Here is a 60,948-nt window from a genome sequence, read left to right as displayed (position 1 = left end):
CACAAACCCGGAATTAGACCAGGCAGCTCTAAAATTAAAAATCTGAGAAGCAATGTGGGAATCTTCCTGGTTTCAGCTGTGATGTCAACAAAAAGGTTTTTCTGTTTCTCTTATAATAATAAATTCTGTTACAATAGTTTAAAGAATTTTGTGCCAGTACTTGGTGCAAGTAAAACCCTTACTCTGGAGCAAAGGCAAGGCCAGAAATTCTGTCTTTCTCTTAAAGACAGACACATTAAGAATTGGGAAGTGAGATAAAAAAGGGTTCTCGCAGAATATTCTCTGAAGTGCTCCATGTTTCAGCTGGTTTATAAAGGAGAAGGAACTGGAGTTTAGGAAAAGAGATGAGTTCAATAGCTTTAAACGCAGAGTAGGCAGCTGAAATGCTGATCAGTCTGTGATTTTATTTTTAAAGATCTCTATGCATCCCTGAGTGCCAGGGAAGGAGAAAGCTTCGTTATAGGCTCTTTCCTAGACAATCCTATAGGAGCTATGGGAGATGCAGTCTCCTTGTACACCCATTTGCAATGAAGTATTTGTGTAGAGCAATGATTGCTTGCAATCTGTTATAGAAATATGACCATTAGGTTAATAACAGTATACAATCCAAAGAAGAAAAAAACCTTTATAAGGTTCAGAGTTCAGAGTAAGTGGGGTTTACCTCTGTTTACTGGAGAATATATTCTTCCCCTTACAGCTTCTTGGCATTAGTTCATGGCACGGGTGAAAAATGAGGCTTTAGATAGTTCAGCTCTCTGCATCAGTGTAGCTGCATACGGTCATTAAGTCATTCATGGCAGACAAAGACAGAATGTGTCTACAATGCCATGAAAATGAATTTTATAAAAGAAAAAAATCTGATTCTTTCCTAGGGAAGAAGTGTGCTGAATTGCATTACAACATATATGCATACGTATAGTTAGCATCTGGCACAAGGAGGCCAGGAGTTTTAAAACTGCAGAGTGAGCCTTTTCAGGGTCCCTGCAGTCTGAATAGAAACCCACATCCTTATTATTTGCATATGGCCCCATTATGCTTTGGAATTCACATAAGTCTATTCCACACTGAGAAACAGATTTTTTTTTTTCTCCTGCTGGAAATTATTGTTCTTCAGAGTGGCTAGAAGTTACTAGGTACGTACTGTACTAAGCTGTATTTTGCTTTCTTCTCTAGAATACGATACATTTTTTCCCCTCTCTGTTCTTCTAATCCTACAGCTCACATCCTCCTTGTGTTCCTAAAGGAATATGATCGTTGGATAGTAATTTTTTTCTGTAAAGCGATGTTTCCATAACAGGTAAAAACCTCTATTGCTAACTGAGCTTTTTAGACTGGTTTTATAAGATGATTTTGAAGCCTTTTTCTCCTTTGGCCTTGATCTTCTAAAAACATTGCACTTTAAAAGCTCTAGTTTTCCAGAGAAATAAAAGGTAAATAGTGATTCATCTCTTTAAAATGTAATTATCTGGTCTGCCACAAAAAAGCCTTGCAATATAGCTTTAATGATATGGTTCCTTAATACAGTTTCAGTTCGCAGCAGTAGAGAAAATTTAAATGAAGTATGTAAGGGAATAAAATGTTTTCATCTCAAAGATGAAATGAAAGGAGGAATCAGTCTGGCACTGAGATACAGGAAAGCTGGTCCTGATGACCACAGTTTGTCTGCAAGATGTTGTATTTGAGCTCCGCATGACTGATACATGAGGTTGGTTGAAGGAAACTGAGAGCAATTAGGTTTTGAGAGACTTCTCAAAAGAGAAAAGTGCATGAAGAATAGTTCCTCACACTTTTTAAAAATATATACCAGCTAATGAAATATCAGAACTGCATCACTTGCATACATCAAATGCTTGCATTCACTGAATCACACCATGATTAGTCATACAGTACAGGTAGTACTATATGACATGATGCCATGGAGCGGAAAGCCTTTAGATCTCTGCAGTGATTCCCTGATAAAAGTATTTCTTAAATTGTGTGGCTTCTAGATTTCCAGCGATATCACCCTCAAACACAAAGGAAATACTGGTTGGGTAAACCTCGGCTGAAAGCATTCCTAAGAATATGTATATAGCACCATCTACTGACATTATGAGTCTTTGCAGGGGGATGTTTTTAAAAAAATCAGAAGACCTCTGGGTTACAACAGTGCATTTTCCCTAACTGGCACAGGATCGGTCCCTCTTTCTACTTATGGCTCTATAAACTCAGAATTATGACGATCCTTGCCTCAAGAGTTTAGCAGCTAAAAATGAGACAAAATAAAACATGGTAGCTGAAAAGAAAAAATGAGGAAAAAATGAGACCAAAAAATGAGTTGCTGGGTGAGTCAGAGCATGTCCTGGAGCAAAAGTGAGGTGGTGTTGATAAAGGGAACAATTTCTCAGGATATCATTTGAGACCCTCAAGAATTCCCCCTCTTCTGGCCTCAAACTCCTGTGTCCATGCAACTCACCTATCAAAACAGTTTTCCCTTCCTTTATCCCATGTAATTTTTCTGCCATTGAGACAGGTTGACTGGAATCAGGGCCTGCTGAAGACCAAAGTAGGTATAAAGCAGACAACCAGGTGTGTGGAGGAGGGGAGGAATGTGATGGTACCAGAGGGCTGTCAGTTTGCCTCAGTTACAATGTGTAATTTCATTCTTGCTGGGTTATATTTAGGTCATTGACCTGGTTTATTATTGTTAGTGTAGACATAGAGGAGACTGTGCAAACAGCCAGGATGGAAACTCCTTAGGTGTGGTGAGCTCAGCTGTTGAAGGAAACCGAATGTGATCCTGCAGCCTCAGAGCAGGCTTATTAAACTGAGCCTTGACAGAGGAGCACTAAGAGGCTCTCAGTCCTTTTCTCCCACCTACTAGCTAGGACGTCCCCATGGCATACATGATCTGTCTCTCAGCTGCTGAAGCAGAAAAAGGGTGCAGCAAGCATTGCTCTGCCAGCGGGGAGGAGCATGGGGACAAAAGTAGGGCAAAACATGGAGCTGGGGGAAGTTGATCAAGGCAGGACGAAAACTTAATGTCATGGATAGCATTGCTGCTTAGCCGTTTTGTTATAATTTGGTACAGAGCACCTTTAGAGTCACACTACTGCTGCTGTTTTGGAATATGTCCCTCAAAAGCCTCTGTGCCATCCAAAACATGACTGAACGGCTCCCAGAGCCACACTGGAAAGCCAAAGAACCTTTTTTTTTTTTTGTAGATGCACCTGAGATGGTCATCCTGCCAGATTCATGCCAGTCAGCTGGACTACTTAGCTGTCCTAGAAGAGGGAATAGTCTCTTAATTACTTGTGAAGCCTTTTCTCAACTCCTTAACATGGGTTCTTTGGTCCTTCAAAAATCTATTAAGAATAATTAACAATAATAGAAAAAAAAGCCCTAATTCTGTCACTGATTTTAGTTTTTCCAGAAAAATAGAAGTTTTCTAGGTGGAGTGGTAGAATAGTACTGAGTCCTGACCGTGCACAGAACAGGATGCTAATGTGTGCAGGTGAACACCCAGAATTCAGTTTCCTGTGACCTTGTCTCTACCCCTTCAGCATGACAAGATTGGTGTTTAAACTGAGGTCACATACTCTTTCTCAGAATCTTGTAAAATATTTTTACTTCTCTTGACCCAAGTAGTAAGACAGTACTTTGGACAATGTTGCATGTGTCTGTAACAAGACAGAAACAGACTGTGTACATGAAAACTGATCAAAGATCAGCTTTTTAAACCATTTACAAAGTACATATTCAAAAGCCTCTTTCCGTAGCCATACTAAAAACAATTTCCACGAGACAATTTCCATTTCCAAATTTCAAAGCACACTTTTCAGCAGTACAGAACTCAGAAGGCTTTCTCTTCACTTATCTTGAGGCTGGACGAGTGGCATTTCTCAAGGTGTAGTTTCCTGATCGGCTTAGTCCCATCTAAATCCATGGTGCTACTGTGGCAAGCAGTGGTCCTGTCCTGCTAGTGCTTGTGTGACTGTGGGCTTGGCTGGATTATGGAGCCGACTCAGATAGAAACTAATTGTCGCAGGATTAATTTGCGGCTGGATCAATGCCCTCATCCGCCTGACCGTACGCCCAGGGGAGCGCTAATGTCCACACATGCCGCCATTTCTCAGCAACGGCACAGACTTAGGTCGGTTTATGCTGATCATAAAACCCCACCCCGAGGCTGTTTCTTGGCTGTTCTACCTCTGATTCACAGCAAAATGCACTCTCGGGCATGGACTCCCTACCCTCCACACTTATATTCGGTTTAGTCTGTGGATGTTGATGTTTTCCACTGTCATTAGACAAAGGGACATTTAATGGCTCCATTTCTTAGTCTGAATGAAAGGCAGTCATCAATCTTAGTCACGTAACTGCCCATAAATCAAAGACATATTACAAACCACTTAATTTCTAGCACTGTATAATTGCATAGTCTGTTTCACACACATATGCTTGTAAAAACGCATGTGGCAAGGGGCTGGCGCTGTGCAGTCCATCTCTCATGACGGAAGGAGAAGCAGGACAGCCTGCACGCAATCGGTTATGGACGAAGGTCAGGGATGGCAGCAGAGTTCTGCCCGTTTCGCACATTTCCAGAGGTCTTGCACGCTCACTCTCAGTGCGCCACGCGTTTCAGTTCTGCCCGCGTGAACACCGCCGCTCTCCCCTCAGCAAACCGGCCACGGGAAACGTTCGCCACCGAGGCGCGGGTAGACTTTGAGCACCGGTGTCTCGCAGCCCGTCAGTAAGCCCCGGGGTTGCGGGGGTGGGCGGGGAGGCGAAGCTCCCGCTTGCCCTGTCAGGCCTCCCGCGCTCCCGCCCTCCCCTCAACGGCCGCCGAGCGCGCGCTGCGCCCTCCGCTCCCTCGCGAGAGGCGCCGCCGCCGCGCCGCCCCGCCCCGCCCCCGCGCGCCGCAGCCCCGCCCCGCCCCGCCGCTGTGCTCCGGGCGGGCCGGCGGGCGCCGAGCGCTGCCAGCAGCCATGATGGTGGGTGTCGGGGCGGCCGCGGTGTCGGGGCGGGGCGGGCGGTGCGCGGCCGGGTCACTAACCTCTGCGCTTTGTCTTCCCCCCACCCGCCCTGCTGCCGGCTGTGCCCCTCCGCGCCCCCCGGCCCCCGCCGCCTCCTCCGCTTCGCCCCCAGCAGGAAGGCTCGGACGACGGCCCAGATTTCCTCTCGGAGGAGGACCGAGGGGTGAGTGTAGCGGGGAGGCGTGGGGGCCCCGGGGCACGGGTGGGGGCCGGCCCCTTCCCCCGGCGGCCTCCAGCTGCCGCCTGCCCCGGGCCCCGCCGCGGTGCCGGGAGGGACGCGGGGCGCTGGGGGGCGGCGGGCAGGTGGGGTCCGGGGGCTATGTTCTGCTGGGGTGGAAATAGTACGGCCTCCCTCGGGAATCAGTCCCTGCGTGCGCGTGTTGTGCCGTGGATTTTTCGTTGTTCTGGCACCCAAGTTTTGGAAGGGCAGGTCTTCCGTGGCTCTGGGAGCGGCTCGCAGGGCGCTGTCTGTGTTGCTGGAGACTCATGTTCTCTCCCTCTGCGCCCTTCCCCGGCGGGTACGTGCCCCTTCCCCTCGCACAGGCCCAGCTGGGGCCGCGGACCTGACCGGGCTGACCGGCCTGTGGGGAGCCCCAGGTTCCATCTTTAATCGCGAGTCGGGGCCTAGGTGAAATAGTCCTGCCCTCTCGCCTCTCTTTAGGCCCCGGAGGTTCTCCCATAGACAACAATGGGACGCTTACATTGCGGGCGCGTGCTGCATAATGAACTCTTTATTGAAAAGAAGTTCTGCTCATGGCTCAGGATGCTGTGAGGACGTTTCTTAGCGAGAAAACCTTTTCCTCTGCCCTGCTGTTTCTGGCCTTCGTTGCTCTTCTAACCGCTGCATTCGTCTTTCTCTAATTTGCCTGCCTCACTTAAGCAACAAATCACCTAACGTAGTGTAACGTCTTCAGACTGATTGCCCCTCTTGGTTAGTATCTTGAGAAAGACTGACTCTAAGCAAGGTAGGAGAGCAGCTTCTGGGTTGCTTAGGTTGCCTTGGCCATTGCTGGTTATCAAAGTGGCTACACCTAGTATATTACTAAAAATACAAAATCTGGGAAACATTGTGTTGGTATACCCTTTTATCATACATGCCGTACTGAAGTGTCAAATGCAATGTTAAGTCCTAAGCAATCTTTGACTGTGCATGTTGTAGGAATCCAGTGCATTTTATGTTCTAGTTTATGACCAGAAATTAAAAAAGGAATTCTAGTATTGTATTAGGTGATTCTGGCCATGGTGGAGCTTTTGCCTTTAATTATACAGCTGCTTTAGTAAGAATACTGGATAAAAGAGAGAAGGTGGAAATTGTTGTCCTTTGAGTGTCTTCGGAACAAGGACTGAAGAACTTGTTAATTATAGAGTTGTATTTTACATAAGTTGTCCCCGGTGTTTAGGAACAGACATTAAAGTGCACAGCTAAGTTGTCTTTATCTGAAGGCACAGCTAGAACATAACAATGCAGATCTGATGCAAAACTCATTTGGTTTTTTGTTTGGTTATTAGTTTTCCCTCTAAGGCTACAGGTAGTCCGGAGTTCACAAGGTAATTTCAAAGCCTTAAGAAATCTCTTAGCAGGCTTGTTTGTGCTGTTGGACAACTTACATCATCTCAGTTGGCCAAGTGCAGTCTCTTTCTTTTTTTTTTTTTTTCTCCCCCGCCTTCCCCATCTAGCACTGAGGAATTAAACCAGAACAATGTCCTTCGCCTTTCCCTAATTTTTTTAGGTTTCTTATTTTCAATCACTCTAGGTTTTTAACTTTTCCACTGCTGTGTAAATCCTTGGGGTTAAAACATGATTTTGATTGTAATAAAGAAAATCTAATCAAAAGCAATACTGGCAGTCTGTGCTTTAATCTTCAAAACTGTAACTTTTTTATTATTATTAGCAGTAGTAAAAATAAACAGCTTTTCGTAAAGTGTTTCCCTGGTTCTGATTTGTTGCCTTCCTCTGTCTGCGATTAAAAAATGGGTAGGTCAAGCCTTTGTTTGAAAGCATGGACAACAACTTCTGAGATTTTTAGTTTTGAAAACCAGTACACTTTCTGCTCTAGAATTCAGATATTGCTATGACAGCTATACTAATAACTCTTCAGAATCATGTTTGTCAGCTACAGTTGTATTAAGTTTAACATGGGGGCGATGGGGTGAAAAGAGGGCTGGAAGTGATGCTGCGCATAAACCAGTAATCTTTCAAACAACTGAGTTATACCATATAGAGCCTTTTCTGGAAAATTGTAAAACAAAGCACTAAGAATCATCTTTAAGGAAGTAGCAGTGGGTGGTCTGTAGAAGGAACTTCTTATAAATGGTCTGCGTAAAATGAGCTTGTGGCAATTGCTTTTCTAAATCTCACTTAAGGGGATACTATTGAGTTCGCTTGGAGTTCTTTGTGGTCTCTCTAACGTAAACAATACATACTTTGAAAGGTGGCATAGTATTGCTCTACTAGTACTGTCTTGTGTGTTTTATATCTATACAAACTTTAGCCGACTTGGCTTATGGTCTTGTGTATTCATTTAGGGGAAATGAGCTATCCCTTAGAACAGGTCTGCTAGAAACTTAATGCTGTGATGACACTTTGTAATCTTTTGTTGTAAAAGTATTGTTTGTTTCCCTTGCTCTGTGTATTTATCTGCTTGTAAAGAACCTGCTGAAGAGTCCTTTTTCCCTAGTGTTTTTGAAAGAGCATAGAGTATAGAAGTTACTGTTGTTAAAGGATGACATTACCTAGGAAGGTAAGGTTTGGTTATTTCCCTTGTCTCTACCAGCTTCCTTCCATTGTCATTTGAAGTATAATTGATCCTTGAGCAAGGGCTTAGGTGCTAAATCTCCTTGCGTTATGTTCTCTTTTAGTACTGTAACATCGTTTAGCCCTCCCTTTGGCTTCTGGTATTTTCTAGACCCTTGGAATAAAACGGGCTTTCTCAGTATAGGATAGGAAACTGTAAAGCACCTAAATTAAGTTAGCTTTTGTTTTGCAAGTTGTTCACCGTGGGTGTAGAGCATGTATCTAAAGCATAAAGTTATCTAAGCGTAAAGATTGAGGGGAGCGGGGCAAGATACAAAAGGACTGTATCCCACCTCCATTTTTTCTGGAATTTAAGGTACTTACAATTCAGTTTTCATCCAAATCAGGTTTAGTTTTAAATTTTCTACTCCCTTTATGACTAGAAAGCCATCCGTTGGTGGTAGTTTTCTTTTGGAAGTAGCGATGTATAGATTGCTTAAGTTTGTTGTGTGATGATGTTGTTTGTGAATTTAATTCCCAGTAATGCAACATGAACCATTGTGCCACATGAATACGTTTAGTCCTTCAACTTTCTGATTGTCTTTGACACCTTTCATAAATGCTTCATTACCGTTGCAGATGAAAATGTTCCGTGTTGGCAGACAGGCTCCTAAGCATAATTTAACATATTATTAAACTCCTCAAAACTGTTACAACCTTAACTCAGTATAAATCAAACAAATAGTCCTCTGCAGTTGTATGTCATGAGTGAAGTTGTGTTTAGGTAGTTCTTAATTTTTTCAGCACAGATAAGCATTTTGTTTCAAAAGTTGTGAATAGTGCTTATGGCTGGGGTGTGCTGCACAGTGACAAACTCAAACAGCTGTTATACTGAGTCTTAGAATTTTGTATTGTACCACTTTTATAAAAAGGAGGAGGAAAAGCATTTTAGTAGAAATTTTTGTGACCCCTGAAAGACTACAAAATAGCATTTGGATAATCCAGATTATTTGCCGAGATTACTCTGTTTGTTAATGTATTCTGGGGGACAGTAGGAAAACAAATAGTACCCCAGACAGTGTAAGCACTAGAAACTTTTTTACAGTCTGAAAAATGTGGTGTCATGAAATAAAGCAGACATTGGTATGTCAGATTATATTTTTCTTTCCTAAATTAGATGTTAAACACATTAGAAACTCAGTAGGAGCTAGTTGATTCTGCCTCTGAGAAGTGATCTGCAGTGGATTGTGGCATGATGATAGGCCTTTGTGTGAGGCCGTGACCCCCTAAACCTTGGGAAAACAAAAGCGATGCCCGAATCACATGTGTGAATGTGTTACCATGCAGTAGTTTTAATGATTTGCAACTTTGCTGTAAGGAAAAGCAAGTACTATTTGTGTTAGAGCTATTGAAGTGTTTTATTTTGCTAGCCTAGCAGAATACAGTAGTCTGTGATTTTGGTTTACTTTAATACACTAAGTCTATTAGTCTGGTGGTTGCTACATAAGCAGCAGAGTTGTCCATGCATTGAGGTTAGCTAGAAAGCTAGAGTGGGAGCTGACCACTATAATTAAAGAGAAGGATTAAGATAACTGGTGGAAAACAAGATGTGGCAGTTGATGTTTCCTAGTGCTGTTCCAGTGCCTTGCAGCATTGGCTTCAAAATATGCTCATGTGAAACCTTTGTACTGTGTGTTGCTGATACTTAAAGCATTTTTTTTTCTTGAGTATGGACTTCAAAATTTTTGCAGGAAAAAGTATAACTTTGTATGGCAAAGCATTTTTATACTGTAGAATGTGATATTTCTAAGAAAAAAGCAGCATCAAAGAAAACAGTGTCTCACTAAAAAGTAAGCCTCATAAGCATGACATTGAAATATTTTTTTGACAATGTGATTGGAGGAGATTTCAGAATTAGTCTTGGTACTTACAAAAATAATCTGCATATCTGTTGATCATGATAATTAAATTGTCATGGGACCAAGTGTGCTAGAACAACAAGGGTGCAAGGCTGAGGAGACTCAGATTTCCAGTTGGGGCCTAAATGAGGTTTTAGTTTCACCACATACTGTTGAAGCCTTTGGACCAGTTACTGCCAGACATTGCAGTGTGCAGATAATATTCAAATTTTTCTATATTTGATCATTATCTCATTTTCTTTTTGATGTGACTTTGGAATTATTTTGTGAAAGAGTTCAGGTTTCATGTCTTGTGGAAAAAATATGCGCACTTGTGCCATTTCTCATGCTGATTTTTAAGAGATGGAAATCTTGGGTTTGAGTGGGGTTTGTTTGTTTGTGTCCATCGCGTTCCGTCCCATCCTGTGTCGTGTCATTCCGCCCCCCCCAAATATTCCCAAGGAGACTTAGCTCTGTGAAGTTCAGGATGTTACTTTTTTTAAGCTTTTTCAGTATACCATGGGAAATGTTAAATGAAAGATTAGTGTAAGGCAATGTGAGTAAGCCAGGTCTTTAATAGCTCTTGCTTCTTTGAAATATAGGACCACTTTTCTCCTTAAAAGAACATTTCCAACTGTTAGTACCTTTATAATTACTTTTACAAGTACATTTACTTACAGCAGGTTGTCAATTCAGGGGAGCGGGGGAATGAAGAGAAGAACGAAGAGAAAAACCTACCAAACTTGCCAACTGTAAATGCACTTTGTCTTGACCATCTCAATTACTGGCAGGTTAACAATACACAGAAATGACAATAGTGCACTAACAAGGAGTATGGTAAAGGAAATAATTTTGTATGGTCATGTGTGCCACAAGGAGTACTACTGGAATTTCTTTTTCCACTGTATATAGTCCTTTAATGTTGGGGTTTTTTGTAATCTGTTTTCAGTGTTTTAAGAGTGTTCAGCATTGCAAGATCAGGGTTCTTCTCAAGGGAACAATAAAGGAAATATAATTAACTTTTTTAAATTTAAGCTAAATAGATTTTTCTTTGTTTAGCTTAGAGCCATAAATGTAGATCTCCAGACTGATGCTGCTCTGCAAGTGGATATCTCAGATGCACTCAGTGAGAGGGACAAAGTGAAATTCACTGTCCATACAAAGGTAAAAGCCTGGGTTTGTGCACAGAACATTTTCTTAATTATAGAGAGAAGAAAGTTTGCTTAAACTGTTTATTGAAACAAGTGTAGTACAATCCAAATGAAATGAGAAATTAGCATTATCTCATGTTTAGGAGTCTGCGTAGCTGCAGTGCTTAAGAAAAAGGTGGCTAAAAAGTTAAGAAGTTAAAAACTGTTTAGAAAAAAGTGGCATTCAGTTTTTTATACTGATGTTTTGTCATGCCATTCCCATACTTATTAATTGGCCTATGAGCAGGTAGAATCTTTAATATACCTCAGTATTCTTCAGTCTAGTTTTTTATTAGATTAGCCATGGTTTCAGATTCTAAAAATATATTTCATAATAGAATTACATTCAAGAATCAGTTCTAGCTACTGCTTGTTTATGACTTTTTTTTTTAATTTGAATGTTTATTGATCACAGCATCACAGAATAATTGAGGTTGAATAAAATTTCTGGGGATCATTTAGTCTCATCTCTTCCCTCACTCCCACCATTAAATCAGGATGAACCAGAGCACATTGCTCAGGACTTGTCCATTTGGGTTTTGAATATCTCTGAGGGTGGAGACTCCACAACCTCTTTGGGCAACCCATTCCGATTGATTGCTGCACTAATTAAGATGGGTGTAATTATTGCTGTATGAACTTTTTTTGGCCAAATTCTTACTTGGATTATTGGGGGACCTTACACTGATTTTTTTTGTTGTTGTTGTTCCTTGGAGGTGTTTTTCATATAGTAATGAGAAACATTTTATTTTTTTGGTGGATTTTTTTTCTAGTGTGTGGGTTTGGATTTTTGTTGTGTGGTTGGTTTTTTTTTTTTTTTTCCCCATAACTCTTCCTCCTTTTCCCCTTCTAGAGTTCCTTACCAAATTTCAAGCAAAATGAATTTTCTGTTGTCCGGCAACATGAAGAGTTTATTTGGCTTCATGATTCCTTTGTTGAGAATGAGGACTATGCTGGCTATATTGTAAGTATTATGGTTCTTTTGGTTTATGTGCACTGTTTTCTGTGGACAGTATCAAAAGTACTTGTGACTGCTTTTAAATGCAGTGGAAACTGCAGATGTTCGTTCCTTCTAAAATCAGATCAGATGCTCTAGTACTTCATTTTATGCAATTAGACAAAGTTAATGGTTGAAGCAAGCTAGGAGGAAAGTTACTGTAGTTGTCATACTGTCTTGCCTTTCACTCCTAAGGAGTGAGTAGTTTAATCTCTTATCCAAGTGTATTTTTAGTCCACCGTGTTGAAAGTGTGGGAGATCAGCGAACAGTATAACTTGGTGGTATTGTTTTTGCAAGCTAATGTTTAACTTGGTTACAAGTTTCATGTTGCCTTTGTTTTAGCTGGAATGGCCGAGTGCAGTAACTGAGCTCTAGTTATTAGACTTTTCCAGTTTTCATTATGAAAATCAGAATCATTTTACCATAAATCAGTTGGAGGGGTAAAAAACAATGCAAATAGCATCTAGAACTACAGAGAACCTTAATAAACAACAACTTATGGTTTGAAGTTTATTTCAGGCCTCCAGGGAGCAGAGGTCCCAAAATAGTCACCTTGCGATACTGCCTATTAAAAATGGGTGCTACTGTTCATACTTTAGTGACAAATAGGAACAAATAGGAATATTTGTCATCCTGGTGTGAAAGTTAGGTATTATTTTTGCTTGGGGGAGGGGGGGCTATCTAATGATTCAGAAGGTAAACATATATTTCTAATTAATTAGTGGGTACGTTATGATTAATACAATCTGTGATGTGTCATACCATTCTTGAGCTAGTCTTTTTTTAGTTAGAAAAGCTATCTGAAGTGACTAGGCCTTCAGTGTGGTGGTAATGAGTTTCAGACAGTTGACTGCATAGATGCTGATTTTTCTTTTTTGTAATGCATTAATGTGATGGACAATTATCAGTGAACTAAAATTTAAGCATAGTTTAGCTTTGTTCTCTGTCCCTTTACTGGTAGCAATTCAGGATTAGTTTGACTGCAATGTTTCCTCTTTCAACGTTAATATACTGCATTACAGGATTAACCTAGAGACTTGTTTACTGTGTGCTTTGTTATTTCAACAGATGTATCTTTAATGCTAACAGTGCTGCAAGAAAGAACTAGTGCCTGCAAACAATATGGAGTGGGCTTTTTTGTTTAAATTTTGGGGAGTTATAAATGGATGGCATGAAAACAATTGTGGATTTTTTTTTCTTTGACCAAGTAACAATCCTTACCAAATAAGCTAAAAGAAAACTAATTATAAAATAATTATTTCAAGTTTAAATTCATTGTATTGGGAAAGCTAGGTATTATTTGGTTTATGTTGTAATTAAACTACTGAAGCCATTAGTTAATTCTTTACTAATTTTCAAGGAGACTTGGTCAAAATTGGGATAGTAATGCAGCATGTCTAACTCATGAATGAGAGAATTTATTCATAAATGCTGTAATGAACGATGAAAGAGAGAGCCATGTATTAAAAAGCTGCAGGTGGTTTACAGTTCCTGTACTGAATGGATGTTATTTGAGAAGATATGCAATTAAAAAAAAATTGGATTCAATTTCAGATTCCACCAGCACCACCCAGGCCTGACTTTGATGCCTCAAGGGAGAAACTGCAGAAACTTGGCGAAGGGGAAGGATCAATGACTAAAGAAGAATTCACCAAGATGAAACAAGAACTGGAGGCGTATGTAGACTTGATTACTATTTTTTTTTATCCCTCAACTTGTAATGCTGTTTGCTGTCCCATGTTACTGACTTCACTGTAATGGGTCTCTGTAAGATACAGGCTTGAGAATCCAGTTGCTACATAACCAGGGTAACCTTAGTGATCATGATCAGAGCCATTAGGAAAATTGTAGAAATAATTTCATGGAAGATCTTCTGAAACAGGAAAAAAAAAAATCTTGTTTTTGAGGATTCTTTTATAAGGAAAAAACTAGTTAGATCCTTTTCTTCACAGAACACCTGCAAAGGGAGGAGGTAATATCTGTCTTAATGTTAGTTCTGGTGTTCCACATTTTATAAGTGTAATGAAACTTTAAGGTTTATACATGTAGGGTTTGAACTAGGGATTTTTGCATGTGGTTGGTACTGTAAACATAGATGCCAACATTCTGTTCCCCAAGAAATATGGAGATTACTAGGAAATACTTTTTTTTTGACACTCCCCTTTTTTTTTATGCGCAAGGAGAATATACTTCCTGAAAATAGTACTTTCCCTTACTGTAAATTTAATGTGTATTGAAATATCTGCCCTAAGGCTTTTGGTTCTATCTTGAGTTACACAGTGAAGTTTCTCCTTGCTTCATCCACTTTCCTTATCATGCATTCACTTCTTTGATCTTTTTCCTGTCATTGGTTTCAGTTTTCAAGTGTATATTTACGCTGCTTCTAGACTGCTTCTATCAAGAGCTCTGAATTGGCAAGAAAAGTACATAGAACTCTTAGAACTGCTGCTTTCTCTCCGAACTCCAGCTGCTGTGAGCAAATGTCTTAAAAAGCTCTGTATTAGTGTTACGTGCAACATAATTTATAGCAGAATAGATATACACTTCATATGCAGAAAACTGGAAATTAGCAAAACACTATAGATTTTAAAGAATCTGTGGTTTTCCAGCGGCCCTGATCATGATTCTCTTGTGGTCTGGTTAGGGGTTGGATAACACAGAAAACTTTGGGTTTCTTCTACTGCCACCTCCATCCTCTGCATCCTCCTTTTTTGTCTTCACTGAATGACTACTACTCTCACTGAGATCAAACATCTCCCAACACTGGCCCTGCTGGTTTGCTGGTATGTAAATCTTAACCTCCTTGCACATAGTGGAAGCAAGAGTGTTGATTATCATTTCACTGTTTGACCTCGGATTGGGGAAAAGAGCCCCTTCCGTATTTCTAGACAAGTTACATCTTATTAATTGAATTTGCAAAGCAAAATGGATTCTAGCAAACTTGTATTGATAAGAATGCCTTCCTCTTAATTAAATCACAAAGGAGTAATTGCTTTAAAGTTGAGTTGGCTGAACTGGGCAACTATGCAATTGCCATGGTTAAACTTGATTTTTTTTCATTGTACCTACCAAGTGCAGCACTTAATTTCACTTTTAGAACCACTATGAAGCAAGACATCCACATAAGCTTCAGCCCAAAAAGGCTAGGTGCTTTAACATGGAATAAAAGACTGTTATCTAAAGAGCTAACAAAACTACATGAACATTTAAATAAGTAAGGAGGGTGCAAATAGGCAAGGGGATGGAGATGGGGAGGAAGGAATTTGCACATCAGCTACATAGTGCTTAGTGACTGTAGTCTTTGTCTCAATTTCTTGGTTTTTGGGGAGTTGGGGAGAGGACAATTAAATGAGGTTACACTTTCAGCAAACCAGTCTGTGTTAGCTAGCCTTAAAAATTAGGATGTATTTGTTGAGTCTTCATTAAAAGTCTCTATGTAATTTGTTAAGGCTTCAAATTTCCCCCTAGTATTAACATTGTACTATTTATTTATGTATATATCAAAATTGGAGTGATAACCATTACTATATCAGCTTATAATTTTGTATCCTTATTGAGGATCTCTTAAAGCTGCTCATTAGGCTTATATCAAACTTATTTGCTTCATGTGAAATTCTTATATCTGTCTTTTTTCTTGTTTTCAGTGAATATTTGGCAATATTCAAGAAGACAGTTGCAATGCATGAAGTGTTTTTGTGTCGTGTGGCAGCACATCCTATTTTGAGAAAGGATTTAAATTTCCATGTATTCTTGGAATATAATCAGGATGTGAGTATTGAAAACTGAATTGCTGGCAAGAGAAATCAAGATGTACGTCTGTGGCAGGATGGAAGGTTGATTAAGAGGGCTTTACCTCCTGGGGCAAATGGCATGAATTCCTTCATACCAGACGTATTTGTGTTGTAAAAGTTAGAAATTCATTTAGTCTGTAGGAGTTAATTTTGCTGCTACCTGGGGAACAAAATGCACTATGTGCTTTAGCCTCAGCATCAAAAATATTAATTGGAATCCAGTATGTTTTGGATTAAAAAGATTAGCTTTTGGTGGTGATTTCATATGACGTTATCCTTGTCCACTCTTTAACTGAATATTATTTTTTTTTTGTGGGGAAGGGTGATGCAACAAAGACAGAATGCTAATTTTTAGGATTTGGAACCATGGTTTAAATTCTGTTGCTAATGAAAATAGAGAGGATTTCTAATGAAATGTTCTGATAAGTAAAACCTTTTCGTTACTAATTTAGGTGAAAATTTTGTTATTTTTTTTCTAGTTACTGGACTACTGTGGCTATCCACGTTATGACTGAGTTGCTTTCTAATTTGGAGAGGACTTTCCGAATTCATAATAACTCTTTGGTGATAGAGTTAGTGGTTGCTCATATTCTGCAAACAGTTTTGACTTGCTTTTTAAAATTATAGAAATCAGCATTGAATTTTGAAGAAATCATTACAAATGTTGGCTCAAATGAGTATGTGCTTAGCTTCAAAATATGTTACAGAGGATCCTCTTGCTGCATGACATAGAAACGCTTACTGCTTCAGGAACTCAGTTTACTTAAATTAGGCAAACTTAGAGGGACAGGAAGAGTGTGAGGAGGCCAAAACAAACATTATCCTCAGTGCAGTGAGGTGTAAATCTTTTATTGCCTCCAGAAAATGAACTAACTTGATAAATGAATTTGTTTTTCAGTTGAGTGTTCGTGGGAAAAATAAGAAAGAGAAACTTGAAGACTTCTTTAAAAATATGGTTAAATCAGCAGATGGTGTCATTGTTTCAGGAGTAAAGGTGATTACTGCTTAACATATTAAGATTTAAAATGTATTAACATTGTTGTCCCCTTTTTTAATGAAGCAGAGCATGGGAAGGAACCTGTGGCCCTGGATGCATGATAACTGAGAGCTATCTGATTGCTTCTGTGAACAAGAGCTTTCAGCACTCTTTGCCTTGTCTTATGAAATTAAGCATTTTTAAAATTCATTGATATGTTTCTTTTCGGGCCTGTCATTTTCTCTAGTGGGAAGGTGCCCTAGCTTTGACAACTGCTGCAGCTCAGAACTTACTAACAGTATGAATTTTACCACCCTTTTAACATCCTTCTAGTGTTTCAAAGCTAAGAGCAGCAGTAGAGGTGATAGTGTTTTTCCCAGTAGATGCAAGAATGTAACTGAGACCCAAAAAAAAAAGAATTTTAATTAAATTTCAATTTCATTTTGACTATTCCAAAACTTGAAAGATTGGTTTTATAAGAAGGACTAATTCTGCAGAAGATGATGTAATCTCCTTTCTTTTTAGTGGTAACTTTCCATTTGCAAGCAAATTAGAGGAGCTAAAGTTCCTAGTTGTAAAAGTCTGGAGTTTCAAAACTGCTGGAAAGTAGATATAACCATGGATTAATTATGACTTGGGGAAAAATATGAAGGCCAAATAACCAGCAGTTTTCATAAGCACGTTGTTCAAAGCCATGTTGTAGGCTACTCCATGGTCTTGAGCACCAGTGCTATTTTAAGTTTTTTAAATTTAAATAAATATAAACCAAATCTCTCAAATTGTAATACAGAAGATACTAAATTTACCAACTTGAAAGAAATCTGTCGTCAAGATCAGTGTTTCTGAGCTAGGAGTTCATAATGTTTTTGCTATGACTGCAGCATTTGTGCAACTACATGTGTTTCTTTCCACCTCCCCTTTTTCTAGGTGGATGTCCTTTTATTAAGTACTTGACATCTATTCTATTTTTCTGTCACCAAAGTGGTAGTTAGTAGTGAAATTATTTCCTTTACTTCAGGTTTATTTATCTAGACCTTTAAGATGGTTGTTACAAATTCTTAATAAAACTTCAGATCATGGTAAAATAAGTGAAGAAATCAGTTTACATAAATGGTGTTTTAGACAAAATAGATTGCATATCATGTCACAGCAACATATGCAAATTTACTCAGCAGTTGCTCTCTACAGAGTGAGTGAAATCGTGTTTTTTAAATTGTTCCTGTGTTTTGCAGGATGTGGACGACTTCTTTGAACATGAAAGAACATTCCTTGTAGAGTATCACAACCGAGTCAAAGATGCCTCTGCCAAATCTGATAAAATGACAAGATCACATAAAAGTGAGTTCTTTTTCCACGGTGAAAATAGTACTAGTTACAGTGTACAGAAGGGGTTGATGAGGATCAGTAATTTTTAGTTTTCTTTTTGCATGCAAAAGATAAATTTCTCCCAGTGTAGTCTTTGGATAGTCTGAGGAAGTTTACTCTGACTTTCAAAGTTTAGCCTTTGCTGTAATAGACTAGATGGAGTAAGAACAGCCTGATGCGACACTGAAGATATCCTGATTCTTCATGCTGTCCCTTTGACATAATAATTTTTCAAAGTCTGATTCTTAGTCTTTAAAGTGTAAATGTGGGTAATATATCAGCATACGTGATTTTACTCCTAATTAAGTTGCTATTGATTGGATGAGCTTGCATTCACCAGAGTGCAATTTCTTGGCACACTAGGCATTGCATTACCTTGCTGAGCCACAAACTCCTATTTGGGCCATTAGTTCTAGACCGGGAAGTCAGGTTTCCATTTTTCAGCCTTTTAGAATGGAGACTGGAATGTGTACGTTCAGTAGTTTGGTTTGCAAGTACCGCTTTTCTTACTGAGGTGAGATTTTTCCACTTAGCTATTGATTTCTCTTCATGAGCTGAGTGCTAGCTAATGTGATTTCTGGAAGCTCTGGATAGTCTTCTCAAGTGCATTTATTTGAGAAAATGGAAAATCTTTGGTTTCGGACTACTGTCTTTGGCTTAGGATTACTGTGTTTTGAGAAGCTCAGAAAAAAGTTGACCTTTATTGCCCTTGATTTTAATTTTTGTGCCTAGATAAATCAAAATTGAACTACTAGATTCTGTATACTTCTGGAAGTTTGTGTCTGATTCACAGATTCTGTCTTTGCTATCTACAGTAACATAGTTCACACAAAACCAGACCACAAACCTTTTATGAATCTCCATTGGTCAGGACTCTAAAGTGGATACTAAACAAGACATTAAGCCAAGAATTTACTGAGCTCTTCAGATGCTTCTCTTGCCACTGTATGAAGACTGAGTCTTTTGTAGCTTTGCTATCTATGCTAGGAGATGGGGAGAGTCAGTTACAGCTTAATGAAGTGCTGAGGGCATCGTCATTCAGTTCCCACCTGAAGTGGTTTCTGGTGTTTTGTTTGCTTTCTTAAAACAAAAACTGGATTAGTGGTAGTTAGATGCCAAACTTTAGGTAGTGAGAAAGCTGTTTCATATGGGTTGTATTGTTAGAAATGAGGCTGTAGGGTGTCTGATGGGAAAGGATTGATCAAACTTGTGACAAAGCTTCAGTGGTTTTCAGACTCAAATCCTTTAGGATGTTTATTGACACCTGTTATCAAACTGCAAACTGAGACAAATGGCACCATTTGAAATTCTGGATAGAGGTGTAGAGCAATGATCTGGGAAGCCTGGTTTGGAAATGGTCAATCTGCAATTTATGGATAACTTGTGACTGACAGAGAGCTGCAGGGTTTGCAAAGATAGAGACCTCCTATTTCCAGCAGAAAATCTATTTTTACGTTTAAATGGGAGGAATAGAAGGGGAGGTTAATGGCTTTCTAATACCATTCTTCACTGTAACCAACCGCACTGATTCCCTTGGGATGTGTGGAGTAATGAATTGGGTGGAAGGTGATCCGCTCAATCTGTTAAAACAAGATTGTGTTATTTAAAAAATAATAATTCTGCTTAAAGGTATATAAACTTCAAAAATAACAAGCAAATACATTTTCCTGTTCATTGCTTGGATCTGTTAGTGTTTTCATCATCATCCAATGAGTTTATACTAAAAGCTCTTTAAAAAAGCCACCAGTGCAAAGATTTGATTTTTATGATTATTATATAGCCATACCTCACTAGTCAGATTTCTTCTTAACAAGCCCTGCTTCTAATTTCACTGTTTAAAATGGTTTAACACTAAAGCTGTGGTTACTGGTTGACAAGGTAAGGGTTGCCCAAAAAATTAGGTGTGCACTAGAAAAGGTGTTGTGCCTATAGCACTGTATTTTGGTAGTTTAGAGTTTGTATTCAACTTACTGCTCTCAAGCGCGCAGACTTATGCTTCGTTATTGTTAGACTGATTTTTTTCAAATAGCTTTAGCCTTCAGGTTCAGATTTAAATTCAGACTTTAGCCACTGAGTTTGTACATCTTCCACCAAAATAAAACCCAACAAAGTTGCAGAATAAACTTACCCAGCAGGTGCTAATTGTATTAAATATTCCTAGATAAATTACAGACTTCACAATTTGGTGAGAGCGCCATGGTTATTGTGTGAAGTTATCCTCCATAAGAAGTGACATGATTGAAATTTTATTTCTGCTGTTATATTAAGGCATGTTCCTTTTAGAAAAACACCTACTCTTGAAGAAAGAGAGGAACTTGAAAATTTTCAGAAAGAAGAGGAATGAAATAGTAAAACAAGTGCTTGTTTGTTTTTTCTAGATGTGGCAGACGACTATAATAGAATTGGTTCTTCGTTATATGCATTAGGAACGCAGGACTCCACAGATATATGCAAGTAAGATATTGTTAGTAACTTATGGGGGAATTTGCTAAGTAGCAGTCTTAACAGTGACCTGCTGAGATTGGTGGCTCTCTTGTTATGAGAAAACCAGAATTTATTATAGTTATATCACATTAAGAGATCATCTTCTCTAGTATTTAATTTCTGTAACAGGCTGCTTTAATATTTTTGGTTTAATGTTTGTCTGGGAAAAAATGATGGTTTTGGCAGTTTGTAGAATATTAAACAGATGAGATGGAAAAGTCCTCACAGAATAAGAAAAAAACCCAACTCTTTCACCAGTTTTTTTTAAAGTGTTTTAAGTGCTTTGACATGTGTAGCAAGAACAGGTCTCAGTCTGAATATTCTGGTTTTTATGGGTGTTCCCTGTACCATCATCTTGAAAAATAGCTTTGCTGTTCTGGTAATTTTACTGCCTTTAGGAAAACAAAGGAATCTACAGAGATCCCTAAAACTTTGAAAATAGAAGAGGGTCTCTATGTACGGATGTTTGTCCTTTAATTTTTCAGTGATTTGCTTGAATATGAAGTTTGGTGTATCTGAAAGTAAAACTGAGTTAACTAGCTTAAAGATGTTGATGCTTGTGAACGTGTACACTTACTAGTGTGATGACAGGTAGGAGATGGGTATGAAAGGTAACTTATTTTTATTAATTCACCTGAATTAGTGATATACTTCCAAATGCAGTGATAGCTTACATATTGATTACTTTGATTAGAGTATTGAGATTCGATGTAGTCTGTTAGGGTCTGTCAGGAATCATGCCTGTCTTCTGTCAAAATATTATGACTAACTCAGTCTGCTGTTACACTGAACCCTTGTATAGTCTCCTGTGGTGAAGATATGCCACACTGAATTCAGGGAGGCTGAGCAACAAAGTAGGGCATGTGTCATGTTTACTGTGTGAAGGAAAGTACATTCAAATTTAAGGGAGGATACTTCGTAATAGTGTCGGACTGTTGACCAGGGTGGTGGTGTTTGGGGTTTAATTCACAGAAGCATAAAGAATCTCTGAGGAGCTGTGCAATTATTCTTCAGTAAAAAACATCTATCCATTATGCTTTATTTGTCCCTTACATTTTCTTAAGTTGTACAATTCCCAGATGTTCGAAGTTTCAAAACGTAGCACTATTTGTGAATTACAGTTCTAAGCACTGCCTGTACAGTCTTTATTGCCAGACACAGATTATATTTTGAGTTCTAGAAAGTAATTAGACTGTTCTAATTAGTGTTGTAATACAAGCTGTTTCCTTTGTGCAGGTTTTTTCTGAAAGTATCAGAGTTATTTGACAAAACAAGGGTATGTACTATGAAACCTTTTTAGATATATTCTTTGTGTACATCCTGGAGGTGTTGGGACATCTTGTGTCAACTAGACATTAATATGTGGATGTTTTATGGATGCTTCTATACAAAGCATTTAAGCAATGTGTGGTAGGGAATAAAAAAGCGTAAGATTTCAGTAATCTGTTTTGTAAAATGATTGCTCCTTAGGAGTCCTCAGTCTACTAAACATTTCTAGGCAGTCTTCCTGTCTTCTGTGTAAATATACTAATAAAGCTGCTGTTCCTCTAAAATGATTAGAGGCCTTCAATACTTGTTACTGGGTAGTGTAGAACTTGTTATGGAAAAAAGAAATGAAGAAATGTAATCCTTAATCCAAAAAATGGCAGTCATGCTGCTTTTTTTTTCTGGAGCCAAGATCTGTTTCTGCAATTATTTGCCTCAGAAATACTATTGCTGATGCTCCTAACCAGATTTCCAAATAGCTTGTCTCTTTTGCCTTATTTGTTTGACTTGGTAGAGCAGAAGATGCATACCATGTACCAGGAAAACTTTTGAATGAAAAATGTGTGCATTTCCTAAACACAGTTAGTTATATCTGCATAAATACATACTTTAAAGAAAATTAAGTTAATGGAATTACTTGCTTTTCCTAAAATGTTGCCTTTTAGAACTTCTTTTAAAATCAAGATTTAAAAAAATGCATTTGTAGACTCTGTTTCTAAATTCACAGAAATGTCCGTTTCAAATACAAGCAAATAAGTTCATTGGGCTTTTGGACCATTTAATACATGGAGTTACACAACTAGTCTGCAAAGGTGCCTTAAAAATTTGTTTTCCTTTGATCTCAGAAACACCACAAAACTTCTTGTGCAACTCCTTATACTAGATAAGTTATTGTTTTGCTACTGTTTTCTTAGTGTATGATACATATAATTGAAATTGGGAAGAAAGCATTGTTTAAAATAGAAAGCTAGTTGTCAATTACTGCTCACACAGTAGGTTATTGCTCGCGTTTTAGTACATAATCCTAATACTGCTTCCTCATGATGCATCTTTAAGTATTCTGTCACAAATGCATGATCTTAGTTTTTGAACAAGACAATATGTCATGTACGGTTGTATATTTTATGTTGTATTTGCATGATACAAGTGAATACTCCCAAGTCTGGATGTTTCTAAATTGATGCTTTTACTTACTGTTTTTCCAGAAAATAGAGGCCCGGGTATCTGCTGATGAAGATCTTAAACTTTCTGATCTCCTGAAATATTACTTAAGGGAATCTCAAGCTGCTAAGGTGAATTTATGTTATTTTGTTCAGTGAAATAGTCTTTCTTAAACAAAAAAAAAAAAAAGAGGTAAGGGATCATCTTGAGAAATACACAGTAGGTAGGCTAGAGTAGGTGGCAGCATTTTAACCTGCAGTTTGTCCCTCAGCTGTAAAAACCGGATCTCTGTTGTAGATAAGGAGTAACAAAGCAGTTGCGGATTGTGGGACTGACTGTTTGGAACTGTGTGATCACTTACACTGTACAATTTGGCCTCGATAATTAAAAACAGCGGAAGAGCTGTTGGTGAAATGTTCATGTGTTTGCAGCATGTTTGCTGCTTGTAGGCTGCAAGCAATTCTACTTAATAATCAAAATGGATACTCCAGGTGATCTGCAAGTGCTGATACAAAAGCATATGGGCCAAATTTCATGTTCTATTCCTATGGAAAATTTCATTCTTAGTGTTGTTTGATATGTAGGGTGATTAAGTAACACGACAGAATGAGGAAGCATTTGACAGAAAACGTCTGTAATTAGAAGATCACAGAAAAATCTGTTGCACAAAAAATGCTACTGCTCTTTCTTGGGGCCTCTGTGTGTGTATTTCAAATACATGGTCTAAATATAGTTTGTTTCTAATCTAAGAAGCTGTGAAATTTCTCATCATTGTCCCTGCTTAGGCTTTTTGGAGTATCATCTAAGCCATCTGTTGCTAGCCTCTGCCAGACAAGATGCAGACCAAACAATATTATATTGTGTGTCTGATCCAATATGGACATACCTGTGCCTTGCAGGATGAAGTAAAGTGAATGCAAATAATTTAGTAAGAACAGAAATACAGCAAGAAAGACTAAAATTAACCTGATTTTTTTTATTACTTAGTATATACTAAAATCCTTGGGTAGATTCCTGTAAACCCTATACATCCTTTATGGTTTTTTTGTTTTGTTTTTTTTTTAATAGGATCTCCTATATAGAAGATCTAGGTCACTAGTGGATTATGAAAATGCTAATAAGGCATTGGATAAAGCAAGAGCAAAAAATAAAGATGTGCTGCAAGCTGAAACTACTCAGCAAATATGCTGTCAGAAATTTGAGAAAATATCTGAATCGGCAAAACAAGGTATTTAGGTGGTCTTTGATCCTATGTTTCTTCTTGAAAATGAAGATATTTTAGGATATCATTAATGTGAAAAGATGTTTGTTCTGTTTCCTAAGCTGAACTATTATCTTTTAATCAGTGTTTACTTATTTTAGAAAGTTCAAATTATGTTTTCCTTTGGCTTTTCATAGCTCCGTTAGGCAAAGTCTTACGTGCACATTATTTGTTAACCACTTTTTTACATTAATAGGATAGGATACAAAATGATAGTTGCTAGCAGTAAAGGTAAACCTAATCTTTTAAACTGTTGTTGAAATTCCCCTTTTGTTTTTATGTGTTCTACTGTGAAGGCAGCAGTCTGTTGCAGAGACGATACTACATTAGAAAAGGGAGAGATCATGAAATGAGATTTCACTGAAGTTGCAGTGTTACAGTAGCTCTAGAGAAAAGGAACCTTAATTACATGTTGCATTTCTCCTGGAAACTTCTTTTTTTTAAAGCTAAGATTGTTGTGAGTTAGTAGTCATCTGACTCATTATTTGGGGCAGAATTGTTCAAGGTTCGAAGACCATGCTCTTCTGTTTTTATCACCTAAGAGTTGTTTGACCCTGTAAATCTGGCTAATGATTCTGTAAATGAGACAGTGGAGAATGAGCGATCCTATTAGCCACAAAGCTATATCCATAAAGCATACTTGCTTCCTCTGATCTTTGTGCTGGTGCTGGTTTTTAGCTTAGTATCTTCCCTAGACACTTTTATATATCAGCCTTGAAAGAACAGTGCACATGGAATAAGAGAATTAAATGTTTAAAAGCATCCACATTTCAGTCTTTTTTCGAAAGAGCTTTGTTCACAAAAAGTTAGCTAGAGATGAGGAACTGCAATGACGGTTTGCCTTCATCCAACAGTGTAGCAGTATCTTTGAGCCTGGAATGTGCTGAGATTAAACTTCAGTTCTTTTGTGTTGCCTTCTCTTACCCTTTACCTCTTCCATCTTGAAGGAAAATCTGTTGACAGTTGAGGGCACTAGCAATAATACTATTAAATGAATCTATTTTTATTTTCTATAGAACTGATAGATTTTAAGACACGAAGAGTTGCAGCATTCAGAAAAAATCTTGTGGAACTAGCAGAACTGGAATTAAAGCATGCTAAGGTAATTGTGATCCTTTTTTGCTTGTATTTCAACTGATTTTAAATATTACATGCTTGAATAGCCAAAATGGCTACACTTCTTGTGTGATACGCACTTCACATTCAGGAAGGGGAATTTGAAGGTAAGCATCATCCAGAAAGGTGAACTTTCTTGGATAATAAAGAGAAAAAAAAAGTATAGGCGAAATATCTCCAAGGGACTGGTATGCTTGAGGTGCCTTCTGAAAACTCATCTCCTTGAAGACAATTTGGCTTCAGTTTTATGTTTCTCTAACTGTTTGATATCTATAGCTGCAGAATTTGAATACCTGCCTATTTTTAAAACCTCATCTCACCATTTTACTGTGAGATAGGAAGTGGTTTCTCCTGTTATCCAGATGTCGGGATTTGATGTATAGGATAGGCTAACTATTAGGCGTGAGATCACACAGGCCTGTCTGAAGTCAGAACAGTGTTACTTTGAGTATGCTTTTTGAACCTCTTTGCCTTTAAAGTGCTAACAAAAGAGGAATGTTGCAGATAGCCTTTTCAGTAAAAAAAATTTTTGCAGGAAAAAAAAAACTTTAAGGGGCCTTTAGTGTCCTTAAATTTCACAATGTATTTGATTCTTTTAATCTGTATGGAAATAATGTTTATTCAATCAGGTTAGCTTCTCTGGTTTCATAGACAAGTGCAATATCCTCTAACAGTCCTATAGCAGGAGGTAGCTTTCTTTTAAAAGTCAGCTCTAGCATTTCTCACTCAACTCTGAAAGTGTCAACTACCAAGCTTTGAATTAACTCGGAATATATTTGTTGAAAGGGCTAGTTAAGACATGTAAGGCGTTGCTGAGTTAACTTGTTGCCGCTTTATGCTCTTTTTAGTAGCATTGATGGTGTCGTTCTTCATTCTGCCAAACCCACTGTTTGTAAAGCTAACTTACTGTAAAAAGGATTGTTTGGGGGACTCCTGGTTTTTTAATCTTTGTAGGTATAAGTTCAGCTTGATGGGATATTTAGTGGGTAAAGTAATCAGTAAGGTCCAGAATACCTGATTCCTTTTTCAGATGAACAGTGCTTGCTTTAATGTGCTATATCAGAAATACAGCTGTATTTCCCCTGAAGTCTTAAAACTTCTCATAATACTTGGCACTATTCAGCCTTCCTACTTCTCTGTGTGTAACAGCTGTCTATATCCAGCCCTGAGTCTCCCAGCAATCCCTGTGTTTGGTCATGAAGTACTGGTTATGGGTTTTAGTGAAATTAATAGTCCTAGCAGTCATACCTGCATCAGATTTTACTGATTTGCCATACCATGCTTTAATAAGGGAGTGCATGCACAGTGGTTGCGTCCTGCTTCAGTCATTGACTCTTCATCATCTCTTGTAACTGACTCTTGCTGAAGTCCCCGCATGCCTTGGAATGGAGTGCTTAACAAATTTCACTATCTTCTAAAGTATTCTTAAAGAATCACTGGTATTCTCTTGAATTTTGACAGCTAATAACTGCAGAAGGCGGGGGGGAGAATGCTTAATTTCTGTAGCTTTCACTTGATATGTGTTTCTTTTGATATGTGCTTCTTGGTGTCCTCAGTTTACCTGGAAGAGCTTGAACGTTTTTTAGCTGTTGTTCATTTGGCACCACAGCTTGTGTTTAAGATGTAGTTCTTCCAAAAGTCTGTCTCAGTCTGTGACTTACCTTGTCTGAGTAGATTTACTAACAGGGAGTATACAAGGCTGTTATAGAAGCTTTGAACTGTAGTCCTGTTTTTGAAGGTGAACTTTTTTCTGCTGACCCTTTTCACTTACTTTATCATGGAGCGCTGTAAGATTCACTAGACTGTTTTGAATATTTAAAGCTTTACAATATAAAAGGTCATTTTGACTAAGGGTGGCAGTTCTTGAAATGTTAACAAATGTTGTGACTTGCTCATTGAAAGGATATTTTCTTTCTCACCAGATTTGAAAGCTCTGTTTTTTTCAAAGCTCTGTTTTTTCAAAGTCTATGTTTTGTATTTATTCAAAACAAGTTACTACAGAGGGATCAGTTTGGTTGCTGTGCTCTTATTTCTACAGATTCTGAGTTGGATTATTACAGAATTTACAAGTGCAATATATCATATTTTTCAATTTTTTATAATGGGAAATTTTCTTATTAATGCTACAACGAGCGTATTTAAAGATAGTCTTATGGATAGGGTTTTATTAGTCTGTACAGAGTATTGAAGGATGAAATAGTTTGGATGCTTTCTGAGATAGTTCCATAAAAGGAAGAAAGAAGGTATGAAAAGGCTGTGGGAGGTGTGTTGAGATAGCATTGTGCCCTGATGTGTGAAGAGCAACGTTAGGGCAATATGAAGGTTTCTTCTTGTCCTGGAGAGGACATTTTTATACTTGTTGCAATGCAAACCATGAACAAAGCTTCCATTTCAGGGAGGCTAAGCAGCTGTGGTTTTAGCTGGGCTAAGCTGGGGTGTTCATAGGCACCTAATTCCTCTTGCAGTAGAGCAAAAAGAGGACTGGTAGAAGCAAAAAGAAAGCTACTTTTTCACGTAGGCAACAAATTAATGAAGTCAGATCAAAAGCCCCCTGCATTAAGGCTCTGGACAAAATACTTTGATGTTGCAGCAGTCCCTGTCTTTGTGCTTTTGCAGCTACTTCAGGCAGAAGAAGTTTTAGCAGCCACAAACTGGAAATTGCTTGGCTTGTCAACGGCACGTGGAGTACGGTGCTCCCAAGCTTTGCAACATGCCCCGTTATTCAGGTCTAAGTGCTCTTTCCAGCAAAAAAGCTAACTGGGGAGTGGAGGCTGGGGGCAGCAGATAACGCTGCCGCAGGCTTTTGCAAGTCTTTTGTTGTGTTCTTTTTGCTGGAACGAGTACCTCCTGGCTAGGTGTCATGCAGGTGCATCTGTCTCTGAGCTGGTCTAGCCATGTGTCTTCTGTACTTGGAGTTGCCTGGCATAGGAAGCATAGGGGTGAAATCTGATGCAGCAATGGGTGCCGGAATTCACCTGAAAGGCTGTCTTTGCGAGGAATTCAGCAACAATGAAGGCTGCTACATGACTTACTGTTAGAAGTTATTTGCTCGGGGGGGGTGGGGAGGGGGGAAGAAAGAAGGCACAAATCCCAAAACAGAGAGATCACTGCACTGAAGAAGTCAGGATGACCAAAGTATCGAGAGAAGGTTCTGAGACACAGCTCGCAGAACTGCCTGCTGAGCTATATCAGGCTGTGTGGCTCTAGAAGACTGGAGGGTGATGGGGAAATGAAGCTTTTAGTGAACAAGGCCACTGTGTGTACAATAACTCTGCCCAGTTATGTTTATTCTACTTCCTTATAAAATACTTGTTTTAATCTGCTAATATCTTCTTATCCTTTTCTGGTTGCAGCTCAAGACTTTTGAAAAAGCTGAAAATCAGACTGTGGGTTGAGATTGCTTTAAGTTATGCAAGTGCAGAGTACTGCCAGGAAGGATGATGATGTGTGACTCTTCCTTTCCCCTATGTTGGCACTGATAGGTGTGCAGCTGCATAGTAAGATGGAGGTAGAAGTTGCCCTGGGTTTTATGTTCAGTCTTGTTTTCACAGCATCACTTGTGTCGAAACCCACAGTTTTGGCTGGGAGGGTCTGAGATTGAGAGAGCTGCCTTCTTATCAGCAGCATGTAGCCTAGATTTACTTAAAACAGCTGCCAAACTGCAGCTTTATATTCTGCTTGGTCTCTGACCTATACTAAACAGATCAGTGTTTCTTTGGCTTTCTATGGCTGTTCTGTCTGACTATCCCTCTAGGTAGTGTTTAGCTTCTGTTTTGCTAGCTCTGTGTCTCTTCATGGCTTTGTGCAGCTGTGGCTAATGTGAGATCTGATTAAGTGTTTGGGCATTTAGTGCAAAAGCTGCATTTAAACCTATTCAGTATTTTAGGCAGTGGGGCTTTGAGGTGTTCCTGTGTTGGACTTCAAGAAGGGAGGTTTGATAGCTGGTGAAACTGCTATGGTTATAATCATATACTTAAAGCATTTATAGCCTTGGTTGTACTTTTAGTCTCTTTTGACTCTGAGTAACTGAGTAAGCCACTTCCTTCAAATAAAAAAATCTAAACATCTCTTTCCATACATACTAATATATATGCTCTTGCCCCTATGGGCTTTTGTGGAAAAAGAATTTGTTGCATTACTAGCAACAGATGTCTGTTTGGAACTGACAGAAGAAGGGAGCAAAATCCAATGCTAAGGGATTTGGTTAAATGCTTTGTCAGTAATTCTTTCTCTCCTGAAAAGGATGTCTCTGTCACCATGGGTCTGCCAATAACTAATATCTAGAGCTTAGGAGCCTGAGTTGGCAAGAAACACTTCTCAGAATCTGAATTTATGGGACTTTCTCGGGCTATGCTGATATAAGTCAATTATGTCAGATGTTGCGGCCAGAAAGAGTAATGGCTCACAGCCTCTTTTGTCCTTCATTTATTGTAATTTAAATAAGGTTGTTCTTGTGAACTTTGTAAATTTGATCTAATGAAAATGAACAATTTGCCTATTTGGAAGATTTCAGTAGACTGGCTGGCTGGATCTGGAAATGACTGATGTATAAAGGAGGTTTTGGTACTGTCGGTTTCTTTAGAGTGCTACATGGCAGCCTGTGAATTGCAAGCAAATACGTGCAGTCCACAATTTTACTTTAGACTGTATTCCGTATTGCAGTATTCCGTTTGCAGACTGAAGACTTCAGGTTGAAATACTCCTTTTCATTCATTGCTTCATTACAGCCAATAATCAGCTGTTCAGTAACAGAGACCCTAAGGTCGTCTTTTTTTTTTTTTTTTAATGAATCCTGAACACTGCAAAGGTGGGCCACCAAGTCCCTGCCCCATGCATCTCATGTATATTGAACTTGTTAAAATCACAGAACTGCAAGAGTTTTAGATAGTGACTGTCCTCTGCAGGACAAAAAGCTGCTGAAGCTGTAACTGAAATTGCTGTCTTCTGGAGAAGACTGAAAAGGGTTCAGTAAACACGACTGGGAATATTCTACTTTGAAGCCTTGAATCTAGTTAATTGCTTAAGCAGGATTATAAGAACCCTAATGGGGGATAGAATTATGATTTCTTACCTTTTTGGCCTGAGGGGCAAGTGTCCTGCCTATCTACCACAGGTCCCTTGGAATGCTTTCAACTGAAAAAGTGAGAACTGCAAATTCCTCAGTACTTGTGTGGACTGGTTATCAAGGACATGCAAGTCACAGCTACTGATATTGTTTAATTACATACTTTTTTTTGTTTGACGTTTTCCTTACAGGTTCCTTTTTATATTCAAAATTTTTTTAGAAGGAAACAGTTTCTCCCATGTTTATAACTGGGCATTCAGACTGTTTTGTTCTTGCATTTTATCTGAACCTGATAGGAGTTACTCTTAACACTGTCAACAACCTATCATTGTTTCTTACACAGAGATTTCAGATTTGGGAACAAATCTCGTACAGCTATTTAATAGTGAATACCCAGTAGTTTAAAGTGATCTAAGCATAAATGAACACACAAAGCAATGTGGATAACAGGTTGGGGTTGTTTTTTTCTGGAAAGTAAATCCTGGCTTACTTGTCGCTCACATTTGCTTAATTCACACGGGTATCTTTTTAATTGTTGGTTCTGTAAATTCATTCAGAAATCGGAAAGTCAACCTGTAGGCTTTTATGGTAGAGTCAGGATGCTTTAAATGGGATTAAAAACTGACCTACAGGTGTTTGAAGAGAAGGGAAGAACTTGGCTTAGAGATAAAGCTTAGTTAATGTTCGGGATAATCACTTCTGTAGCTCTAATGGCTAAACTCTGATGGCTAAATCACCTGGCTAAGCATGTAAATCAGTCTGTTGTCTTTCAAACAAGGCCTGTCCTTGAACAGAGCTACTAGCTTAGATGGCTGCTATAGTGAGGAGATACTGAGTGCTGTGACTTGGTTAACTCTTCTTGCTGAATTCAGTATAGTATATGAATACTTCTGCTTTGGGAATAATATTCCAGTGACACAGTAGTGGCAAAACTATATAAGAAATGAAAAATTTGTAACTTTGAGCTTCATTGCTAAGAGAGTGCTTTGCAGTGAATAGTGTTTGTGGCCAGACTAGATCTTTAGTCAGAAACTTGTGAGGAAACATGGAAAGGGTAGTAACGCTAAGTTTTGAATCTCAAGTTGGCTCCATTTAGTTCCATGACGCAATGCTCCTACATTCAAAGGAGTCCTTAAGATAAAAGTTTCCTACAGAAATATTTCTACATTAGCTTAATACCTGTCTGTTCCCCTTCAGTGGTGTCATTGCTATTTGAAAACCACCTTTTTGCCACGAGTGTAAAAGAAAGTAGGGAAATCTGGTCATATTTTTCTTTATTTTTACAGGGTAACTTACAGCTGCTGCAGAGCTGCCTGGCAGTGTTAAACGGTGACACATAAGCTTCGCTCCGTCCTCCCACTAATAAGGGCTGCCCTCCTCTGGATTTTGTTTTCATGACTTTAAATAGGCATTTACGGTTCCCTGGAGAACACACTTGACAAAGTGCGCATAAGCAAGCTCCTTCTTTCAAAAGAATTAAACACCTGGAAGTAGCTCCAGACTATATGAAACAACAGCATACTTGTTATACATACATATTCACGTTTATTTAATCATTATATGCTTTCATTGTTCAGAAACCAAATGCTCTGTTTTTGTGAAAATAGCCAATATAATTATGTTCATGTTATGAATACTATGATACGGCTGCCAATCTTATTTACCTTTGTAAGTAACTTCTGAAGTTCACCATTTGAAGCACACCGTTCAAATGGCCTAAATATTACCATTAGATATTTGAATATTGTTACTATAATGGCATTGTATACACTTAGGTTTTTTTTTTTCCCATGTACTGATATCAAGAAACTTAATCTTTTTTTCACTTGTGAACATTTCTTAGAAATTTTGGAGAACTTTGTGTAACCTTTATAACTATGATTTAAAAAGAAAAGCAAATGCATCAGTATGTTTGCCTTAACTTGTAGACTAATCCAATTATTGTAAAATAAACCATGAAATTGATGATTTTTCTAAAATTATGCAGACATTGTATCATCTGTAAGCTTAATATTTTGTAGTAAATCAGATTAATTTAATCAGCTTTTTCTCTATTCATCCTGTCAAACCATTGGATTGGTCTGACACTAAATACCCAGTAATTTTTCACTTGCATTCTCAGGTTTAGCCGTCTGCCTATCTGTTTGTCTGTGACTTTCCTATCCAGTGTGCTTAAATTGTTTTGAGCTTGGTGGCTGACTCTGCAATTTCTTTGGCAGAAATGCTTTTCAGAGAACTTGTTGGGTTTCTTTCCAGAAAGGGGAAATAAAGTAGCAGAAGGGAGTTCAGAAAGTGCATAAAATATCAATGAAAGGTAGTACTGCCCCACTTTGATACAGATAAGAAGCTTTGCTTCGGAATATAAAGAGTACAGGTACACCCAATAAAGAAATGCCTGAAAAGGATCTCATTCTGCGAAGTGGACTTAAAATTTAGAGCTATGAATCTGGTTTTATTTGTTGTATTGCTTTGTCTCTCTTACTCGAACGATGAAACTTTTCCAAGAGGTGCTGTTCTTTTGCGTAATTTCAGGATGTCACAAAATTAGGCTTTACTTGATGAATTGCTCTTCACAGTGGGATTGCTGCTTTATATGGGTACGTAAAGCTTCAACGGAGCAGCAGAATTTTGGGTGAACGGGGTGTTTGGAGGTGCAGATCAATGTAAGTCAATGTCTCTGTGACTGCAGCTTCCCTGTGCAGCCGCACAGCTGTGTGCGGTTTGTTTGGGTGGTTGGGGTTTTTTTTTATTTTCTCAAATAGGGTGAATTGCACAGTGTAGTGTACTTATCCTGCTGCCTTGCACATCGGAACGTTTCAAAGGCAGGGAAGTTTTAGCTGAACATGCTGTGTGTGTCGAATTGCATACGCATAGCCTCAGACTTGGATGGCCAGTGCCCAATGGCTATTAGCAACTCCTCTAGTATATAAAATATTTTCCAGCCATGGCTACTACAATAATACAGTGCTGTTCATCTTCCAGATATAACAGGTATAATTCCTAAGGAACCAATCTATAAATAGACTATACGGGACAAAGATTACACTGTATATACCGTTAACAAAATTGTAAATATTTTAAGTAGGATGTGGGAACAGTTTTTAGATTAGTCCTCGTTGTTCGGTGTTACTAGCTCATTAAATTTTTTCCAAGCCTCTTGGTACTGGGTGTGTCTCTCGAAGCTCTAACCCTGCCTCTCCAACCGTGGAGAAAAATATCCAAAAGCTGCCCCGAGGATTTGCAGCTCCAACGGGGGAGGCCAGGGCCGGGCGGTATCGGTACCAGCTCGGGAGGAGGCGGGGGCGGCGGGGCCGGGCTCCGGGACGGGGCGGCGGGACCGGGCGGCGGCGGGGGCGGCGGCGGCGGCGGCAGCAGCCCGGGGCGGGGCGGGGCGGAGGGGCCGGGCCGGGCGGCCGGAAGGCGGCGGGGCGCCGGAAGCGGCGGGGCGGGTCCCGGGCTGGCGGCGGTGGGCGGGCAGCCGGGCGCCGCCATGAGCTGCCTGCGGGAGGAGGACGACCCGTACGTGGTGGAGGAGCCCAGCGACGAGGAGCGAGCGCTCAGCAGGTGCCGGGGAGCCCCCGCCGCGGGCGGGCCCAGGGCGGGCGGGACGGGGGTGCTTCGTCCGGCGGCGGCGGGCCCGCCGCTCCCCGCCGCTGTCGCCTGGCCCTCTCCTGGCTGGAGTCCGGGGAGGCTCCGCGGGGCCCGGCGGGAGGGAGCGCAGCCTCGGCTCCGGTGCTGGGCTCGCTCACGGCCCGGGCCTGGGCAGGGCGGCCGGGCCGCCAGGGGCGGTTGGAGGATCGCTTCCCCACAGCCGCCGCGATCTTCTTCCTTGAAACCGGAGCGTTCACATGTCTGACCGTACCAGTGCCCGTGTGCAAGCAGGCCCTGCGCCGAGCCCCGCCGACCGGAGCTGCGGGGGCGTCGCGGCCGGCCGCAGCCAGCCGGCTGAAGCTCCTTTGCAATAAAACCACAGGTTTAACAGCAGCAAGCTAATAAAACGTTTTAATAAATACATTTCCTGTAAACACACGAATAAGTGCTTCCCAGTGCACCCCCACAATTCACATGTTCATCCTCCGAATGACCTGGTCGATGTTTTAAGCTGGTTATCATAATTAGGCGTGTAACACGTAAACATTTGTAGCTCGGAAGATGAGGTGGACGTGCTCTTACACGGCACTCCTGACCAGAAGCGGAAGCTGATACGGGAGTGCCTGACCGGGGAGAGCGAGTCTTCCAGTGACGATGAGTTCCAAAAGGAGATGGAAGCGGAACTGAACACCACCATGAGGACTATGGAAGGCAAATGGAAATCACCAGAAATGGGTAAATCCCACTTAACATCTGCTTGCATATGAAATCGTGAGTTCAGTGGTGTCCAGTTAAGATGTGAAATTAATGTATTATTCTTGTGGCTAGAGGTGCGTGTGGTGACAGCCAAGTGCTTCTGGAAGCCTACAGAATATCTTAAAATGGCCAATTGCTTCTACAGAAATGGTCACCAGGCGGCACTTCAGTGAATGCCTCTGTTTCATTTTTATAAGACTTTGATTTTGGTGTTTCTGAACTTCTGATTTCCTGCTTTAATACGATTTCTCTTTGTTGGATCAGCGTGCTTTTTTCCCCAGTATATCTATAACCTCTGTCTAAGTTGTTCTTTCACATGTATTTAGAATTCTCTTGAGCAGGTTGCGGTCTCTTACTTTGTCTGGTGCTCCAGATGCTATCAACATTTGGAGCCCTTTCTTGAAGAAAGGAGTAGCGTATGGTAGATTGAGATCCCAAGTCAGTTGAGGGAAAAAGTCAAGAAGATATTAATCTCTTGCTCTGTTACTTGCTTATAATTACATGTTACATCAAGTAGTAAAACTGTACTAATGGTATATGTGTTGTGGTGTTTGTGTACTATGGGTGCAAGAGATGGATTGCTTTGGTATTTGAAGAGCATATGTTCTTTTTACCTATTACAAAACACCTAGTGAAGTGTTCTTAATTTCCTGGAGAATCAACGTAGTATCTGTACACCTGTATCTTTTGCATGACTGAAGATCTATGGAGGGTCTGAGATTGTGTAGATCATATAAGGCAGAGGCAAGCATATTTGATGTGGCGTCCTCTGTGCCTAAAGGGAGTGTACCTTGGGAGGAACCTTCCTTTGAACTGTTCCTGAGGTTAGTCTCAGAGGGAGTGGGAAGCCTTGCTCTGAGAAAGCATCTGTAAATGAAATAACTCAAGCGACGTGGATGATCAGTATGTGGGAATAAACTGGGAGAGCTGTTACTTCACATACCCAGGTGAAGCAGGGCACTTCTGGATGGAGTAACTTGAAACCGAATGTTTGTTCTGGGCTGTATACTTGCTGTCCTTTTGGTGGGGTGTTCTTACCGCTTCTCTCTCTTTAATTTCACATATAGGTACCTCCTCAAGTACTGGGCAGACTGGACCTGCCACCTCTTCAAAATACTATGATGACATTTACTTTGATTCTGATTCAGAGGATGAAGATAAAATAGGTAAATGTCTGAGGAGAGAGGACATCTTTACAGTAGCACTCTCTCTCTTGGATCCTGTAGACTCCTGAGGGGGCAGGGGGCAGCAAGGAGCTGTTCCCGAGTGCAGCCTTCTGGGGGGCATTACCAGCCTGTATCACCTCAGTGTAGTTCCCGCAACTTTGTGATGCATCCCAACATATGCAAGGTGCGCTAATGCTTTGGGGTGGTGCATTTGGAGGAGAGATGAGCTAGATCTTTGTTCTAGTTTAGATTTATTGTGAGTATGGAAAATGAAAACTGAAAAACTGGTATTTTTATTATTTAAGCAGAGAATCATCATGTGTCTGATGGATTTAACGTGCTTGCACAAATCTTTCTAGTTACACAGGATGTCCAGGGAAACAGAAAACATCAGCAGCGTCGGATTCTTTCCAATGACGAACTGCTATATGACCCAGAAGAAGACAGTCGAGACCAAGAATGGGTAGACTCACAGAGGAGGGGGTAAGAGACCATAAATATTTGAATTGTAGGTTGCTTAACATAAAATGAAAAATTTAAATGAAAGTGGTGAATAGAGAGAAAAAGCATGTGCTGTCAAATCTATGTAATTAAATCTTTTTTTTTTTTTAAGAATTTACAGCATAGAAATTTAAAAGCCTGTAAATTTTTTATGTGTACATAATGGACATTGAGTCTTCAAAATGACACAATTCTAAAACTTGCAATTTTTTAAAATCAAAACTTCCTAGTTCAGTATGCCAGTTTTGCCTGTAGATCTCATCTAAACGACCATATTGTGAATGAAAAGATCATAAGATTTGCTAATTTAAATTTTTAATGCCCTATGATACTTTGATCACAAAATTAATATCCTTTCCTGCTAAATATTGTATTTATGGTTTTGGAAAACTTTAAATTCAGCAAGCCACAAAATGTTCAGGTAAAATAGGAACAGCACAAAGCTGCTTTTCTGAGTTTTTTGATGGGTGAAGTAGAGAAGTGGTTGCTGCAGAAGTAAAATTCTTCATGTAAATCTGTGGAAAAGGGTAATGTTAATGTATGTTGGCTGCAGAGACTGCATTTGAGACAACTGCCTCGTCAGAGGAGAGGGTTATTAGGCACAGATTCTCACGCTATGTGTATTTGTTTCACCAAATAAGAATCTTCTGTACAAAGTAAGTGAAGATACTGGTATGCGTTTTTCCCCCAGTCAATTTATTTATGTGCTTTGCGTTAGTGAAAAAGCTGTCCAGAAGGAGCCAAATATTTATTGGTGTATTTTAATATTAAAAAGGTTTGGAGGTTGAATTGATATATCGACAACAAGGGCACGTAATTTCAGTCTCTCCTTCCTCCTTTCTTGAATTGGTAGGTACCGTAATCAAAGAAGAGTGCCGCTGCAGCAGCAGACAAAACCTTCAGCTGCACCGAACAGCGATGCTGTTTTGAATTGCCCAGCTTGCATGACAACGTTATGCCTGGACTGTCAGAGGTAACTGGCGACAAGAAAGGCGTCTTTTTGGAATGTCTTTTTTTTTTTTTTTTTTTGGTCAGTTGTATTTTTAGCATATATTCAATTTGATCAGTTGATTTGATCAAGTTTGTCTTGCGAGGTGGAGCTAATAAAAGAGGAGGCAGGTGTATGTGAATCAGATTTTGGGGTGGATGCTCATTTGTAGGAAAGATGATGAGCTTAACCTGCAGCGTGGAGGTGAGGAAGAACAGGGTAGACCTTTAGCACAGTGGAGAAGGTAAACTATAAACAAACATTTCATGGAGGCTGAACAAGAAGTTCACAGTGAGTTGTGGGTGGTGTGTTTTGGGGTTTTTTTTAATATGTTGGCTTGATGTTTAGAGGCATAGAATTATTCCAGGTTAACTATTATTTTTGTGTGAAAGTGCCTTGTTTGGGGGAGGATTAAGCAAAATCAAGATAGTGTATTCTTACTTGGTTTGAGTCTTAGTGATGGTGATTTTGAGTAATAGTTATATTAAAAAGGGCCTGGAAAGCATTTAGGTGAGAATCCGTAGTGTGTTTTGCAGGTCTCCAGTATCTGATTGCACTGCAAACCTAGTTAGTACTGCTGACCCCTGCTAAGGAGAGGACTCTTGAACTGGGAATAAAGGAGAAATAAAACTTGTGAAATGAGGAATAAACTACCTCTTGTTTATTGAGTACTTTTGATGCTTGCGGATGAAATTACACAGCAGCCTAAAATCATTGAAGTACTGGGTGCCGTTTCTCACTCTCTTCCCTTTGCTGGCTGTGGTATTGCTTGACCCTGTTCTATAGTAAAGTATTTCAGTTTGCTAAGCTGATGGAAAACTGTCCATTTTTATTGTTGGACTGGTCTTTTGTGGTTTTAATAAACTGAAATAGCTCAGCACAGAATTGTACAAGGAGTAAAGCCAGCAGAAGTTGAGACAGGACTTCTGCAGACGCCTGTTAGGTTGGCTGCAGCTGCTGTAAAACTGCAGCCTGAGGGACACTGTGTTGAATTGAACTGCAGCCTTGAATTTTGCTACATACTCCAGCTACGCAGTTGTTACACTGAGGACAGCTGAAAATACATTTTATGTTTTATTATAGAAATGCTTTTTCAGGTGTAATGTGTCAATGTTTGTTATTTATAAGTAAGGCATTTCAGGCTTGCAAGACATTTTAGGATATAAATGCCAGTATTTTAGTCATTTGCACTTGCAACTTCATGAACTTTTGCCTGTCATCAGCTATACATCGTAATGCATAATTCTGTAGTACCAGTGCTATTGCAGCCTAGGGCATTTATTTCAGCAACAACCACCGTGTTTTTAAAAACACCTTAAGAACAAGACAGATGGTTACAGTTCTACTTTATTATGATTTTTGTAGTTGTGACTTCTGTTTATAAAACTTTGTATTTATTTGGCTTTCAGCCCTTTGGCATGGTACTTCCTGTCTTTAATCCCATTTCCAGTGATGATAAGCAATTTCTTGGAAGCAGAATTTTACCAATGGTATGACTTGCATTTTCTATCCTTCTCCACAGACATGAGTCCTACAAAACACAATACAGAGCAATGTTTGTGATGAACTGTGTTGTTAACAAAGAGGAAATTCTGAAATACAGAAAAAAGCTGAAGAAAAGAAGTAAGAAAATGAAGCCCAGCAAAGAAACTACCTCTGTACAGTCAAATCAAGAAGAGGAGGAAGTGTATCATCCAGTATTATGTAACGAGTGCTCAACTGAAGTGGCAGTAATGGATAAAGATGAAGTTTTTCACTTCTTCAATGTTCTAGCCAGCCACTGCTAGTGTACGAATGCAGGGAAAAAAAATCCTGCACTGTTAAAGACTGTGTGAAGTATCAGAAGTGCAGGCATGTTCGCCTTTTTAAAATACGGTCTTTTAAATGTACATTTTCATCGGAGAACTTCATAATGGATGTGTTTTTGCAAAGTGTACAAAAGGCAGAGAGTTAACTGCATGTATTTGAGAGCAATATTCTTTCACACTGTCAGGTGGTTGCATTATGGAGGATTTAAAATTTTGTAAATATAATGTAAGATCTGTGTATTATGATCATTCCTTGTATATATACTATCCATTATCTCAATATGTATTACAACTGCTGCTTAGAATAAATACTTTATAGTAACTGGTTCTCCATAGCTGCATTGGTCATTTCTACGGCACATGGTAAACAACTGTCAGCCAGAGTGTTGGGCTTCTTCAGGCTGGTATTCTTGGAAGATTTGCACACAGGTAAGTTTGATAAAGAAGGAATTATCATTGTATTTGGATTTTTGGCCCATTAAAATCTCAAAAATGGCGATTTTTATTTATACAGAGTGGAGGGTTGGCTTATATCGAGTTTGCTGGCATGGATCACTTAAATCAACATATCAACACTTACTAATACAGTTAAGAGTTTTTAACGTATATATGAGGAAAATACTGGACTTGTTTTCTGTTGTCCTTTTTCCTTAACGATGACACATTTTAAGAAGAAATTTACAGTCAGATCTATGACCATAGAGCCAGTTGCTATGCTTTTTCTGTTTCTTTAGTAAGTTTACAGCTTCTTTATGGAAGCATAAGGAGCTGCTGCTACCTGATATTTAGACTTCTTGCTTAGTCTACGAAGCCACTGCAATGTTAACAGTGGATCCTTCCCTCTTTTCCTCCAGATGTGCTCCCAAGAGGTGAACTCTTGGATTTTATTAGTAACGCCTCATCTTTATAGCCTGATATTTTGTAATGCTTCACTTTGAACAAGGGTCTATCTGAGAAAAAATCTCCATGCTTTTTCTTTTAATCGTACTGGGAATAATTTGTTATGTGTGCTTTGAGGAATTGTCAGAAATATTGGCAGGTAAGAACATACTTCTTTTGTGCCTTAGCTTATAATAAAATCTTGTGTCTCTTTGGTTACCTTTTGTAGTCCCTGGTGCTGTATTTTACTAATCTACCCACACTCATTCTACGCGGTGTTACATGAAATTAGGAAGAAAATACATCAGTGGTTCTGTCAGGATTACGTGAGGAGAATACCAGCTTCCTTTTCTTAAGTCAGCAGAAACCTGACCTCTGATGAAGCGGGGAACTGTTGAGGCAGCGGCTGAACGCTTGGTTGGCTAGTACGGCATATCTCTGCACGGGCAACCCAGCATCAAAATTAAGCCACACTCATTTTGAGGCTTGGGATCAGCCTGAGGTAAGACCTCAATCTCATCTTTGCTACCTGCAGTCAGACTGCCTTGTGGAGTGTCTGGCTTGCATTTTGATAGCTATGGGATCACCTAAAGCGGGGTGAATTGTTACTGTGTGCCGCAGGCCAGGAGTGTATATGGAAAATTCTGAATGTATGAAGAACTGTTTCTTCTCAGTAGAAGTGTGCAGGAGCAGGTGCAGTAGAGGATATAGTCTGTGCTGTAGGGCATGCTGGCCTCGATGTAGCTGTCTTCACATTCCAGGTGAAGCATGAAGGCTCTGTGTAGCTCCAGGTTAAGGTCTTTGCACTGAGCTGCTGGAAATGTGAGCATGCGGGAATGCAGTTCAAGGGCTCAAGTGTCGATGATGCAGGTGGTGGCAGGAGGAGCAATAGGTGATGGAAGTCCCTAAGCAGGGGTCTAATGGAGCTGGTGAAGGAGGGGAAACTACAGGGGAATATTGTCAATTTTCTTAAGGGACTAAATAGCTAAAAAACTGTCGCATGAGTATGCACTGTACTGAAAAAGGTGTAGGAGGCCCAGGCACCGCCTGGCGGATTAGGGCAGATGCAGCAGGAGATTTTGTAGCTGGCATGCCTCAACATTACCTTTCCTCTCATCTCAGGTACTTCCTTGCTGCTGCTTCTGGCTTGCCTTATTGCTAGAATTGCAGAGCTGCTTAAGAAGCATTGGAGCAGGCAGGACTGGGACTTGTTTGCCCCAGATTGATAATGTTCTTGCAGCTTTGAATGGGAGTAATGCTTTAGTTGTGCTGAATACCCAACTTGTCCTGGAACTTTGTATGTGTTTATATAGAAAGGTAGCTTTCATGATTACCACCTCTTTTCAAGCAGCAACACCAATGCAAGAGTCCTCCAGCATCAATTGCAACAAGCAACAGTGGTCTTGGATAGGGACAACAGCTCCTGTAGCCAATTGTGTGGGGCTATTAATCGTGTGAATGCTCCCATTTTCTCTTGTGCTGAAATAAATCTGCATAGATAAAGTGTGTCTAAATGTCTTCTGGTTGAATTAAATCCCTTTTCAGATTCTACCACACAAACCAGTACGGTGTTTAGTGTTCTCTGCCAGCTGGTTTTCTTTTTCATAGTTATCTCCTGGTATTGTAGTTGTATTTTGCAGCCACGTAAATAACTCATATGTGCATCCTTTTCTATTTCCTTGTTTTTCTTTGTACTGATAGCACAGGTAAAGGTAGGGACAGGGTGGCTGCAAGAACAGAATCACACTGCTCAGTGGTGTTAATTGCAAACTGATTTACTAAGCAGGGTGAGTGTAGCAGGTCGATAGCAGTTTCTGATCTGTGGCGTGCACACTTGGCGCGAAAGATCCTGGCTGGTGGCCTGGCCCTGGGGCCTAGAGGTTGCACCTCATGCTCCGCTTAGTCATGGTGCCTGATTACCACCTATGTCCCCTTCCAGCAGGCTTTTTTGACTAGTGCCTTCTGAACTAGACTGTCAGTATGAACTGCCAGTGCCCTTTTCTAATCACGCAGTCCCAGACCCATTTCTAGGAATTTCTCCGTATCTGAGGCCAGTCAGCACTCAGGGCAGGGGGTTCCCGCACCTTCGGGTTTCTGGCCCCAAGTGCCTCAGGGAAGTGTGAAGTTAGCAACAGTTACAGTAAGCATTCATTCATACAGGGTTCATCTATCCTGAGTTGGCTGATGTTAGGGTCTCATTTACCTGAGCCGTGACTCCACGTGGGCTTTACCCACCGCCAACTGGACACTGAAGTCTCCTGCGGAGGCTTTTCACCACCCCTCTCTCGCAGTCTTCGGGCCTCCACTAATTCCCAGAACGCCAATTTAGATTAAATAGGATGACAGCAAATAGGCCGCGGCGCCGTCTCCTGGGTGTGACTCAGCCCGGCAGTTTGCCCCGAGTTCACGGTCAGCCGTGTAATGCGACGAGGCCGGCCGCGCACTGGCGGGACTTCCACGTCCCGCAGGTACGGCGGCCAGGGAGCGCTGCTGCCGCCTCCAGCGTGCCCGGAGCTTCGCGGGCTCCGCGCCCCGGCCGCCCGCGCCCCGCAGCCTCCCTCCCCGCCGCCATCTCGGGGGGCAGCGGCAGCGGGGCGGGGCCCGCGCCGGGCCCGGCGGCGGGAGGGCGGGCCCCGGGCTGCCACCGCCCCCCGGGCTGCCACCGCCCCCCGGGCTGCCACCGCCCCCCGGGCTGCCACCGCACCCCGCCTCCGCTCGGCCTGGCCCGGGCGCAGGGCCGCTGGCGGGCGGGGAGCAGCGCGGGGCGCGCCATGGCGCTGGGCTCGGCCTGGAAGCAGATGTCGTGGCTGTACTACCAGTACCTGCTGGTCACCGCGCTCTACATGCTGGAGCCCTGGGAGCGCACCGTCTTCAGTATCCTTCTGCCGGCTGCATCCGGCCCGCGGGGCCCGGCGGGGCGGGCCCCGGTGTGCGCGGCGCAGGGGGCCGGCGGCCGCCCTCCATCCGCCGCGTCGTGCCGGGCGGCGGCTGCGGGGCCGCCCCGAGGCCGCCGGGCGGGTGCGGCGCGGCCCCGCCGGCCCTGCCGCCGCCTCTCCGGCGGGTGTGGTGCCGGGCGGGGGGCCCGGTGCCCGTGAGACGCCTGGGCCGTGGCCGGGCTGCGGGCGGCTGGCGCCCGAGGGGCTTTCTGGGGGGCGAGGGGCGGCGGGTGGGGAGCCGGGCCGGGCGGCGGAGGAGAGCCGGGCGGCGGGGGGCCGCGCCGTGGTGGGGGCCGCCGGCCTGGGGCGCCCAGCTTGGCCGGTGGCCGCGGCGGGAGGAGCGGCAGCCCCGGCCCGGGCCGGGGCTTGTCCCCTCCTGGCCGGCAGGGCGAGTGCCCGCCGCCGCCAGCTGACGTGCCGCTCCCGCGGGGGTCGGCAGCCCGTCCCCGGGCGCCTGGCAGTCTAGTCCCTTTCTCCTCGGGCATAAGTTTATATCTCGAAGTTATTTCTCTTCTAATTTTCCTTCCGTAGAGTTATGGTAGTTCTTACGTCTTTTGCACTGAAACCTCAAGGTTTGTGTTATGGACGGGTGTGTTTCAGCAATTCTTTTGCATTTTTCCCTGGTGGAAAGTAAACGCACACACTGCAAAACCTTGCAAGCTTACGTTTGCGTGGTGCTTTGTCACATGATTTTTATTAGATGAGTATTTAAATCTCGAGCTCCTAAGTTTGCTTGGCTCTTTTGGACTGGAAGAACTCGATAGGTGCAAAGTGAAGGCATCTGTATAAAGACTATTTATAGGTTTGCTTCTTTACTCAGCCCTTTCATACGGGCAGTATGTTCTCTCAAGTGTTGTTATGGCATCGCAAGTATTTTTCTCCTAAGTGTGGCTGTTTTCGTCTTGACTTAAAATGATGTCTCATCTGAATGTCCCTGAGCCATCTCAGTTAATGGTGAGAGACAGAGAGAGAAATTACCAAAACGTTAAAAAAGCAAAGGGTGTAAGTAGTACTGAGAAGCTGCTTTCCTGAGATACTGGTCAATTTTGTAAAGGAACTCACTTTTGTTATATAAAAGTCATTGCCCAAGTTACAGATCTGCGATCTGACATTTTTTTTCTGTGTAAAGTCAGTCAAAGCAGAGATAACCTACTATTTCTCTTTTCTAGTATTTATAGACTGTGCAGAGTTGTTTAGGTAGGGATTCTTTAAAGATACTGTGTCCTTGCTAACGTACCACCTTCTTTTTATGCCATGTCTGTGTCACTGAGGAAACTTCCTCTTTGCTTTTGTTGCAGTTATATTAGTCATGAGTATTTTTTTTCTTTTGTGTTAACTTTGCAGCTTTTTAACTTGCACAAAATATTTAAGGAAATTAAAGCGTGTATGTTCACATATAAAGTATTTACATTGCAGTGAAGTAATTGCCACTGAACTTAAAAATGTAAGTGGCACAAGTATCGCTTGCTGTCGTGGGTCAGCAAAGCTGTTTTTTGTCCTCAAACTGGATGCCTTCGCTGTAGGTGGGCCAGGCCTGCCGGGTGCTGGGCAGATGCAGCACAGACGCAGTGGCTTGGGAGTTAACGGTGTGTGGCTCTGCTGCGTGTCTCGCTGGTGCTCCAGAATCAGACAGGAGTGCTGATACGGAAATGTGGATTTATGAGTTGACCTTCATTTTAGGATCTCATACTGTATAATCTTCTGTGACTAAAAATACACCAAGAAGCTAGTATGCTCTAATAAGCACAGCTAATACCTCTGCTCTGCCACAGGGAAGTCTGTCATAGAGCGCTTGTTAACACACAGGCTGTGGTGGATTTGATTTCTCCAAGGCACTGAGCCTGCGCAGCTCCTCTGGTTTCACCTGTGGAAACAGAGTCCAGTGTTATCATGCTTGTTAATCTCCAGTGCTTTTTATAGTGTTTCTGTCTTAGCTTACTGAATCTCTGCAGGTAGTTGTATGAAGTCAACAGGTTATTCATTTAGTGTACTTCTGAATTTCTGAAACGCTAAACTTTGAACGGCGTGATCTTTCAGTAAGCTGATGCCATAATTTCTGTAGATAAAGCTTTGTGAACCCTAGAGCTCAACAAAGGTCCCGTTACACATTATAAGCTGTCATCTCACTTCTCTATATAAGTTTTACAAAAGGTCCATGTTAGAAGTTCAACTAATAAAGTGGCAGTCTTAAGTTTGTTTAGCAGATAGCTTCACATGAAGTTTGTTTTGCGGTGTGATCTGCTATAGTAAAGTTCTAATGAGTATCTGTTTCAATGCACAAGTTGACTCCAAGCCATGCTGATGCCCTGAGGCTTTGTGAGTGAAATAGCTTAGAAAGGTGCATGTCACAACATTACTCGCAATTTTCATCCCTCCTGCAGTTTATCTTTCTGAAGTACTGTCAAACAACAGATAAACTGAGCTGCTTGCCCGTGAGGAAGGGTCTGAGCGTCATATGCAGACAGAGGAATGAACCAAATAATGTAGTGACTTAAGGCATAGAGGACACTGGCAGGTAGAAATGGATTTCAGGTTTCCTGACTTTATCACACTAACAGGACAACTTTCACACTGGATGTATTTTGTGCATCGTAAATTAAATCTATTAGGTCATACTATTCCAGAATTTGAGGTCAGCAGCTAATGCTGTCAGCTTAAAAATGAGTTGTTCATCCACAAATAAGAACTCTTATTCAGTAAAGGTACTTATATTATTGTGGGTTTTTGTTTTTATGGTGGTTGACTTTTTTCTTCTTGGCTGAATGGGGCTGGCCTCTGCAAGACTTCCTTAACACCTAGGAAGACGCATGTAAGAACTTGCACGTTCTCAGTGCCCGTTTTCTATTCCTCCATCATCCTTCCCGTGCTTTGACCTGTCCTCTTGTGTCCATGACAAGGCAGTGGATGACTTGCAAGGCATCCTTCCATAATTCAGCTAATAGCTCTTACCAGTGCTCTGGTTTTCAGTGTTCATTTGGTTCTTTCTGCAGTTGTAAATTGTGGAACGCTGTCTGATTTAAAAATGTAATGTTATAGGATAGTTACCAGGAAAGTTTTAATGCTATAGTTATGTGATGTCTAATGCACTTTTCTATTTTAAATGCTTTTTTTCCTCAACTGTAATTCAGATTCCATGCTAGTTTCCATTGTTGGAATGGCACTGTACACAGGCTATGTGTTCATGCCTCAGCATATCATGGCAATATTGCACTACTTTGAAATTGTGCAGTGATGAAGAACGTATTTTCAAGAAGTAATCGGGCTCTGAAATCCAGTCTACAAAGAAGAATGAACCTCTTAGTTTTAACAAGACTTCTACCGATGTCAGAAAGACACAATTACGACTGTGAAGACTAGGAGGCTAGATGTGTGGAGCAGGGACGTGAGATGTCCCCTATGTTGTGTTCATTCCTTTTAATTTTACAAGATTCACCCTTGTATAGTAGTTTTGTCTACTTTAACATTGTGATTGTACTTTGATATCAGTATTTTCTTAACTTTGTGACAGTTTCAATATTGCACTGTGAAAGCTTTTCTTAATTGTAATTTTGAGTAAATCTTAATTGCCTTCTATTTTTAATCGGAAAGTCATCTTATTAAATGGGGCTTAAAGCTTTTGCTATTGTATGGTATGTATTTGCCTGGGTATTTCTATTAACGCGTTTTGTAAGAAAATACATCTAGATTCATATTAGAGACATGGATATATTCATCTAACGCTCTTTACAGAAGTTAGTTTGTATGACTGAACTCAGGTGTACTGTTTGCTGTCCAGACTTTGTTCAACAGTATATTTGTGCATATCACCTAAATTTGGAACTGGCAAGTATTTCAAGTTTCTATATTCCACCTGCAGGAGGAGGGTGGGGGGGATACGGCTTTGAGAGTGAAGACTGTATTCGTTATGTTTGGAGTAGCGCTGTGGTTCTGGGCTTTATCTGGGGCGGGGTGGTGGGAAAGGACTTTTCTTTACTGACATAGGCCCACATGAGGCTTTGGGAAAGCACTTTAAATCAACCCTGTTTTTCTAGCTGCCAATTCAATTGTAATTTTACAATTACGTGTTATGTTCCAATGGTTATGGTTTCTGCTAATTTTCACTCAACACTGTAACTATATCTAGGTTTTAAAGGGGTTTTCTATTGCTGCTAGTGTTCCAAACATGTTCTTGCTACAAATGACCAAAACATAGGGGTTTAAATGGACTTGAGTTACAACTACAGCAATAAGTAGCTGAATACTTGGCTGAAGTCCTGTCTTTTTTTTTAATAGGGATTTTTTTCAGTTTTGTATTTTGAAATGTAAGATGGTAACAACTTTCCTAAATGGAGGATTTTTTTGTTGTTTAAAAAATAAAAGTTTAAAAGCAGAGCTTTGATGCAAAACTTTGAGAAGTTCATGTGTTTCTGAATGGTACTCGGGTCTTCTTTTTTTCAGAACTTTCCAAAAGGTGAAAAATTATACTTGACCAAAGAATTGTGATTTTTAATGGCCCAGTAATAATACGTAGATATATCTTTTATGTAACTTCTACTGAAATCAGGAACTATACCTAAGTTGTACAACTAAATTGTTGTCTTTCTGGTTTATTTGATGTTTCTCAAATGCATGGTCATGAAAGGAGAGGTTTTTCCCCCCCCCCCCAATATATTTAAGAACTTCAGGTGCATCTGATTAAAAACTCCATTCTTGTCTTGGAGCTATAAAGAGTGGGAATTAAACTTCTTGGGTGAACCCTAGCTTTACTGAAGTTGGTAGGAGTCTCCCACTAAATTAGTGCCTTCGCTTAGTAAAAACTGGCTAGCTAAACATGGGTAGGCTCTGGGGTGGTGTTTTTGGGTTTGTTTTTTTTTTTCTTTAGTGTATCCAGAGTTGTACATGAGTATTTTTTTAATATATATGAAGATAATGACAGGTTAACATACTCTTTTTTAATTGATGTGATATAAATTCCTGCTGTCCATGGATCAAATTGGTACTGTGACGTTTCTTTGTGAACTACTATCGTAATTGATATGCATCTACTGCTGAGAAAGGGTTCTAGTTGTATGAGGGGGAAGCAAGCCCTCCTGTGCGGTGCCATTAGGAACATTAAAGATGAATTTTAATTGTCACAGGTTTTATAAAAGGGCTTTGATATATTGACTTCTGTTAGCTCTCTGCTTTTTGTTGAGGAAAAAAAAGAGTAGCCATAATCTCTAATCACTCACTGTATGTTGGGTCGATATCATACGTGAATTTAATCTGCTAATTTGAGTACAGTCTTTTTCAGCATTTCTGTTTTTAATTATAAATCAAGAATCTGATAGTCTTGGACTCTTCTTTTAGATTCCAGATATTTTGTTAAAGATGGAATAGTTTCATTAATAAAATACTATATGTTACTAGAGTTTGAATTTCTAGAAGAAAGTTTCTGCAACGTGTCCTTTCCATAAAGTTGGTCTAGTGAAGAGATGGTTCAAAGGGTGACAATTATGAAGAAGAGTGAGTTTTCTTTTTTAAAGTAACGGTATTGGTAAGGATTAAATTAATCGTTACACTTGAATAACCAAATTAGTCATAAGGCTATCAAGCTGTTTTCCCACTGCAGCCTGCTTTATTGCTATGTTTGGGGGATCATATCCTTATGATACAGCTAAGCTTTTTCTGTCTAAGCTGGAGGACGAAAGCAACTTATGTTTGGAGGCATCTGGTCAATCATACATCTGTTTAAAAAGGGTGATAGTAATTGAGCCATCAATGCTTTAACTAAAGTTGGAAAAAATAATTGTGAGAAATGAGGAGAAAAAAAAGCGGAAAGTGTCTTTATGTTAGTCTTTTAATAGTAATAGCTCTTGGGGTTTAGATTGAGTAATCAGAAATAAGTGTTTAAAAATGCGTTAGCTGTGTTGTAGCGCGACTGATAATACCGGCTCCATCAGCCAGCCCCTGCCTGCGGCTGGCAAAAGGTGTGGCCAGGGCATCCTGCCGGGGTGGGGTGACTTGCTGTGCTGGTTGCCCTGGCAGGAGCCCGCGTAGCCTGCGGCTGTGGTGGCTTCCAGAGCTGGCTCTGCAGAGGCACTGTGGCTGACACGAGGGCTGCGTGCTCTAGAAATAATAATTAAAAACTTTTGCAGTAGGAGCTGCCATAACCAGAAGAGGAAACTGAGGCATAGTATTGCAGAAAAGTCAGTCTGGAGCCAGAAATGGATCCAGGATGTGTGTGTATGTATGTCCTGGATCAGGTACATTTATGTGTGTATATATACTGTTTATTTCTTTTACATATATATATAAAATATGCATATATACATATCACCTGTTTATTTCTTGTCAGAAATTGTTACTTAGCAATTAGTTTGGAGACAGAGGCAGTGGGTTGTTGGGTTTCTTTCTGTGAGGAAAACACCAGAGAATCCTAAATCAATACTTTCTTGGCAAAATTTACTAAGAAAACCGTTTGTTGTGGGTTTGTTTAAAATTCAATATTAGAAAGAAGCAGGTGTGAAAGGAGCACAGCACTGTGAAGTTCAGTCCTGTGTGATAGCTGTGCATTGTATTACTGCCAGTTGGTGCAGCTGGTACGATGTGAAGCGTTGCCCTGTTTCATTCAGGTGCAGTAATGAAGTGTGCATTATAAATGCTGAAGAAGGGGTACCTGCTGTTAGCTAACAACGAATAAAGGTTATATTCAGGTGAAGAGAGACAACTTGGAAAGATCTGGTACCATGGGATTAGTCGGCTATGCACAAAGCTGTGGAGACAGCAGACATCCTCTGAAATACCAGAGCACCATGCTCCACAGTTGGAGCCCCAATAAAGGTTTTCAGTGCCAGAAGTTCCTTTCACCTGCTAATTTGCTCATGTTTTCTACAACTGCTATTGTAGGAAAACGGTTTCTTCCCCTCTTACTGACATGTCATCCTGAACCAGTGCGGGATTTTCTTTTTTAAAGACAAAAGCACGAAGCTCTCCCTGTGGTTTGCGTTGTTTCTCTGATCTGCTAGGTCAGCCGTGAACAGTAGTCATCACTGAGCACAACAGCTGCTGTCTCTTCTGCCTTTTGTTAGTGTAATGATGGTTTAAGGCGAAAATCTGGCATCATAGTCCAGAGCTGGGTAGAGCTGGATCAAATTTTCTTTCCCTGTAATGAGGAGAGATTAAATTCTAGATCAGAAATAACCCAGCATGGGTTTTCAGCAGAAACCCCTCTGCTTTTCTTAACCTTCATGTTCATTGAAAGATCATCAGACCATCTAAAGTGTCATAGCATGATTGAAGACTAAGATATTATGACCATCCGCTTTCCCTGAGAGTTTGGCTGGATAAGAGCTGAACAGGCCTTAATGTAAACGTGATGCAAATGCTGATCCGATTGCTAACATATCATTAAAGTCGAACTGGGTGGGTTTTTTTTGTTTGGGTTTTTTTTGTGGATTTTTTAAAAATGGCAACAGGTGTGTGTCTCATGTTACAAGTACTTACAGTTAAATAAAATGGGGAGTTACGTAATGCAATACCTTATCACTAAATGTTTAACACAGCGTACAAAAGCTGGGAGGCAGCCTTGGCTGAAAGTCAGACTGTGCAGAGGATGTGTTGCTGGTGCACCTCCCCACAGTGCTGTGTGGGTTCAGTGAGCCATCCAGCATGTATGCTTCTCAGAATTTGGCTGATTTGTGGGTGGAGTTCTTGTGGTATTAAAAAAAAAAAAAACAACCCAAAACCAAACTAACCTTAAGGCACCTTATTCTGTGGGTAGTACTGCTTATTTTAGTAGTGAATAAGAAGATGATATACATGTACAGCTTATAAGCTGCATCTGTTTGTGGATCAGGTATTTAGACCTTATAATATGGATGTACAGAAGTACGCTTTATTTTGGAAGGAGCCTTGTCAAATATCAAAGAGAGCCTTGGTTTACGCTTACAACAGTTCCCTGTGTTTTGCTGTTGCTAAGACATGTGGTGCCAGAAGCATAAAACTCCTTGGCATTTTGGAATCTTAAAGAGATTCTACTTTCCTGTGTGGAGAAGACCCTGTGTTAATGGTATTCCTCATTCTAGGTTTCACCTAGGTTGGAGCTACTTCATGCCAAAACGGCACCTGCTAGCGCTGGTAGGATGTCACAGTGATTTATTTATTTATTTATTTAAAGGTTTGGAGTGATGGTGCCTGGGATTAGAGACTGAATAATCATCCTAAAGGATTTACTGTTATATCTTACGTTACGTAAACGGATGTTTTGACGAAATAAACTGATGGAAAACCCTGCGGCCTTGACACCTGTCTTAAGCTAGACAGATAATCATGGAGAAGTAATCACTAAATTGGATATAGGATGTGCCAGTTGCAGACAGATAATCATGGAGCAGTAATCACCAAATTGGATATAGGATGTGCCAGTTGAAGCTACAAACCAAACGTAAGAATCTCAGAAAAGACGGTGTGTCTGTGCAAGGAACAGCCATCCTTGTGCTGGAGATGATGGCGGTGATTTTCTGTCACAGCCTGTTACTGGCTGAAATGTGCTTTTATAGGTTAACATAAGACTTTTTTTTTTCTTTTGTTGCTCTTTCTTAACCTTGAAGGGTGTGCACTGTGTACAATACCAATCTTGTCACAATAATAAATTTCATTAGGCTGGATTACACTGAGGGTGTTTTAACGGTGAAAAGTTGTCTGCTTTTGTAGGTGGCTCTTCTAGCCCTCATTGCTTGAGTTTTGGAAATTATTAATAAACAACTTACTACTATATTCCCATGGAAAAATGAATCATAGTATTCCTTTTGTTTAATCCTCTTAAAGAGGTTATCCAGGTAATGTTTGAGGAAGAAGCCCAAGATTCAATTTATAGTTGTAGCTGTTTGCTTTCTCATTTTAACTGGTAGTTCTTGGATGTGAATCCTCATAAACCTGGATGTTCCTGTACAAGCTGCCTGCTCTAAGATCTATCCAGTAGTTGGAACTAACAGCTGATCAATACTTCACTAATATTCATACGGTTATAACATTGTGTCTGACGTCTCTGGTTTTTATTCATGGTCGTATCTGGACCCGTCTTGGCATATCTTGCATTTTGTGCTCCCTGCAATTTGAGATGGACAGCATATCTCAGGGCCATATTGGGTCTAAGATGACGTACTACATAGCCCCTGAAAGAATTTTTTGGGAAAAAAATTCTCTTGGCAATGATTGATCTTATTTGTCTTTGCTGTGAAGTTTGTTTCCTTGTTTTGGGTCTACCTAGGGAGAAAAACTAAGTATTTATGATCATGTAAGAATTTAAACAAAAAAACCTCTGGCTAAGGTTTTTGTTCCTCTCCTGCTTCTGTAATGATTAGCTGTTGTCCTCTCTTCCATTTGGATTGTTTTTTCTTCAAGCTATTCTTGCTTCATAAACTTCAAAAAGCAAGAAATTCATGCCTCAGAATACATTTTTCAGTGTTGCTATTTAATAAACACTGGTAAGGTTATGAAATTCTGGAAGACCTATTTACACAGTATGCTTGCTGGCATAATAGGATTGTGCTATCAGATCATCTGAGGAGTTATCCAAAGGCACGTTTGGTCTGAATTTGAGTATGTAATTATAGGTGCCAGTCTCATGACAGGTTATTCTTTTGCTTATGTTACGTTACCGGCTCAAAGTTAACATTTTGGAGAGAAAGCTCCCTGTATTGCATCCCAGGACCCAAGAAGTTTATATGCTTGGGTAATACTTGCTGAATTTTATGCAGAATTAGCAGATAGTTCCCAAACTCAGGATAGAATTAGTGGGTGATTATATGACATTATTTCTTGGTGGTTAGCCTTGTTTGTTTTTTAAAAAAATCTTCAAAATCCCTCCTGTGTGGTTGTGGAGTATTCCAGTAGGCTAGACAAGACAGTAGGGCTCAGATCAAAGTGACTGAGGATAAAATGTGCAGCCTGTCTGCCTTAGACCACAGAAATAGGGACCATATTTAGATGATCTGCTGAACTCCTGGTATCTAATCAAATGGAAAGGTGGACTCCATTGGAAAGTGATCAAGGGTCTGTCTATACCCAGGGAGTAGGAGACAACTTCTGTGGAAGTGAGGCTTTCTGGGTCCGGACGCGGCTGCACAATGTGATGGTGTCTAATGCTGAGATCCAGAAGTACCCTGCAGATGGGCGTCTGCAACTTCTCTGCATTTCCTTGAAAAGAGAGTAATGTTAAGCCATGATTACATCGAAAAGATTGAAAGTGTTTGTGAGGAATCCTGAACAAGCCGAAGCACACAGAGGTGCAAGCTCTGGTCTCTGTGCTGTGCTGCATAGTGTGAGGTGGAGAGCGTTTAGATGTCTGCATGGCATATTGGTTTTCAGTACAAATTCTGCTAAATGTGGTATGCACATGTGTGCACAAACATTGCATTGTCTTGCGCCTTTTGAAAATCATAAGGCTTGTTCAGATGAGTTGCAGGCATAGTTCAAGCTTTCATTCCTTCCTCTTTGACTGGTGAGTGCAATCTGGGCAGCAGATACTATGCTGATTGGTGGTCTCTGAGCTGATTGATGATGGTAACACTTATTCCTTTTAAAGCCAACATATATGCATCCCACGACATACCAGCGTCATGGATGTCTTTACCTGCTGCAAGAAGCAGTCCCCTTGGGAAAACCTCTTTTGCCTGATGTTTCAGCAACAACTGAACTCTTCATACAGCTACTGATAAACCCTTTGCATTATGCATTAGAGCGATTTCTACTACTATACACTTTCTCAGCTAGTTTCAGGCCTAGATTAGAAGGTTGATAGACACAAGAGGGAACATGGGTAGGAGAAACAAAAATTGATCCATGTCCATTTTGGCTCACCTGGTGAGTTACCACCTGCATTTTGATAGTTGGAGACTGGAGTTACCAAGGGTAAAGCACTGCATTACAATAACAAAGGAAAACAAAACATGGAAGGTAACACTGATGATGCTGTGGTGAGGGTCTGCTGTGATGTCCTGCCTATGAGGGTGAAGACGGTGAAATTTTTTTGCAAAAGCCTTACTTATATAAGCAAGGTGCTTGTTAGTGAACTAGAAGGCCAAAAAAGAGCACACAAGAAGTGGGAAGAAGTAAGGACATGCTACAAAGGAGATGTGTAAAAGCATTGCTTAGACAAACAGGTTGCCATGTATGATTAAATCACTTGTTATGTGGATGAAGGCAGTGGTGGATGTTCTTGTACCTTGAATTTAGAATGGCTTTTGACACAATCTCCCACAGCATTTTCATCTGGACCAGGGGAAGTATAAGTAAAGTGAATGGACTGTTTGGTGGTTTGAACTGGCTGGATCACTGGACTCAAATCAGTTGCTCAATATTCATTTGTAAAGTGGTTAAAAGTACTCTGTAAGGTGATACCGGGGCTGAAGTTCAGTGTCTTCACAGATGACCCTGATAATTAGACGATATTACTCTATGAACGAGGGAGTTAATATGCTAAAAGATTGAGCCTTGGTTCAGGATTTGGTTGACAGAACCTCATGCAGTTTGAGAAGTGCCAAGTTCTGCACCTGATGTAGAATAACCCCCTGCAGCTTTGCTGAGAGAACACCTGGGAGTTAGAGGCATGTGCTGAACAGGAGCCAACAGTGAGTTCGCAACATAAGTCAGCCTGTATGCTAGGCTACAGTAGGAGAAGATGGCCCCCAGACCAAGGGAGATGATTATCCTCTTCATGCTGTTGAGGCTGCAGCTGTGATACTGTGTCTGGTTTGGGGCTTTTTCGTTTCAGAAGGATGGTAAGAAACTAGACAGGGTACAGAAGAGGCTACAAAGATGGAGTTAGGAGCAGGTTTCCTAGAGAGGTTGTGAAACCTCTGTCCTTGAAGGTTTTTGAGACTTGGCTGGGCAAAGCCATGACTAACCTGACTGGAACTAGTGCTGGCAATAGTCCTGCTTTCAGTGGGAGGTTGGGCTAGGTGATCTCCAGAAGTCCTGTTGAATTACCTTTTCTGTTTTTCTTTAAAGACTAAGGAAAAAGTCAGGTGAAGGAGCAATACCAAAAAAATTGCATTGGTCATACAGCAACTGAAGCAGTAGGCGTTAGGACAATCGGACAGAACCCAAAATGTTAGAAATTCATAGGATGACAGAATGAAAGTACACGGAAGGTGCTGAGATGACAGTGATGACGTGGTCCCAAGATGATCTTTACAGCAACATTGCTTTTCCCTCAATATTATTAGTCAATAAAAATTTATAGTTAATGAGACTGAAAACAACAGAATGGAAAGCGCTATCTTCTGAGCTTGAAATGAGAAAAAGAATTAGGGGAGGTATGCACTGCAATATTTTGGAAGCCTATTTCCTATAAAACTGAGCTGTGTGTGAGCTGAGCAAAATTATTTACCTTCTCGTGAGCTCTGTTTTCAGAATGGGTGTCTCATGGACTTGCCTCATAATTTGTTGTTATTGGTACAACATTAAAGTGACTGTGACTTTTTTTTTGCACCTTGGAATGCATGTCCTTATTTGTCTGCTGGGCTCAAAGGTTGATTCATCTTTATCCACATCCGGGGACTTTTGTACTTGAGACTAGTCATGAATGGCTCTGCTGTTAAGAAATCAAAATGTCTCATCTCCATTTTCTGTAAAGTATTGGTTCTGGAAGAGAACAGAAAGAAGAATCTAATTTCCACTAATTCAGTTTGAGGCTGTTCCCTGTGGAACTTGAAAGTAGCTTATTTATGGGAGCTGATTGTTCGTGTGAAAAGCTTGAAATTGTAAACCAGAGAAAACAAGCCTGTTTTTGCTGTCAGTATTTATGGAGTAGGTTTTTTTTCTTTCCTTTTGGTTATAGAATTGCTGTTGGTGTTCTTTTGTGAATTCCTGAACAATGTGCGGTTAAGAAAATTTGTTGAAAAGGAATGCTTTCTTGTCTCCCAGTCCTGGATTGTTATCAACAAGAAAAAAAGCAGTTTGGAAAGATCTTTGTTTTTGTAGATGTGAGAACACTTAAAAAGTGCCACTTAGGAGCCTTCAGTCAGAGCCTAGACCTCTATTTTGTGTCTTTTCCAGAAGTTGAAAAGTGTGGAAGGGAGCTTCTACCCTTGCTAGAGTTGATTTTTAGCTTCTTTGGACTATAAGGTCTCTGAGATATCAGCAAAAATGAGGATCCATGTAACTTGCATTTCTCGTCACTATGTCCAGCTTAAAGGGTAGGGGATATGGTTACCCTTGCCAGCTTTATTTATGTAGCTAAAACGCAGTCATAGGGTCGCTCATCTGGGGGAACCCAGCTTCCAGTCCCAGCTTTCACATCCAAATGAATTTAGTATTAAGGAGACTGTAGCTTTCCTTATTCGCACAGGTCCACACTGTGTGCTTGGCCGCAAGTGCATTAGCTTCCAGCTTTTCTTTACACCTGATTGAAAATTTCACTCTGGGAATGAGACAGCTTTCCCACTGACAACTCAATTGATATGTCAGGGTAACTACACCTGATCCCTGCAACCCCCAGGCCCCCTGGCAACGACTCTAAATGCAATGACTTACATTTTGAGTGACAGCACTCAAGGAATTAGAGCTCACCTCTACGGTGTGGGTGAAGCTTGTGAAAATAGTCCTGGCTCTCCATTTAATTAGCCTGGTTGTCATACCAGCTTGATGTACTGGTATAACAAGCCAGAATGTCAAGTGAATTACAAACATCAAACAACAACTGCTGTGGTTTTAAATGAGCTGTAAGTTTAAGGCTTTTAGTCAAATCGACCTTCTCACAAAGCCATCAGCCAACAACATTCTCCCAGCCCCTGCCCCTCAAAGAATTACACTTTAACAAGAGAAGGAGAGTTTGCACTAGTGAAAAGGAGACAGCATCTGTCTGGAAGCTGCTGATTCCCAGCTGTGTGCTTTTGCAGAGCTCTGTTCCAATTAGAGATTCGTTTTGGGGACTGCTAGCACAGCAAAAAACAGTACACAATTTTGAAGAGAAGGGCGTCTATTTCCATGGTCAATGGGGTCATCTACAGTTTTGGGTCTTCTGACTGTTCTTGACCATACGTGTCTTTTCAAGATGCTTTTTGTATGCACCATATGCTTATACAAATAAAGGAACAAACTAGATAATCTGTTGTGGGGTGTGGCTGTTTCCTTTCCGACTATGAAGATTTTCCTCGTTTCACAGAATTACAGAATCCCAGGTTGGAAGGGACCTCTGGGATCATCTAGTCCAACCTTTCTAGGAAGAGCAGAGTCTAAACAAGATGGCCCAGCACCCTGTCCAGCCGACTCTTCAAGGTGTCCAATGTGGCCGAGTCAACCACTTCCCTGGGGAGATTATTCCAATGGTGACTGCCCTCAGTGTGAAAAATTTCCCTCTGGTGTCCAATCGGAATCTCCCCAAGAGCAACTTGTGTCCATTCCCCCTTGTCCTCTCCGTGTGACTCCTTGTAAAAAGGGAGTCTCCATCTTCTCTGTTGCTACCCCTTAAGTACTGGTACATGGTGATGAGATCCCCTCTGAGCCTCCTTTTCTCAAGGCTGAACCAACCCAGCTCTCCCAGCCTAGCCTCGTATGGCAGCTTCCCAGTCCTTTGATCATCTTGGGGGCCCTTCTCTGGACCCCTTCCAGCCTGTCCACACCCTTTTTGTATAGCGGGGACCAGAACTGTACACAGTACTCCAGGTGTGGCCTGACAAGCACTGAGCAGAGCAGGATAATGACTTCTTTATCTCTGCTGGTGATGCCCTTTTTGATGCAACCCAGCACCCTGTTGGCCGCCTTGGCCGCAGCAGCACACTGTTTGCTCATGTTGAGCTTCCTGCCCACCAGGACCCCCAGGTCCCTTTGCACAGAGCTGCTCTCCAGCCAGGTGGGTCCCAGTCTGGGCTGCACTCCCGGATTATGTTTTCCCAGGTGCATGACCATAATCCTGCTTCCATCTAAGCCTATTGCTACCTGTCCTGTCCCCCAAGATGACTGTTTCTTTTCTCTTTGCAACAGTTTTTACATGCTTGAAGGCTGGAGGGGTGAGGCAGGGAATTAACAATCCTCTATAAACTAAACTGCCTCAAATCTTTTCTGAAACATAATGTTATCTCATCTGAGGCCTTATAAGCACCAACTAAAGTGGAGAAATGGTATCCTGAAAGACACATGAAATAATCCTGTTTGAACATCCCTGTCGGATGTTTGCCTTTTCACAGTGGCATTGTGTTGACTTATTTTCTGCTTGATATCTGTTGCCTTCCCATCCTCTTGAGAGGTGTTACCTCACCAGCCATTTCCTCACAAAGTCATTCCCTTGGGTGTTACTATGAAAATCCAATATTTGACATAAGTTCCTGCTCACTTTGTGTCATTTTCCAGATTGCTTTTCTAGTTTTTTTTTTAATTCTGCCTGCCATCCAGTATACTTACAGTTCTCGCTACTTCCTCATACGCAGATTTAATAAGGTTGTTTATTCCATTGTCCAAATTATTAGTGAAAGCACTGAATAAAGTTTGAAGTGGTGCAGTTACCCATGAAATATCGAGCTCAATGCATCTTTTCGTTTTGACAGGGAACTGTGGATAATTAGGCCTTACAAATAATGTCTGGTGACTTTTGCAGCCATCCTATGGTGGTTTGATCTTATTGTTGTTCTGCAGCTTACTTATGAGATTGTCATGTTAGGTGACATCAAAGGCCTTCACTGAAATCGAGTTTTGACATTGATTGTGTCTTCCCTGTCCACAAGGCCTCTTAGTTTGTTGTGGAAGGCAATTAGACTGGTTTGGTATGATTTGTGCCCTACCATTCACCTGCTTTAGTACCTTCAGTGGGTTTACAGATGGTATGATTTTTTTCTGGTAATTGAACATGACAAGTTTTTAATTTCCAACTGCTCTTTTTCCTCCCCTTGTTAGGAGTAGACTTTCAGTAGACTTTCTGGTGGCCAGAAATGGCTTATGTTCTGAGAGTTCTCCAGGATGACCATCAAAACTTCTGAGATTAATTCCTCTGGTTTTTGTGAATTATCCTAGGACAAACAACATCATGCCCAACCAGCATGAAAAAGATGGCCAATTTATCATAACCTATTCTTCTTATGGGGCTTTTGGGTTAAAAATTCAAGCCATCTCTGAATCTCTGCTTTTATTTAATGACTTTACTTTTTAAATATTTTTCTTAGAAATACTTGAGTAACTGTGCTGTATGTAATCGTACCCTTTTTGTTGTTGGTATTAATTGTATTAACCATCTGTATGCTGCTGACATTTCTAGTGAAGACTCCTATATGATGTCATTAAATGTTTTGGGCTTGTACCATATTTTAGTAACTTTTATTCTTGTCTAAATTCATATTCCTATTCTAAATTTCCTATTCCTCTAGCTGCTGAAGTATTCTTGTTGATGTCCCTTCCTAGTTACATCTCACTTTGTCTTGCCATTCCTTATTTTGTCCCCAGGCAGTCCTGCTATTCTTTTATACTCAACTTTCGTAGTATGACCTAGATTGTTTTCTGTACACTTCACCCTTTTTATCTGACGTCAATAAAGAGGTCATGATTTACCTAAATTACTTTCTTGCTATACACCTTCTTCTCTGCTTTAGGACTGTTTGCTCAGGTTTTCAGTATAATTTCTTTGAGGCAACCTAATCCTCTTTTCTTTTTTTCCTTAGTTCAGAGTAAGAGTTCATGACAGGCCAGTGTCTTTGAGTTTACCTTGTCTTGAAGGCAATTTTCTTACTATGTTTTAGTCAGCCTTCCAAAGGATTACACAGTCTACAATTTCTTGGTTCCTGTCACCTTTACTTCCCCAGTTGATTCCTCCCTACATTTTAGCACCAAATCCAGCAGGCCTTCCTTGTGTTCCTGTTCTCCCTCTGTGTCAGAAAGCACTTCTATTATTGCTATCCTATGTCTGGACACAGCAAACCTATGTCTAGCTGTGCTCCCCTCCCAAGAGCAGCCTGGGCAGGTAATTCCCTGCCATTACTGCTTTCTGGGTGGCGTTGCCCAGTGAGGGGTGTGTGTGCTCACAGGAAGCCTCATCCACACAACTTTAATTAATTCTTGGTATGACATCTTCATGTTTGTTTTCCTCTTCAGTCATCACTGTTATCATAGGGCAGGTTTAACTCCTGAAGTGGTCCAGGCCTCAAAGCATTCTCAAAATAAAGGACAGCAACTTCTCTTCTTTTTCACTTACCCTTCCAGAAGAAACTCTGCCCATTCACTTGTGCATGAAAACCATATGGCCTGTGGATCAGTACCTCTCCCTAGATGTTGTACAGTCCACTCCGTGCTCCTGTGGAGCCATGTACAGCTCTTCTATGCAGTGTTGACCCACCAGATGATGGGAGGAGCAGAAGATGGGGAAGAGATGCATATTGGTTATTAAGGAGGGGAGGACATGTGTCATAAGGCCACTGAATATGTAACAAATACATTTTGTGGCCTAATCAGTTATAAAGCTTGATCATTTTGGCTCTCAGCACTGCAGCCACTGAGGTATGAAATATTGATTGGCACCCTTCTTCCCAACCCAGGATGCTACTTAGGCATCCTAGCAAACACCTTGTATACAATGTCTGAAGAAAAATAAAGCAACTTATTAATTTTGCAAACCACATCCAGAGCTAGTAAAGCATTTGTGTTGTTTACAGAAATGGAGGAGAGCTGCTGATCAGATGTATGATGCTTCCCATGCCACTTTACTCTTAAAGGGTAGATCGCAGTCATGAGAGAAAGGATGACAGGAGCCCTGAATTAAACCAGGACTTTTCAAAATGCAAATATAAGTGACAATGCTGTATCTTTGGGAAGAGATAATAAGACTCCCTGCATGTGCCTGCCTACCCCCTCACCCCCCAAAAAAATCTTGTCCTTCCTGGCAACCATAAGAAGTGCGGCACTTACTTTGGGCTGGTGAAGCTGAGAGAGGGCAGAGCCAAGGCTGAGATCTCCGGAGGTTGCACTTGTTCTTTGTGGAGCAGGGAAAACCTGGAGATGGGAAGTGGTGGTGGGAGATAAGGAGGGCTGGCTGCAGGGCGAGCAGCAGGGAGTGCTGAT

General features: G+C 40.8%; 3 protein-coding genes across 4 annotated transcripts; all 3 read left to right on the top strand.

Annotated features, from left to right (window-relative positions):
• Window positions 1-4,876: 4,876 nt before the first annotated feature.
• Window positions 4,877-33,479, top strand: SNX6 (sorting nexin 6). Of its 2 annotated transcripts, none has more exons than XM_064460245.1 (14): window positions 4,877-4,973; window positions 5,131-5,178; window positions 10,707-10,811; window positions 11,691-11,801; window positions 13,390-13,511; window positions 15,480-15,603; window positions 16,525-16,620; window positions 17,835-17,940; window positions 20,346-20,421; window positions 21,688-21,727; window positions 22,923-23,009; window positions 23,947-24,106; window positions 25,156-25,241; window positions 31,607-33,479. In XM_064460245.1, exons 1-14 carry the CDS (start codon window positions 4,968-4,970, stop codon window positions 31,658-31,660), a joined length of 1,221 nt encoding a protein of 406 aa, XP_064316315.1. In that variant the 5' UTR covers window positions 4,877-4,967; the 3' UTR covers window positions 31,661-33,479. The 2 variants fall into 2 exon arrangements, with proteins under 2 accessions (XP_064316315.1, XP_064316313.1); XM_064460243.1 differs by having other exon boundaries at window positions 4,917-4,973; window positions 5,128-5,178.
• Window positions 33,480-33,729: 250 nt separating this feature from the next.
• On the top strand, window positions 33,730-39,452 carry EAPP (E2F associated phosphoprotein). Its single transcript, XM_064460241.1, has 6 exons — window positions 33,730-33,884; window positions 34,465-34,646; window positions 35,735-35,833; window positions 36,193-36,316; window positions 37,188-37,307; window positions 38,845-39,452. The coding sequence occupies exons 1-6, from the start codon at window positions 33,811-33,813 to the stop codon at window positions 39,107-39,109; spliced, it is 864 nt and encodes a 287-aa protein (XP_064316311.1). The 5' UTR covers window positions 33,730-33,810; the 3' UTR covers window positions 39,110-39,452.
• Window positions 39,453-42,699: 3,247 nt separating this feature from the next.
• Window positions 42,700-46,577, top strand: SPTSSA (serine palmitoyltransferase small subunit A). The gene is made up of 2 exons (XM_064460242.1): window positions 42,700-42,883; window positions 46,074-46,577. The coding sequence occupies exons 1-2, from the start codon at window positions 42,781-42,783 to the stop codon at window positions 46,175-46,177; spliced, it is 207 nt and encodes a 68-aa protein (XP_064316312.1). The 5' UTR covers window positions 42,700-42,780; the 3' UTR covers window positions 46,178-46,577.
• The last annotated feature ends 14,371 nt before the right edge of the window (window positions 46,578-60,948 follow it).

Source organism: Phalacrocorax carbo, chromosome 9 (assembly GCF_963921805.1).
Source record: "Phalacrocorax carbo chromosome 9, bPhaCar2.1, whole genome shotgun sequence".
NCBI classification, from domain to species: Eukaryota; Metazoa; Chordata; class Aves; order Suliformes; family Phalacrocoracidae; genus Phalacrocorax; species Phalacrocorax carbo.
The sequence above is the reverse complement of the archived record's forward strand: the minus strand, read 5'-3'. Positions and strand labels throughout refer to the sequence as shown.

Excerpts from the sequence above, each read along its gene's own strand:
- SNX6 (XM_064460243.1), top strand. Across the intron at positions 16,621-17,834 it reads TCATTGTTTCAGGAGTAAAG|GATGTGGACGACTTCTTTGA; the intron begins GTGATTACTGCT and ends TGTGTTTTGCAG. Across the intron at positions 24,107-25,155 it reads ATCTGAATCGGCAAAACAAG|AACTGATAGATTTTAAGACA; the intron begins GTATTTAGGTGG and ends TATTTTCTATAG.
- EAPP (XM_064460241.1), top strand. The coding sequence starts at position 33,811 with ATGAGCTGCCTGCGGGAGGAGGACGACCCGTACGTGGTGGAGGAGCCC. Across the intron at positions 36,317-37,187 it reads GTAGACTCACAGAGGAGGGG|GTACCGTAATCAAAGAAGAG; the intron begins GTAAGAGACCAT and ends TTGAATTGGTAG. Across the intron at positions 37,308-38,844 it reads TTATGCCTGGACTGTCAGAG|ACATGAGTCCTACAAAACAC; the intron begins GTAACTGGCGAC and ends CCTTCTCCACAG.
- SPTSSA (XM_064460242.1), top strand. The coding sequence starts at position 42,781 with ATGGCGCTGGGCTCGGCCTGGAAGCAGATGTCGTGGCTGTACTACCAG. Across the intron at positions 42,884-46,073 it reads CTGGGAGCGCACCGTCTTCA|ATTCCATGCTAGTTTCCATT; the intron begins GTATCCTTCTGC and ends ACTGTAATTCAG.